The sequence below is a fragment of the Macadamia integrifolia genome, chromosome 14 (assembly GCF_013358625.1).
Source record: "Macadamia integrifolia cultivar HAES 741 chromosome 14, SCU_Mint_v3, whole genome shotgun sequence".
Taxonomy (NCBI): Eukaryota; Viridiplantae; Streptophyta; class Magnoliopsida; order Proteales; family Proteaceae; genus Macadamia; species Macadamia integrifolia.
The window spans coordinates 28,646,763-28,715,843 of NC_056570.1; the positions used below are offsets into that span (position 1 = coordinate 28,646,763).

At 37.6% G+C, this 69,081-nt stretch overlaps 9 protein-coding genes and 1 long non-coding RNA gene across 15 annotated transcripts in view; 2 read left to right on the plus strand and 8 right to left on the minus strand.

Moving 5' to 3' along the window:
* LOC122061874 (pentatricopeptide repeat-containing protein At3g53700, chloroplastic-like) overlaps positions 1–41 on the minus strand; it is a 6,233-nt gene extending 6,192 nt beyond the window's left edge. For all 3 annotated transcript variants that reach the window (XM_042625396.1, XM_042625395.1, XM_042625397.1), the window contains exon 1: positions 1–41. This exon is cut by the window's left edge. In XM_042625396.1, the coding sequence (XP_042481330.1) occupies positions 1–4 (4 nt within the window). In that variant the 5' untranslated portion in view covers positions 5–41.
* Positions 42–1,594: 1,553 nt separating this feature from the next.
* Positions 1,595–3,231, minus strand: LOC122062076. Its single transcript, XR_006134796.1, has 4 exons — positions 2,922–3,231; positions 2,711–2,817; positions 2,534–2,605; positions 1,595–2,243 (listed from the first exon to the last, which is right to left on the minus strand). It is a non-coding gene; the product is annotated as an uncharacterized LOC122062076 (long non-coding RNA).
* Positions 3,232–7,621: 4,390 nt separating this feature from the next.
* Positions 7,622–9,517, minus strand: LOC122062075 (pentatricopeptide repeat-containing protein At4g21170). Its single transcript, XM_042625717.1, has one exon. It carries the CDS (start codon positions 9,468–9,470, stop codon positions 7,755–7,757), a length of 1,716 nt encoding a protein of 571 aa, XP_042481651.1. The 5' UTR covers positions 9,471–9,517; the 3' UTR covers positions 7,622–7,754.
* Positions 9,518–16,651: 7,134 nt separating this feature from the next.
* On the minus strand, positions 16,652–18,721 carry LOC122060862 (33 kDa ribonucleoprotein, chloroplastic). 2 transcript variants are annotated; one of them, XM_042623953.1, is made up of 4 exons: positions 18,176–18,721; positions 17,974–18,075; positions 17,229–17,543; positions 16,652–17,132 (listed from the first exon to the last, which is right to left on the minus strand). In XM_042623953.1, the coding sequence occupies exons 1-4, from the start codon at positions 18,578–18,580 to the stop codon at positions 17,004–17,006; spliced, it is 951 nt and encodes a 316-aa protein (XP_042479887.1). In that variant the 5' UTR covers positions 18,581–18,721; the 3' UTR covers positions 16,652–17,003. The 2 variants fall into 2 exon arrangements, with proteins under 2 accessions (XP_042479887.1, XP_042479888.1); XM_042623954.1 differs by having other exon boundaries at positions 17,229–17,537; positions 18,176–18,717.
* A 3,761-nt stretch (positions 18,722–22,482) lies between these two features.
* Positions 22,483–25,556, plus strand: LOC122060901 (60S ribosomal protein L8-1). The gene is made up of 2 exons (XM_042624009.1): positions 22,483–23,044; positions 24,991–25,556. Exons 1-2 carry the CDS (start codon positions 22,605–22,607, stop codon positions 25,334–25,336), a joined length of 786 nt encoding a protein of 261 aa, XP_042479943.1. The 5' UTR covers positions 22,483–22,604; the 3' UTR covers positions 25,337–25,556.
* A 5,714-nt stretch (positions 25,557–31,270) lies between these two features.
* On the minus strand, positions 31,271–36,092 carry LOC122061549 (U3 small nucleolar ribonucleoprotein protein IMP3). 2 transcript variants are annotated; one of them, XM_042624855.1, is made up of 5 exons: positions 35,936–36,092; positions 34,722–34,913; positions 34,393–34,500; positions 31,884–31,958; positions 31,271–31,662 (listed from the first exon to the last, which is right to left on the minus strand). In XM_042624855.1, exons 2-5 carry the CDS (start codon positions 34,853–34,855, stop codon positions 31,431–31,433), a joined length of 549 nt encoding a protein of 182 aa, XP_042480789.1. In that variant the 5' UTR covers positions 34,856–34,913; positions 35,936–36,092; the 3' UTR covers positions 31,271–31,430. The 2 variants fall into 2 exon arrangements, with proteins under 2 accessions (XP_042480789.1, XP_042480790.1); XM_042624856.1 differs by having other exon boundaries at positions 34,722–34,884; positions 35,936–36,089.
* A 141-nt stretch (positions 36,093–36,233) lies between these two features.
* On the plus strand, positions 36,234–46,529 carry LOC122061548 (lysine-specific demethylase JMJ30). Of its 2 annotated transcripts, XM_042624854.1 has the most exons (7): positions 36,234–36,764; positions 37,927–38,136; positions 39,462–39,596; positions 39,698–39,841; positions 45,360–45,452; positions 45,609–45,618; positions 46,073–46,529. In XM_042624854.1, the coding sequence occupies exons 1-7, from the start codon at positions 36,306–36,308 to the stop codon at positions 46,219–46,221; spliced, it is 1,200 nt and encodes a 399-aa protein (XP_042480788.1). In that variant the 5' UTR covers positions 36,234–36,305; the 3' UTR covers positions 46,222–46,529. The 2 variants fall into 2 exon arrangements, with proteins under 2 accessions (XP_042480788.1, XP_042480786.1); XM_042624852.1 differs by lacking the exon at positions 45,609–45,618.
* Positions 46,530–48,440: 1,911 nt separating this feature from the next.
* On the minus strand, positions 48,441–51,900 carry LOC122061158 (protein ABHD18). The gene is made up of 5 exons (XM_042624360.1): positions 50,868–51,900; positions 49,885–49,969; positions 49,610–49,779; positions 49,091–49,368; positions 48,441–48,905 (listed from the first exon to the last, which is right to left on the minus strand). Exons 1-5 carry the CDS (start codon positions 51,241–51,243, stop codon positions 48,729–48,731), a joined length of 1,086 nt encoding a protein of 361 aa, XP_042480294.1. The 5' UTR covers positions 51,244–51,900; the 3' UTR covers positions 48,441–48,728.
* An 8,451-nt stretch (positions 51,901–60,351) lies between these two features.
* Positions 60,352–62,150, minus strand: LOC122060989 (UDP-glycosyltransferase 92A1). The gene has a single exon (XM_042624128.1). The coding sequence runs from the start codon at positions 61,991–61,993 to the stop codon at positions 60,554–60,556; it is 1,440 nt and encodes a 479-aa protein (XP_042480062.1). The 5' UTR covers positions 61,994–62,150; the 3' UTR covers positions 60,352–60,553.
* Positions 62,151–66,178: 4,028 nt separating this feature from the next.
* LOC122061109 (IRK-interacting protein-like) lies at positions 66,179–68,594 on the minus strand. Its single transcript, XM_042624298.1, has 2 exons — positions 68,109–68,594; positions 66,179–67,857 (listed from the first exon to the last, which is right to left on the minus strand). The coding sequence occupies exons 1-2, from the start codon at positions 68,343–68,345 to the stop codon at positions 66,316–66,318; spliced, it is 1,779 nt and encodes a 592-aa protein (XP_042480232.1). The 5' UTR covers positions 68,346–68,594; the 3' UTR covers positions 66,179–66,315.
* Between the last annotated feature and the right edge of the window lie 487 nt (positions 68,595–69,081).

Below are 69,081 nucleotides of genomic sequence, written 5' to 3' on the forward strand. Positions count from 1 at the left end.
GCATCAGAGAAAGGTCGGAGTGTAACGTAATTTTAACAATGGTATTTATAGACTTGAGCCATTCTTGTAAAACTTAAAAAAAACGACCCTAAAATTAGGCAAAACCGTTCATCAAACGGTTCGATTTTGATTTCTACAAAGGATCCAATGATCCATATTGTCGATCCCTTGGGGCTGCTTCCATGGTGCATCTTTCTCAGCTCTTTTACCTCCTTCTCTTGTCCTCATTTTCCTTCATTTTAACCTCTCTTTTTATGTTTTTTTTATTTTTTGATTTTCATATTGATTCTATATATCGAACCACATTTAGTTAAGATAAGGTTATGATTGTTGTTGTTGTTGTTGTTATAGATATTCTGAATCAAATCAAACCATTTAACTTAATCTCACTATTCAATACCCTTACTGGTAAAGAGTAGGGAGAGACTTGTTATGCAAAGAGTAGGGATTGAAGTTCTTTCTCCATCCCCGCCTTGGGTGTCTTCCCACACAGCAATTATTAAGGGTATCAATTAAAACTAGAACTAAATACATCGTTCAAAACTTAGCTGAATTGAAAATTTTTATTTGGATTGATTTGGTTTCAGTTTTAGTCTAAAACTGATAATTTGAATCAAATCAAACTGAACCAAATAAAATGTAAACCACACAAAATGGAGTTGAACTCAAACTCTCTATGTGTCTTCCTTGAATTTTGTAAAATCTACCATGGTTTTTTTTGTCGAAGAGTGTAAAAAAAGTTGAAAGCTTTCGGATTTGAGATTGCTGGATTGTATCTTCTTCTCTTTTCATTTGTTCGTTGTTATTTTTTCTTATCCTTTAAAAAAAAATAAGTTATCTCTTCTTACATTAAATTTGAATCGAACTACCAAGATCATGTACAAACAAAATGAAATTGAATCAATTCGATTTGATTTCAATTATAAGTTCATAAAAATTATCGGTTTTGACTCAATTTCGATTTATACATATTATATGTCCAACTGCCACAAGTTCTTTGCCAACTCCACTTTTTAGAGATTAGAGAACTCCACGATTATATAATCTACTTAAATTTCTTATCATATTTAATAATCATATCTTTTAGATGTGATTTTTTTTTACATTTTAAATCCCTAATGCAGAGTAGAGTAAAATTTAATAACCAAATTGGGAGTGATTTAGAGTTAGTGATACAATCATGTAATATAATGATTAGAAAAGTTTATTTTTTAGGTAAATTTTTTCACTTTTCTTCCCTTAATTTCCTTTGCAACCGAATGATGAAGGCTTAAGAAATTGATCAAAGTGATTCACAAGCTCCAATGCCAAGTCCATCAACTGATTAAACTAACCATACTATCGATAGGAGCTCTCAAGCTAATTGGGTTAATATATAATTTGATTCAACAGTCAAACCATGGATAACAAACCACGAGTTGAGCAAAGATCAAATCAAACTGTGTACTGAAAAACTTTTGGATCCAAGCATTTTAACTTATGGGTAAAGATCCTGAAGAGAATGAAATACAAGATGATCGTGGACACCTTTGGTACAAAGTGAAACAATTAAGTACCACTGAGATTCGAAAAAACATCAATAAATTACTACTTGTTTCGACAAAGAATGGTAAATCAAATAATTCAAAATGAATCTTCAAATTAACGAGTTTTGGCCTCTCGAATATCCAACTGAATAATTAATTGTTTATAATGGACTCGATTTTTCTTTGACAAATAAGCCAGCAGTCGTTGACGTTTTTTCAAAAAATTTCCATAGACCTCCCTGAGATAAGTAGTCTTTTCGCCGTATCCAAAAAAGGCAAGATAAATAACCTAACCTCATGAACCAAAACTTGAACCAGGAAGCTCCTCGTGCAATCAGAGTCATCAAAATTTCAAGTTGTAAATTTTGGTTTTTCTGCTTCGTGGAACCCAATGCAGCTAACCCTGTGCCTAATCCAGCTGGAGCCTGATCTTGTTTGACAGCAATGGAGCCATTTTCCTTTGGGCCATTAACCTCTGGTTTCGGCTCTTCCAATTGTCCACTGTTCGGGACTTCTGGGGTCATCCCTGAGTTGATGATGTGAAGGAGTTGCGTGAGCAGTGGTAAAGCTTGGTCAGAGACACCGTGTGGACGTACAAGGAGGCCCCTAGCTGCAGCTGCTCAGGCAGCCCGCTTGTCAATTCCCCTTCCTTGAGGAAGGGTCTCACCCATAATTGCACTGAGAGATTTATTGACTTGCACCATTTCCCGACCCTGCCTGCATGAGATCAGGATGGGCCTGTCATGGATAATATTACAGAGGGAAACAACTGGATAAACACCAGATAGAAATAGAAAGCTTCACAAAATATCAATGGGTTAAGATAAAAGCTTTTGTCATAAAATATCTACTCTAAGAAAAGGTAAAAGCACCAAAAATTCTGATTTGAGATGAGAGTAAAATGGAAAGTCTTGTGCTTGTGAGACATTTTTGGTGTTTCCCCTCAACGAGGGTTTAACAGGAAAATGATTTAACCGAATATTTCCATTAAAAAGTTTCAGATATACCTTCAAGATATCAAGAGCCTTCTGAGCAGGAGCTGAATTTACTGCAAGCCCTCTCTGTTTCTGAGCATTAATCTTCCAGGCGAAAGCTCCACCAGGTCAGAAGCCAAAAAAATTTAAGCGAAACAATCATGCCAGAACACTTCAGTTCCAGCACTTGTTACCATGATTAGAAATTACCTGAAGTTCACGCACAACAAAGGTCTTTATCCAGTTCTGTGAGTCACGCGTCCTTGAATCTTCCTCCCTAACTTCTTAACAAGTATATCATAAGTCTTCTTTTTATGCTGTCAGACCAAACGGTTATTTGATAATAAGCTCATTTTTTTCAGGTTTCATAAATAAAGCCCACTTGATAAACGAAATACAGTAACAAGGACTACATACATACCCAGAGTGAGAGTTTGTAGGCACCCATACAGTTGAATGCAATGGCAAGCGCATGATAGCATACAGCAGTTTGAATATGTTCCTCACCTAGAAACCGCTCATTCTATTTTAAAGTTTCTTGCAAATAGCAAAGGGCTATATTCATCTTTCGAATATCCTGGTACATCATTGCAAAATTTATGAAAGTAGTAGCAACATCAGGATGGACTGGACCACAGGATACACTTAAGAAAAGCAATGTTCGAGAAATGTGCCTTAGAGCAAGCTCCGTTTGGTTGAGGCCATGGTAGAAAAAAGCCATGTTGCCATAGCTGCAGTCACACAATCAAGGATCAGTAAGCCACTAAGCAACTAGTAAAAAGGTAACAGGAAGAAATAGAAATGAGTTGATGCCTGTAAGCTGTATCAGGGTGATCCAAGCCAAGGCGGCACTCATTAATGATAAGCTCTTTATGCTGCTGCATGATGACTCCAGCCATATCTCCAGCACGATAAAGAACCATCGCAAGGTGCCTGAAAATTTAAATATAAAACATCATGAACAACTTTTGTATGCCAAATCTTTCAACATGTTTGATTAAACTCTAAAGGATAAGGTACCAGAACCACTCTCCCCTTCAGATGCTCTTCACATACATACACAAACTCCAATTACCAATTAGAAAAAACAAACTGAACTCCTAGGGGTATGTACACAGAACTCAACTCCCCTCCCCTTACAACTCTGTCCACACATTCAACCCCCAGCCCCCACATTCTTTTGCACTCCAATAATGCTCTAAACATTTGGAGCTTAAGAATTTAGCATATAGTGGGTTCAAATCTGTTCCACGCTCCCATTTCATTCCACAATTTAATCGTTAAGTTACAGCCTAACCAATTCTTAATGCCACAACATAAATTTCTTTATTAAATGAGACTGCACTACCCCAGGAGGAACATCTGTGTGAAAAACTTCGTAACTGGGAATCCCAGGTCCTTCACTATCTCTTAATAATTTTAATCTTCTGCATAGCAGTGATACAAGCTTGTATTTAAAATATGAAGATACTTTAATACTATGAAATTCAATTTCTTTTCAACAGTTAATTATGCGTGAATATTTAACAATGATTGAAGAATTTAAATTTAGGTTTCCCCAGTTTTTCTATGGCAGAATACAGACTCTTGAAAAATCAAAATACTGGAACCATAAAAATTCATCACATTTCCATAGTGAATAATGTGTAAATAACAAGCATAAGCTACAGCAATTATCTTAAGCTTATGTATATAATTTCTAATTGAACAGAATACTTGTGAGCCTGATATGGCATCAACGAAGATCACAAAACAAGATTAGAAAGGAAAACGCAGCTAAATGCTTGAGGACATGATTATCCAATCGTATCTTTCCTGTTTCCACAAGAGCCCTAGCTTCTAAACATACACAAACTGAATGCTTTACTACAGGTTGAAGATTCAAGATATCTGATGCTTGAAGGGGTGTTGCTGCATCAAGATCATAGTTGTGAGCTGCAATTGTTATGCCTACCTGTTTAGGAAGATCAAGTAGCTACAGAGCATATTTCTGAACCATCGAAACTTATATTTTGTAGAATATGAGGGAAGCCACTTTATACTAACAGCACAACTTCCATAAACATGGACATGTCCCATAAAAAAACGTAGGTAATAATGTCCATAAAGAATTCCTATTAGAAGGCAAACACTTCCCACTAAAAAAAGTACCTCAAACCACCCACATCACCCATACAAATTTAACCGGGACTCATTTGGTTTCTTAGTTATGAATTCATGGCACTACTAAATATTAAACATAAATTCTGAACCGGCATATTCATCAGAATTTGTTATGCCAAAAATATAAAGTGAAAATATTCATGTTTACTCCCTCAAGCCCTCAACTATCTTTTTAAGATAACACAACATTACAACTCTTAGAAACAGAGCAGTGTGATAAAAGTAGGAGTTTAGGAGCTCTTCACAAATAAAAGTTAACACTGCTTCCAAAGAAGCGCTTGAATAAAGGAGTACGAGCTTACCATCCTTTGAGAATATAGTTGTGAGGATTTCCTTTACTGCTATAATATCAAAATCATCTCTTTCAAACTTTATTGCACTCCTACTTTGCAATTCTGTGTGAAAATAAAGTCACAGATCCTATTTATAGGTGATCAGCAACCTACTAATGGCTTTAGCCATAAATCACAAGTCACCACGCGTCAATAAAACACTGGTTAATGACTAAGTGGAAGTGCAGGGCAGCCAATCCACATGACAGCATTTCCCCCTCATCTGAGAAGAATTTGTTACATAATGGAAAGGAAACAAACACGAACCCACAAGCATCAACCTCTAAGAATGTCAAAGATGAAACATAACTTATGATGGAGAAACAACAAAGCTTCGCAAACTACATAAACCAAACAATGGAAACAAAGTGCGTGCAAAAATGAAGGTTATCGCAGCTTGCATTAAATAACTTCAGGAGTCTGGTTAACGTTTCAAGCTTTCCTTTGTAGGACACTTAAGATCTCCCTTTCTTTTCTAGTTAACTCCAATAGATTTTTTTTACTATCAAGTATATGGTAATGTCACTATCAGAAAAAGGGAGGGGGAGAGCATATGGTACAGGCTATACATGTTCTCTGTTGGATTTCAGAGCATAATTGTTTGGTGGGATTAGTTTGTCTATCTAAAGGGAAGTAAATGTAAAGACATGAATTGAAGCCATACATGTATAAGATGGAAGCAAAATACATGACCTAATGAAATAACTGAGTGGTTACCTCCTCCATGTTTTGAACTGGTAGTAATGTGCATCTGTTGCTTTTAACTTGGTATCCATTGACTCTTCCTTGGAAGGAATTCCATTAGCATCAGTCTTGGAGGAGTCTAAGGGGGTGTTTGGTTCGATAAATCAAATGGTGTATGTATCGGATATGAATGTCAATCTTTTGATAGACATTCTTCTGAATTATGTTTCTTTTTGAAAAATCGTTTGGTTGCCTTAAGGCTAGTACATGTTTCTCACGGGTTGAGATATTGGCTTTCGTAGAGAACGTCTTTTCGCTTTCTCCTTTCATACTAGATAAAAAGGTTGCTCAAATCTAAGTTTAAGTGTTGAGGTAAACTCAGATTTGGAACACATTCTTTGTAATATGGTCATTCATGGGAAGTAGGATGCTCACTTATGAGGGTCATCCTAGTGGAACCAAACAACTCCAAAAATTAAGAATTATCATTCTAAAGAATGTCATCCCAAAGATTTACCGAACCAAACACCCCCTAAAGTGTTCTCTTTAAATGAAGCATCAGTTGGAACCTCCACTGCTTCTGAGTGACTCGTAGAGTTCTGGGAGCCTTTATGGTTTCTTGCTTTTTTTGATTCCCCCCCCCCCCCCCAACAAAAATGTCACCACTCTAATTTACAAAGGACAATTAGAGTAATTTGAACCCAAAACACCTTTTCATATAAGAAACAAAAATCCAATTCCAAGACCACCATTAATAAATCTAAATAGGTGGTGGGGAAGGAGAGGGAAGAGAAAGAATGAGGAACAGGAGTAAACAGAACATTCAAAAAACTACATTAGTCCATCTACAAGGATATGAGGCAGAAAAACACACGTCGTAAAGCAAAAAAAACTGAACACTCTTTCTTTCTACCCCCCCCCCCCTCAATTGAAGAAAATAACCCAAATTACAGACCTGGTAAACTTTACCGCATCAGATAGCCCATTTCACCACCAAAAGAGAGTCCAGGAAATTCCAGAAAAGTTTTTAATGGTCTTCAGCTCATGTCCCCTCATTAGCATTATTCACCCACCTTCTCCACACTAAAACAAGTGAAGAGGGCGAAGGAAGGACATCCATTTAACTAATCACTCCTCTGGCTCCATGAAAATCATGTGAATGTTACTAGAAACAATCAAAACAACGAACATACAATTTGCAGGGCGACCAGCCACATAACAAGCATAGAAAAATCAGCAACTTCAATTATCGACAAATATTCGATTAGCATAGTATATCAACTGTCTAGACAAAACAAACATGACCAAATACATAGTAATCAAAACAGCTGGAAGAGAAGGACAGACAGAGATAACCTGAGAAGTAGAAGAGCGGCTTCAGCAAAATGGATGATGGCACATCAACTTCACTTAGAAGCATTTCAAAAGCCTTCTACATTGGGAAAAAAGTCTTCTAATTTTGGAATAGTGAATCTATTGAATCCATTAGAGCTGTTTCAGCCATTATTAGTAGACGACAGAGGCTCCACTTTTGTGCATTAGACTGTGAATTTGGATATAAGAAGTGGTGACTAAATTATGGCAAACTTTGTAGCTTCTTTTGTTACTTTTTATCCACCACAAGGCCGGTAACTATAAAAATAATGAGTAGAAAGTAGAAAACATGTGACTTGCATCATCCCACTAAGGCTGGGTTTGGTAACAATTCTGCTCTCAAGAAGTACTTTTTCCTGATTCTGCTAACAGAGAGTAATTACAGGGAGTGGATTAGCGTTTAGTAACTTGGCGAAAAAGTGCTTCTGAAAAAAAAAAAAATGGCATTTGGTAAGCACGTTAACGTAATCACTTCCAACAATCATCTATATTTACTTAAATTCCATTTCATTTATATATTTACCAAGTCAAGAATAAAGATAGAACTGAAAGAAGTCAATGGTCCAAATTCAAGAAAAGATATTTCCTCTTATAACTCGTTTAATATGATGCTTGAGTGGGATATAAGCGAAAACATAAGATTATCTACATTACACGCTTTCTAGAACACTAAAATTTTCAGTAAACCAGCAACAATGTAGTTAGACAAATTGAGATATCAAACGTCTGTATGTCTTTTCATCAGGTTTAAGCTTCATCTTCAACATCTCGTCATGAATCTTCATGGCTTTCCTCATTTCCTTCACCCGACAAAGTCCCCTTATCATAATTGAAAAACTTGCACTGTTCACCACTTTTTGTGTTCTCATATGATCAAACACCCTGAGTGCATCTCCAATCCTCCTTTCTATAAAAAGTTCACCGAGAAGCACATTGTAAGTAATTAGATCCAAACTTCTTCCTAATTTCTCAACCTTATCATGCAAAGCAAGGGCTGAATCAATCTGTCTATTAGAGCAGTAATGCTCTACCAGTGCACAACAGCAACAGGAATCTGGAAAGAACCCCTTCTCCAAAGTTGCCATAAGCAATTCCTCTGCTTCCCTCCATCTACCTTTGTTACATTGGGCAGCTATGATCCTGGAAAGATTTGAAGCACCAGGAGTAAATCCCTTCCCAATTACTTCCTTTAATAATTCATATAATTCTTCTGATGGTTCCTCCTCCTTACAGACAGCATCCACAAGTGCATAGATACTACCACGACTAACTGTAATGCCCCTTTCCCTGATAATACCATAAACCCCTATTGCTTCTTGTAATCTTTCTTCCTTAGAAAAAGCCCTTAACATGCATCCATGTGAAACATCTTGTAGTGTGATATTGTTAGCCCTAGCTTTCCCAAAGAACATTTCAGCTGCGTAAGTCTTCCCCAAAGAGCAAAGTTTCTGAATGGTTTGATCATATTCCGAGAAAGGAATCGCTGGAAGCAAATCCTTTGCAACCATTTCTCTAGTTACTTTCTCAATAACTCCATGATCACCAAACTTACAAGCCCCATCAAGGATTGAACTGTAAGTACCAAAACCAGGAATCAACTTCTTACTATGCATCTCATTCAAGAGATCAGTCGCAGCTCTAAAGTTCCCATTTTTACTGTAACAGTCAATAACTAGATTATACATAGCAGCATTACAGACACCCAAATTCAACAATCTCACTGCGTTCTCGAGCTTCCCTTCATTGCAGAGAAGACGACTAACCAATGACCAAGTATAAGAATCCTGTAAAATTCTGTAACGAATAATGGCAGCATAAAATTTCCACGCCAATCTTATATCTCCCTTCAGCTGCAAAGCATCCAGCAATGAATTGCAGCTACGGGTACAAGGCAGATACCCGGAAGCCCTAATTTTGCTAAATATAATTAAAGCTTCGGAAATAAGACCCTTAGTGGAATAACGTTCTAGAACAAAACTAGAAACAAGAGATTGAGAGTCTCTACCTTTACATGCTTCCACCATTAAATCGAGGATCACCGGCGCCGGCTGGGATGGAATTAAAGAATCGAACAGAGTTCGAGCAGGTTGTAAGGTCTGGGATTCGATTAAAATCCGAATAATTTTACAGTGAGACTTGAGATCTGGTTCAAACCCAATACTAGTTTTGGCCCAATTGAAGAATGCAAGAGAAATTTCTGCGTTGTTTTCGATCCTACGGAGAACTTGGAGGAAGAGATCGGGAGTTAAGGCAAGGGAGAGATTGAATTTACTTAGAATTGAAGTCCAATTTTGTCTCTGCAAGAGAACAGATGAGATTTGGGAGGCGAATTGTTGTCCTTTGATTTGATTCCGCCATTTGAGAGAAGTTGAAGCTGTTAACTCCCTCATGACAATGGAAGATTTTCTCGCTAGCATTTGGGCTCTGGTTAACTGCCCTGTTTTTAGCGTAAATTCTCGTTTAAAAATATTTAAACTAACCCTTTACGTCGATGATAAAGATATTGGAAAGAGATAGGAATGCGTCTAATATCAAGTATGCTAGCGGTAGCACTTAAAGGATCACATGATTGGAATATCATTCAGGAAGAATATGAGAGTTATTTAAGAAAAAGTAAATAGAGAATCTCTCAAGGGCCTGGACTCTGGAGACTAGTGCTCAATGATATATACGTTGAAAATTAAATCATTTATGATTAGAATAAACATGTATAATAACAACAAACAAATCTCACAAAACAATTATAAGATATCTGAATCATTGAGTACTAGCTTCATTGCTTAAGTTGTGGCCTGCAGGAGCTACTCAATGGGTGTATCAGGTGAACTAGGCTCTCGCATATGCAAGGGATCTGGACTCTAGAGGCGAGAATTACACAGTTTTATCTTGAGAATGTCGAGAGGTTGTTTCAATAGCTTGAGCATCAAGTCGCAACATTGTGTTGGTGTACGAAGTTTTGTATTCCGTCAGAGTCTAATCCATGGAGTATTGGTGCAGCACCTCGACAGGCAGGACGGCGGTCTCACTAACCGATTAGCGAGCAGTGGGGGTTGCAAGGTGGTAGAAGGCCTCCTGCATAGCAGGGGGTATAGGGAGGCGCAGCCCCGCTCGAATTTTTTATTTGAAGGCAATTGTGTATTTTTCGGATTATGATTTTTTCGCTATATATTTGTATTGAGAGTTTTTTTCTTTGTAATGCAAGCAATATTGAGAGGTGTGAGGGACGAGCGCTGTAACCCTATTCTCCATTGATAGTGAAGCAGGATTTCATCTCACCGGGATGTAGGTAATCTTGCCAAACCTCGTAAATCTGTGTGCATTACTTATTCTTATTTTTTCATTATCTTCTGCATCATTTTAAAATTACGTTTCTACACATTGATGCCTTATCTCTTGATCTCTAGGAGATGCTTATGTTGTATAGATGGATGTCACATGTAGCTATTGTAAAAGAAGATTGATAAATGGAGTATATGGAAAGGCTGTGCATTGAGTTGCTTTTTTTTTTTTTTTTTTAATCATTTTAGAATCGTTTATCGCAATTAAATTTAAAAAAATAATAATAATAAATAAAAATTGGATGGAATGTTATTAATTTTGTTGCTGCACAGCTTGATGACACTTTCCTATAAGAGAACATCATCTTCAATGATTGAATGCATACAAGACTCTCAAATTGGTAAATTTCATTCTCCAAGACTCTTGTATTCTGTTTTTCAGCGGTACTGGCAACCACACAGATCTGAATCCTCTCTATCCATCCTTTGAGTACTGTTCTACCTGAAATTAGAGGCGAAGATCTTACACCTTAAGGTGACTTCAAAGGGAATATGAGATCGAAATAAAAATATTTACGAAACGCCACAATCGTGTCATCCATTCCTTCCGTCTGTTTTTCATCACTCATATTTTTCCTCGTACAAACTATGAATCCTTACATTTTAAAGTCAATTAGTTCAAAAAATCTCAAACTGTAATTGTGTAAAAGCCTGGTAGATGGTATGAACTAAAACATGTTACAATATGTGATGCGTCAACCACATCAGCAGGACATCTGATGTTGGCAGAATACAATACGTGAATTTAAACCTAGTCCGTCGAGTCTGTCTCCCAATCTCTGCAGAAGATACCGAAGCCCCTTGCATTGACAAAAAAATCTTCGATGTCGGTGGTGATTTCGACTTCAAGCTCAAAAGACTCCAATGGATACCTGCGCATCTAGTGATCCCTGCATCTATTAAAAACTAAAAAATTCAATGGGATGTCTTTTCAATGGGATATCTTTTCATTCCCATGAACTTAACTTCTAATTTTAAATCCCGATAAATTCTCCCAAACATGCACTTAATAGCATAAACTATTTGAACCATGGTCAAGATTTGGCTTTGTGTGCATGTTTGTAATGTCCATTTATAATTGTTAGATTATCATGCAACTTCAGGTTAAAGAAAATTAAATGATATATTATGAACTAAACAATTTGTACTTCGAACATTTAAAATATAATTTACATGCATTATATAATAAGAGCATACCATATGCAAAAAGCTTCTGCTGCTGCAAGGTTTGGGGAGAGGCAAATGTAAGCAGCTTGATCCTCGCTTTGTAGAGAGGTTATTTCAATGATCTATATGCATTATACCAAATTTAATAAGATTTGATGAAAAACATGATCTTGATTATATATAAAATAGTAATCTTAAAGGTATATGATAGAAATTCACATACCAAATAGATTTTCGTAATACATTGATTTTCTCCAACATCTTAGACTTGCTATTCGAATTTTCGTTATCATAGCTTTTTCTTATATTCTAAAATGCACATAGTTTGAGAAATGCAAGCAAATGTATGATGTATGGTAAATAATTGGAACAATGAGTTGTTATAACTTATAAACAAATATCACGCCAACAATGTGTGGTGCTATTATTTACTTTCAGTTGTGATGAATGCATGCCTTGTTAATGACTCTTCAACAATACATGACATGGTATCTTATCAAGATAAGCAATGTTCATTTTGTATTATTAAGATAATTATTAATAGTAACTATTTATTTTTATGAACATTTTATTATTTACTTATTTGTAGAAAACAAATAAAATATATGGATATATGTCAAGGATTTTCCACCTAATAAATTAAAAGGAAAATCTTATTGTAACCAAGGTTGGTGAAAAAAATATCATATGCTTACTTTTTTGCCATTGTAGTATAACAATTTTTCCAACGAGGGTGAATCATGCTTATGCAAAAATGTGTAATTTTTAATAATGAAAAAATGACAAATCACTTTTAAATTATTTTGAAAATAGTTTTTTACTATTACATTAAATAATTTTCTTGAATAAGACAACATGTAATCAAAGGAAGGTTATAACTTCTCACTTCACCATTTTAGTGACAAGAAGATGCACTCTAGATTTAAAAGGTAGAACAATGAATAAAGACAATATTAAAAGAGAACTGTCGGAGTTTATCCATCATTGCCTTCTCTTTCCATACAAGATTCTAATAAGATTACTATAGTAGCAAAACCACCAAACCTACAAAATTAAGATCAAAATTTAAACACCATTTAGACATTAACGAATTGTGAATCTAAAATTCATCAATTTGCCGGTATTAAAACTTGTACTATTGAAAATGTAAATTGAAAGCTAACTGATCATGTAAATATAGACCCAACGAGGCATCTATTGTTTTCACGGCATATTCAACGTCAGGAAAAAGGGTCTTGACTTAATAACACACCTAATTCATGAACTTTTATTTAGTTTTTCCTCTATTATTCTCATGTGCATTGTAGAGCTGTGGAGTAAAAATAAGAAGCACACATTTTTTTGGAAAAGGTTTTCTAAGCCACAGGAGTAGGGTACATTAGCGCCTTTGTGTTTCTCTCTCTCCTCCACACATGAAATAACCTTACCACTCTCTAGTTCATGAATCTGTTTTGTCGCACTTCATTGGTGTGCTTCTCTATGCTGCTTGCTCCAAGAATTCTCACCAAAAGTTCATTTTTGTGATATTATCACAACACTTGATTTATAATTTCTTCCCCCTCAACCTTCACATCTAACCAAATAGGGATCAAAAGGCTTAGTGAAAATTACTTGTTCTCATGAAATGTGTTGAGGAATTGAATTAAGCATTATCCAATTTGTTAATGCATTTGTAAGAATACAAGAAAGAGTTTGAAAGCCTAACTAACTGACGATGCTAATATGAATATTACCTAAGAATACAATGCATATTTGTAAGTGTAACTGACATGGTTGTACCATTTTATTTGTTCGCTATTTACATTTTCAATTAATAGATATTCCATGGGAATGGCGACTTCTCCATTGCCCCATGCCCTATAATGAGCAAGGATCAAGATCTCAGTTTCGGACATGGTTTCAGTCAGACCACAATTGAGATGTATCGTGTCTCATTTTGAATTCACTGTATGGTCTCACACACGCAGTCTAGTTTGGTAACCGTGGAATTTCTTTGAAAGGTAGTGTGACCCTACGCCAGGACACAAAGGGGATGAGGGGGGAGGGGGGAGGGGGGCAGGTGGGGAGGAAAGGTAATTCCACCCTTGCTGATGCCTCTGTGCATGCTCCCATTTGCTCCCAAGCTACCTTTCAGGGAACCCTCTCCTTAAATTTTATTTTGGAGAAAGAACGCTATACGTCTCTCGCTCTTTCTACACCCAAGCATGGGACATTGTAAAATATACCTCTAATTTACTTATTGATTCTTAGACAAATAGAGAATCTCTAGTTTACTTGGACTGCTGAGTTTGTTGTGAGATGAATCCAACAGAAAAAAGGTTTTTATAGTACAACTCGCGCGGTGAAATTGAGGCTCTTGCCGGCAAGAAATCCACTCCCTCCAGTGAGAGTCCATCCTGCTAGAAAGTGAGGCCTTCTAGTTGGCTCTCAAAGATTGCATGTTTTTACTATTTATTATATTATTTTGTAGAGAAAAAGACTGTTGCCTGGTCGCATGGCTCCTATGCCTAGACACAAGAGTGTGTGAAATTACCACTCTGATCCTTGTGAAATAAAAATTTCATCCATGTTGATACCCGTTGTTTGCGCTTTGATTGGTCCCTGCAACCACACGACCAAGCAGCGATCTCTTGCCCTATTTAATTCTACTCCTAATTTCGTTAGTTCCTTCAAAATTTCAAATGCCCCTCGTTTTTATTTCAAGCTACTTGTAATTGTCTATGTAAAGACTGAGAAAAAGAAGAAGATAGCTAAATGTTCTGTGGATGAAGGCCAAATGCATTATCTCTATGTATCTATGCAAATTATGAGAGTGGAGGTCTTTTGGTAAGATTATTGGGCTTAGAAGTAGAAGGGGCTACATTGGATATTTAAAAATGGGAGAAAGTACACTACCTGAAATGCCACTGCTCTAGTGCTTGGGTCAGTGGGAGTGTGTACACGAGCATCTAAATAGAGGGGTAAGGGTGTCTTTTCACAACATTCTGTGTCTGGAAATAGAGGGCGCATTTTTTTTTTTTAACACAAGAAAAAGAAAATTTATTGATTTGAAAGGAGTGGATATACATCATTATAAGATGAAAGTTATAAAGAGATGTTCTCTTAGCGAGAACCCAAAATTCTACGTGTCTCAAAAGTATCACCACATCATTAGTTGGTTTAAGACAAAGACTAAGATTAAACAAAAAAGTATGATCTTTCAAAAAAAAGAAGAATTTTGCTTCATGGCCAATTGTTGCTTCTATAGTCAGTCAAAAAGAGGGCGCAATTGGGTAGCTTTCTTTTCCCCTTAAAAAATTTACTCCATTTTTTGGATCTTTGTCGTAATCAATTGTGTCTATATAGAGGCTAAAGCTTTAGCCAAAGAATTGCAAATTTCTAGTCTGAGCTTTACTCTTGTGAACATGCCAATATATTCTTTTGCCAGTTGAGTACATTTTCAGAACAGTTGTAGTTTTCCCCAATGAATGGAACTCCACTAGAGACTGGAAATATGCCTTCCATGGAAAGTTGGTTGTAACTAATCATGCATCCTGTTCAAGGAGTTCATATGTAGGGAGCTTGCTTTGGATGGGTAATGTGGCTAAAATTTTCATACATCAATTTCTATTCTCTGTAATGGTGTAATTGGATGACTAGAGATTCTAGCAAGAATGGGTAACACCTCCTGAAAGTCATAATGCTCCTCATTATTGCTTTTGGTTCACTACAGGAAATGGTTGGAAATCTTTTGGTTTATAAAGGAGATGCTTTTGGGTTCACTATAAGAATTGGTTGGAGATCCTTGTAGTTTATGAAAGCAAAAATCTATTGCAGTTATCAGTTTGGGGTTTCAATATTGATGGGCATTTTTTTTCCCCGGCTCGGGAAAGAAAATTGAAAGATGCTGTTGCAATAACAAACCCATTTTTCTCTAATTTCCCCATTATCATAGTACCTAATTGGGAAAGACTTTATACCACAATACTGCAGGTAATCACATTTGTGGGTTTCTGGGTTCTTTTTAATCTATGGATGATTCAGTCATCTAAACTTAAGAGGTGCTCACAGGGTGTGGAACTGCTTTACCTTGAACTGCATTCCATCTCTCTCAGATGATGTGTTCCCATCTCCTAGGCACTTTTTCTATCTCATCAATGCCCTTCTTTTGACAGTGAATGGCTGTGTACCCTGGTCATCCTTCTAAATAAAAGTGTTCTGTTTTCAGGGTCTTTTTCCCTTATGACTTGGATTCTATGGCAGATTCTCTTCTCACTGACAGTCATGGTATTCAGACTTCAGAGGAGCTTCATTATGTTTCCAAGATGCAAAATATTTGATATATGCTCCTCTTCATTTGTTGTCCATCTGCGTTGGTTGCAGCTATATGCACTGAAAAATTGAGTCACAGGCTCATGCTTAAGTTTCTAAATTTTAACACAACTCTCTTTTACATATTTTTCCAGCAATTGTGTGAAAATCCACCACAGGTCAACAAAAGAATTTCAAGAACACATTTTGAGAGATTCCTTCTCTCTCTCTCTCTTTTTTTTTTTTTTTTTTTTGGGAGGGGGGGGTGGTTTGTGGGATCTGTAGGATGGTAAAGATGGTTTCACTTTGTTCATCTGCACATCGGCTATAGTAAGAAAGTCCTTTGGAAAAATGCACTAATAGGGATATCAAGAGCTGATCCAACAAACTAACTTGCTAAGTTGGCATATTTCTTTCACTCTTGGTGTTACAAACCTGGGTTCAGTGCTTGCTCACTGGTTGAACCCTAAAACTCTTAACCCCATAAAATGGCAAGGTAAAGTTTATTCCATGAACAATCAGATGAGATATTTAATGTATCAAATGGGATGCATCAATGAAGGTGCTGTGGTGATTGTTCTCTGGATTTATCAGGGGATTGAAGTTGCTGGATATTGGTGGAGAATGTTGAATAAGCTCGACAACTTATATCTGGAACAAACCATCATCAGTTTTCCATTAAGCTAAATGCTTAAGTAGGCCATTTTTTCGATGTCTAGGATCAATGAGGACCTGGATGAAACTGCAAGCATACCTATGATGTTACTACCAATATCACATTAAAGAGCCAATGTACTGCCACAGAACAAGGAACTTTTGATACTATCTGCTCATATATGATTCCACCCATTTTAACAATCCCCATTTGAAAGGGGAAGGCAAAGACCTCCATTCAGCATATCAGAGAATTATGAATTAAATGGGCAACAGTCATTGATTCATAGTGTTATAAAGCCGATACTCATCAAACAACTCATCTCACTACAGAGAACTACGAACAACGATGTCTACTTGTTGCTTTGTGTCTGCAAACACTGGTTTCACAAGGTTTCAAGACAAATGCAGCTGGAGGAGCAGAAGGAAGACAATGAGCTAAGATAGTTAATATTTTGGTACCACATTGTCGCCTCTCACTCTCTTGCTGCCATCTTCCATTCAATAGGCACTGACACTAGATTGCATTTCACTGGCACTGAGATCTGTTTCTGTACTTTCCGCAGGTGGAGAAGCAGGAGTATTTCTTCCTACAGCTAGACTGAGTCGCATGGGTCGCCCTTCAACCTCCTAATTGCATGTTCACATCAGGTACATCCACAGTAAAAAAAATAATTAAAAAAATGAGATGCTTAAATTGCAATTGCTAAGTGAAGTGAAGCTTACCACTCCATTCATGGCATCCAGGGCAGACATTGCCTCCTCATCAGATGCAAAGGAGACAAATCCAAAACCCTTTGATTTTCCGGTTCCTCGGTCATAGATGACCTTGGCACTCTGTAGTCCAGGCTGCTCAGCAAACACATCTCTCAAGCCCTGGGAAGTGAGTTCCCAATCAAGGTTGCCACAATATATCTTGTGAGGAGTCTCAACGAAGTTCCTGTAACCACTGCGAATTTTCGGGCCCATTACTTCCCTCTCACCTCCCCTTGGCACTTCTGGGAAGTTCACCCTCACAGTTCTCCCTCCTACTTGCTGCAACTCAAATCCATCCATTGCCAGACCATAAAAAACAACCACCACAATTAATTAAGCCAAGCCAGGTGCCAAATACTGTGACTCTTTGAGTCATTGTACCAAATAGATGAAACCCATTCAACATATGGGTATGCAAAGAGGAGCGTAAAGGGTGGTGGCTGGAGCATCTAATGACCCAAAAAGAGTCCAAGACTGCAATATCCTTCTGATGGGTCTAAGTACTGTGTGGATGTGTGTATGGGGTTAGAAATTCTATATCTTCTACACTATATATTGAATTGAATTGAAACATCTAATGACCCAGCAAGTATCCAAGACTGCAACATCCTTCTGATGGGTTTTAAGTAATGTGTGCATGTCTGTGTGAGCAGAAAGTCTATCTCTTCTACACTGAATTGAATTGAATTGAAAATTGTGATACTTAGTTACTTACAGCTCCATCAAACATACTAATGGCCTCTTTGGCTTCTTGAGAGCTGCCCATCGTCACAAATGCGAATCCCCTGCTCCTATCCGTCACTCGATCATATATAATCTAAAAGTCTCAGGGAAAATGAAAAGAAAAAAATGGTTATAAGCAAGGAGTTAGAAGCTAGTAATCAAGAATAAACAAAGAGAAGATAGTGGGCTCAAACCTCTACGGAATCAACTTGACCAGCCTCCTCGAAGATTTCCGCAAGTTGGGAGGAAGTCATAGAGAAAGGTAAGTTCCCAACATATAGTCTCCTCTCTTCAACAGCTGATGCTTCCTGCTGCTCATCTTCTTCAATTTCCGTTGTTTCTACTTCTTCTACATCATCTTCAGAGACTTCGTTGTCAAAGGCAGCGGAAGCGCAACAGAGGTGATTGTGAGGATGAGAGATGAGGGGAAGAAGAGGTAAGCGGAGGTTCTTGTTCTTGATTTTGAGAATTTGTGAAATCTTGCTCGATGCAACTGTGATTGTGATGGCTGGTTGGTCTAAGGAGAAGAAATTGGTGATTCGGTCATGAAGATAAGCTGAAGGTGAAGTTGTAGAGGTAGCAGCGGCAGCGATAGCCATGATAGATTGGCTGAGGGGCCTGCTTAATTGCTGAATCCAAGGAAGAAGATGGGTTTTGTATCCCGAGTCCTCAGTCCTCTGGTCCTCTGTGAGTGAATGTCTCAAATTGGTGTGAACACATAAGAAAAGAGAGAGGATAAGGTTCTCTTTCAGCTTTGCATATTGGGTTGAACGGTACGGTTCAGTTTGGTTCATTGTATTAGTAGATACCTAAACTGAACTATTGATAATAGTGGGAGGGGAAAAGAGTAGTAAGAAATTATGTTCAATGATTCAATCATATTAGATTTGATACCAATTGTTATAATTAAACTTTTGTATTCGTGTGAACAATCATTGAATATGAAATTACGCACAAAGGTTCGATAATAAATTCGTATTTGATTCATATCGTTTGAAGGAGACAATCCTCTTGCACTTAGACCTTCTCCGTTGGTCTTTTTTGCTCTCTTCTCTATGATGGTTATGGTTAACAATTAAAGAGCATTGTTTCCATAATAGAGAAAAATTGGACCTTTCTAATAATAAGGTCCAACTGCAAATTTACTAACATATAAAAATAGCAATACTTTATGTTTTAAAACATTAATTGAAAAGTCTTTACCCATTAAAGAGATCGTATTTGACTCTATCCAACCAAACCCATCTGTCAACATCCTTCTTCAAATCCATGATCATACAATTATTGGATGCTGAGCCTATACATTTTGAATACATTACATTTTGGGCTAAAATTTCTTTAAGTTTTCTATGTTTTAACATTCAAAACTTTACAATTTTGAGGGGCTTTTAAGCTTCTTCACCTAAATCTAAATTTATTTTGGTTTGACTTTGTCTTCATTTATGAGTTTTCTTTTCCCCATGACCTTACAGTGTTTGATCTAAAGTTATTTCTGATCATGCTTGAATGCATTATTGTTGTTTATGTAATTGCATTCCACATTCATTATATTTGATATCCTCTGGTGAATAATTTGGATGTAGGCGTTTGGAGTAAAGATCACAATTCTTAAGAATTCTATTGGTTGATGGCTCCAAACCAATGGAAAAGCTCAAGAGAAGATCTTTGTGATATCCAATTCCAAGATTCCTAGACTTGCTTGAAACATTTATTCTTAACTTCTTGTGCTGTTATCTTTTATTGAGAAACAGAGAGGAGAAAATGATTAATAAATTGAAGATTATCAGAAATACAAAGGGGATTCAGTGAGATAATGAAACAGATGTAAAGATTTATGTTCGATAGTACCATGAATGCCCATCCAACCATGTTCCTTCCCAAAACTTCAAAAATTTCCTTCTCAATCTTGTTCTTAATTATTCCAGTTTAGATTTCGGAGCAGTTCCCTCCCCTCATCACCCAATACACTAAATGGCATGAATAGGTGATTACCACGCCAAATGGGGTTGATAGGTTAAATGGGAAGATGAATGGCCGATGAATAACAACAATGGCCCAGTGCAATTGTTGAGTTGTGGTGTACAAAAAACCCATGCTCACTTGTTGAACTCGTGACGGATCATTTTGGAAACTACTTAGTTCAGAAGCTGCTCAAAGTGTGTGATGGTGATAAAAGAATATAGATGTAAGGTATGTATCTTCTCTTTAGCTTCATATGCTTTTAATTTACAAGAACAGAGAAAAATATGATCTTGAATCATAGATATCAGAATATCATAACTTTAATGCCTAAAAGATATAATTCCACGGACAGGATCAACATGGTTGCCTTCTTGCAAAGGAAGTTTAGCAAAGACACAGTGAAGGCATTGAGAAAATATTTCTTGAGATAATTAGTCATATTGTAGAACTCGTGACATATCATTTTGGAAACTACGTAGTTCAGAAGTTGCTCGAAGTGTGTGATGGTGATCAAAGAATATAGATGTAAGGAATGTTTGTTCTCTTTAGCTTCATATGCTTTTAATTTACAAGAATACAGAAAAATATGATCTTCATGATTCATGAAACATGAATCTATCATAGAATTAAATCACATATCAAAATAAAATTCTGTAATCTATTGATTTTCTCCAATAGCTTAGTCTTGATATTCGAGTTTTCATTATCATAACTTTTCTTATATTCTAACATGCATATTGGAGCAAAGATGGGCACAAAGATATGGTGTATCGTGAAGAAATTGTGTACGGTGAATACTTTGGGACAATGAATTGTATAAACAAATGCCATGCAACTAGGAATGGTGTTACTGTAATACTGCGTATTAGGTAATTGTGATGAATGCATACCTTTTTAATGACTATTCAAGAATAGTTGACATGCATATTATCAAGGCAATGAAATAATGTTCATTTTGTGTTTTAGTTTTATATTACAAAATAAATGTTATTAAGACACTTATTTACTTTTATGATGATTTAATATTTAATTATTATATATATAGAGAGAGATATGTTGCCACGGATCTTATTGTAACCAGTGTTGATGAAAAAGAGAGAGTTGATTATAAGTTTTTTTTTTTCTATATAGTATGATATATATATATATATATATATATATATTTTAATTATGGCGAATTCTGACATTTCACATGCCTACACAAAATATGTGCAGCTTTTAATAATGGAAAGTGATAACTTGCACTCAAATAAAATAAAAAACATTTTTTTTTTGGTTAAAAAAAAATCTTTTTACCATTATTTTAATTTTAGGAATAATATGTTGGACAATCAAAATAAAGTTACCTCTTATTTTATCATATTTAGATTCTCTCCAATGCAGGGTGTTGGGGATAGCCCAGTGAGGCCTCTCCAGCAGACACTTGTGCTGGAGAGGTTCTTACGGTTGCAGTAGTTAAGTATTCCTCAGGGTTTTATCTTCAAAGCCTTATATTTTTATTAAAAAAAAAAAAATACATGTTTTCTGCATGTTAGAGAAACATTTCTTGCAAAAAAAAAAAAAGCATTTTCTCTCGTATGGGTGTTGCATTGCTGCTCAAGCTCGAATTTAGGTGTTGCTGGCCGTCACTACTCTAGTGCTGCTAGGAGAGTGGGATGAGGAATAAGAAATGAGGAGGAGAGTGGAAAAAAGATCTCCAACATACCTAATGCCCATCCCCTCATCTCACAATTTGAGAGGACCTAGGGGCATGCATCCATGTGTTGGGATGCATGTCTGAATCCTTCTAGCCATTGGATGGAGGGGTTTAGACATCCAATGCGTTGAAGAAGAGTTGGATGGATCCAATGCGTCCAGACACGTATTTTACCATGTGCCATTAACTATGAATCTGTCCCATACAACGATAACCCATGGTTCAATCATAAATTTAAAGAGTTTTTTTTTTCATCAAATCTTATCATCATAAGTTATGAATGCAAGATTTCATCATGGTTCAAGCCTAATAATAAACCGATCTGACCCGGTATTAACTCAATATTGAAAAATCGAAACAAATTAAACCGAAATCAAAACCGTTCAGAAATCGAAGTTCCTTAACGAATTTGTTCTGATCTCATTCATATCTAGGCCAAAACTGATTCAACTCGACTCGAACCGACCGATTGACACCCCTACCATCAGATTACCCAATTGCCCTACTTAGATGGCCCAACGTTATCTAGCCTGGAGTTGGATCGTTTCAAGAACATAGGGCTTGCCCTTCATGGGTGGAGGGTTATGCGTGGCCAATCAGGAGTATAGGAAAGTTTGAGAAATAGAAGAGCCCATGTGATGGGCAATGAAATTCGGGCCTCCAGCCCAAAGACACACACAACCCATCTCAAGGAAGAACAATAATGGGCCACGCTTGGACTAGTTGTTTGGTTCCTGGGTCTAGGAAGGAAGCGGTGGATTAGGGTTTACAAAATATTTTCAGGTGGACTAAAATACCCCTATAAATTGAATGATATAGCTCCTCTTTCCCTCCGTAATTATTCTCTACAGAGCCGTCTCCTCTCTCTTTGATCTATCCCTTTTAGGCGGCGCCTGTGACTGAGAGAGCCAGGGGGCCTTGGCTTTCTTTCTTCTCAGATCGAGAGATTCAGAGAGGAGTAGGCGATGGGTCGTGTAATTCGAGCACAAAGGAAGGGAGCAGGGTCTGTCTTCAAGTCCCACACACACCACCGTAAGGGCCCTGCTCGCTTCCGCAGCCTCGACTTCGGAGAGCGAAATGGGTATCTCAAGGGGGTTGTGACCGACATCATCCACGACCCAGGCCGAGGCGCCCCACTCGCCAAAGTCACCTTCCGTCATCCCTTCCGATACAAGCACCAAAAGGAGCTTTTCGTTGCTGCAGAGGGTATGTACACGGGTCAGTTCGTCTACTGTGGTAAGAAGGCCACTCTGATGGTTGGGAACGTTTTGCCTCTTCGTTCCGTCCCTGAAGGAGCTGTGGTCTGCAACGTTGAGCACCACGTTGGTGATCGAGGTGTTATCGCTAGGGCGTCTGGTGATTACGCCATCGTCATCAGTCACAACCCTGATAATGACACCTCCAGGTTCGTTGTATACCTTTCTCTTCTACTCCTTTCCCTATTTTTTTCCCTTTTAATTATAAATAATAGATATCTCAATTCCTTGAACTCACTCCATCAGAAAACTAGTCAATAGAATCAGCATCTTATGTATGCATTGATCTGGACTTTTTATTTAATTTCTTGTATATTCTTCCATATTTTTTTTTGCATTAATATATTCTTGTTTGTGGTTCTGATGGTGGAAAACCTTGTATTGCCTTTTTTTTTTTTTTTTTTTCAATTTTATTATGTTATTGCTGGTGCATCTTTTCAAGTCTTAAATTTTACGAAAGATTATAAACTGAAACCTAATCCTTTAGATATGTCATGTTGTCACCAAAGTCTGATTTAAATAATTATGTGTTGAATTTGGGTCACCATCTTTACATATCATTTGTTTTGAAACTAAATTTTTCTTGGTCATTTTTAGAATCAAAATAAGGCCTTTTCCTTGCCATATATTGTAATTAAAGTGTATTAGCCGACCTTGTCTTTGAATCTATTCCAACTATCAATGAATTCCTATAATGTTTGGTGGTTGGGTATTATATGACTTTCTGATTCTCGAGGTATCAGAATCGGTTTAGGTCTCCCTATTAGTGAATGACTAGTTAGTTACCTACTCCATGTTAGAGTTCTAGTCCTATTATGAGTCCAAGTCCCACTAGGAGTGTCTAGTCCTATTTGGAAACTAGCTCCTAGTTATGTTAGGATTGTTATTCTGCCCTCTTTAAATAGACAATAGACTCGATAGGCTCAATTAAAAGAATTTAAGGATCAGTTTGGTGTTATATATGACAATCCTTTTGATATCTGAAATTTCTTATTTAATTCCTATGCTTAAAAAATAGAGTAAAGGTGGTTTACCCTGGTAACTGCTTCTACATCGACCAATTTTTGGACTGCATTGTACACCACAAACAGATGAAAACACTTTGAGTAAATATTGTTTCAAAAGGTTGTACTACTCATCAAGGCACATCATGTTGTGGATATATACGAAAGATTAGGGTGCTGGAAGTGAAAAAAGCTTTGAAGAGGATGAAAATAGGCACATGACAGCTAGTCCAAATGGTGTCCTAATATGACATGACTTCACCTTTTGCGTCAGTCTTCTCCCAATTTTCTGATGTTTCTAAATATGCTAGGGCTGCATTTGTTTCAATGGTGAAAAGCTTTCTGGGAACTGAGATTCGTTGATAAAATTTATTTTGTTATTAGTTGCAATTGTATCATAAACCACACTTTTTCTTGAAAATGACTTAGATATTTAAATTGAAATTACTTTCCAAAATTTTGTACTATATTTTTGGAAGATCATTTATGTTTTCTCTGGACAATCTGATTTTCCTTAGGTTTTAAGCAAGCCTTGTTTACATTGAGGTTTCAATGTTTCCCTGGCAAATTTTTTTCCTGAAACTTGATATTTACTTGCAAAAATTATTTTGTATGCTTTTACCATTAGCCTTTCTTATTGTACATGAGCAGAGCATGTATATTTTGGCATTTTGTTTGAGGAAAACGAATATATCCTTGTGCATTTGTATTACAATTTTCCAATTATCCAATTGCTTCTTACTATTCTTTTCCTTCTTCATCCTGGATCGAAGTCTCATCTACTAATGGGGCATTATTATATTTTTGTTGCAAGTTTTCCAAAAATGTATGACATATACTGTGAAAATTGGGTTAAGTTCACTTAAAGATCTTTATATGACTTGTATTGTCAATGCATGGTTTACACTGTTTTGCCAGAGTTCATGGTGAACATATCTTCATGTGCTAGGATTGGCAGTTGTGTTTCTAATTTGTAATGAAAAAACTATGTAATTTCCGTTCAGATAGATCCCTAAGATATTTCCACTAAAATAAATAAAGTAAATGGTTGTTTTTTGACACACTGGGTTTGGATTTATATTTATTGGCAGGATCAAGCTTCCCTCTGGTGCGAAGAAGATTGTACCAAGTGGGTGCAGAGCTATGATTGGGCAAGTTGCTGGTGGGGGTAGGACTGAGAAACCCATGCTCAAGGCAGGTAATGCATACCACAAATTCAGGGTGAAGAGGAACTGTTGGCCAAAGGTTCGTGGTGTTGCCATGAATCCAGTGGAGCATCCTCATGGAGGAGGAAACCACCAACATATTGGACATGCGAGCACAGTCCGCCGTGATGCACCTCCTGGCCAGAAAGTGGGTCTCATTGCTGCAAGGAGGACTGGTCGGCTTCGAGGTCAAGCTGCTGCCACAGCTGCTAAAGCTGATAAGACTTCTTAGTGAGTTAAAATATTTTCTTTCAGGTCTTCAATTGTTATATATCCTTGGAACCTCTTCAGGATACTTGTTTCATGAGAGGAAGAGGCCAATCGGTTTTTGAATCTATCCCCTTTAGAAGTTTTGTAGCGAGAGATTTGCTTAGAATTTTGAGATAGTTGTGATGTGCTGTATAAGAATTGAGTTGATGTTTAATGAAACACTATTGGTGATGTTGCTCAAATAAGTCTGTTGGAAAGAACATCAGCCCATCCGATTGGGCCCACTCTGCTAAGCCTCAAACAGGGGAAACTAACTGTTTTGTTGAAACCAAAACTTTTGCAGCCTAAAATTTGCAATCACATGTGGGTCATCCCTGACAAGTTCTCCTCCCATTTATATCCGTCAAACGAGTCCTAAGGGAAAATGGTTGCTGTGGCGGGAGTGTGGTATTGTGCGAGACACATGGGAAACCAAATGACTTCCCTCCCCTCCCACCCATGAAATGTAAAGTTATGTCCCTGATGAAGCTTTTTTGTGTGCTCCCATTATTCCGTATGTAGGTGTAAGGATGAATCAAGAGATTAATATTGCATATTTTTATTATTTTAATGCAAGTTGGACCTGATGTAATCCGTTAATGGTCCATGGAGTATCAGTATAGCACAGGTATTGGCAATATGGGGAAAAGATAAGGATAAAATTACATGATTACACACTTTTGGGATTTTTTTTTCTAAAAATTATCCACTTAAAGTTTAAGTTGATAAAAATACATAAAATTAAGTTTGGGTTTACAAAACTATCAAGTTAACAAAAATACCTAAAAAAACTCAAAATAGTGATTCTTTTATAATTGAAACTTCGAGTGGGTAGTTTTGTAAATCCAAATTCAATTTTGGGTTTAATTGAAACTTTTGATGAATAATTTTGTTAAGAGAAATCCAAAAGTGAGTAATCATATGTAATTTCTTAAAAAAACAACTTAATGCCGACAAAGGAAAAAGTCCAACATGCAATTCATTCCAAATTTAAAAAAAAAAAAAAAAAAAAAAAAAAAATCCAAAATGGGCTAATAGAATAGGCCCACTAATCCCTTGGATAAGATTAATCCACAACAGGCCTCTCCCCACCAGAAAATACAAAAAGGTAGTAAATTCATGCCCATGACTAACGCAAGACTTTGAAAACTTCTTGGTTTATTTATTAACTTGTTTATTTTTTAAATCTTAATTTCACCAAGTAAGGGTGCCTTTTTGTTAAGATTTTGCACTCGTATAGTCACATTAGAGACTTTGATAAGAAGGCCTGCCTTACAGCCCAATTTAACCCTTTCAAAATAGGGCCCCTTCAAAATAAACATTGACTGGCTAAGTTACATGATAGGGCTGCTAGGAGCCTAGGCCAAGGGCTGGGAAGGCTTGAAACATTCTCAGGTGTCGTCAGGAAAAAGGTGTTGAGACGTGTATCCAAACCCTCTCTACCATTGCCCAGGTCTTGCCCATATCTATTTGGGCAAATGTCACATTTTTTTTTTTTTGTAGAAAAATGCCACATGACAAGATGATGATTCAACAGTTTTTGGTGCCAATGCACTTTTCTCAAACTGTTGGATCATCGCCTTATCATGTGACGCTCGCATAAGAAACTATGAACCGATCTGGGCTATGGGCTCTAGAGAGAGGAGCCGAATGACATCAGTTCCCTCCCCTCATCAGGAGTAGTAGCAGTTCCCTCCCCTCATCACCCAATACACTAAATGGCATGAATAGGCGATAGCCACACCAAATGGGGTTGATAGGTTAAACGTGGAGATGAATGGCCAGTGAAGCACAAATTTTTTATAACCCTATCTATTCAACAACTATGCCGTTGACTCTCCACACTTAACAGGTTTTATCAAGCCTCCTTGTCCCTGTAATTAGGTCACCAACCTATCAGCTCCAACATTTCATGGAGACACAATCAATTCTTCCTTGCAGCCACAGCAAATGGGAGGCTCCCCTCTCACTCTCTCAGTTGGCGGCATATGGAAGTATCGAAGAAGAGAGGTATTGTAGGATGTATTCCCAATAACAAATCAGGGATCGGTGCATGTGGCACTCGACCTATAACTAAAAACTACGGCAACCTTATTGCGGAATGCCCATCTCCCACCACAGACATCTGCAAGTGGTTTGGGAGGCAGTAGTGCAATGCTGCTATTGATGCCAAACACATTCAAGTTGTCCAAGTCATGGACAAAGTGGAGAAACACAGTCTTCGTGAGAAGATTTTGACAAGATTACATGAATTAAATTCAATTAGTGTTATAAAGCCTGAATCTGATGGAGTACATGAATCTTTGAATCAGACGCCATTTTCATCCACTTGTAACGTGGAATCATTTCCACTTGATGACCGAGAGTCACATCATTCATCATTGATATTATAGATATCAGAAGTAATAACTTTAATGCCTCAAAGATATAATTCCATGGACAAGGTTACAAATAGAAAATATCAAAGGATCAACATGGTTGCCTTCTTGCAAAGCAAAGACATTATGGAAGACATCTCGTGACAGATCATTTTGGGAACTACCTAGTTCAGAAGCTGCTCGTCTGTGATGGTGATCAGAGAATATAGATGTAAGGGTGGTGTTTTCTCTTTATATACTTTTAATTGACAAGAATAAAGAAAAATCTGATCTTGATGATTCATGAAACATCAATCTATGATAGAATTAAATCACATAACAAAATAGAATCCTGTAATATATTGAATTTCTCCAATACCTTGGTCTTGATATTCGAGTTTTCATTGTCATAACTTTTCCTTTATTCTAACATGCATTTCTGTTTTGGTAAAGTTATATTCTAACATGCATATAGGTTCAAAGATGGGACCAAAGAAATGGTGTATTGTAAAGAAATTATGTACCGTGAATACTTTGGGACACTGGGTTGTTATAAACAAATGTCATGCAACTAGAACAAGGTATGGTGTTATTCTGAATTCATTAGTTGTGATGAATGCATGCCTTTTTAATGACAATTCAAGAATAGCTGACATGCATATTATCAAGCCAATGAAATGTTCATTTTGTGTTTTAGTTTTATATTACAAAATAAATGTTATTAAGACAGTTGTTAGCACTTATTTACTTTTATGATGATTTAATTATTTAATTATTTGTGTATATATATATATATATATATGGATGTTGCAAGGATTCTCTCTGATGGTCCACCTCATAGATTAAAGAGAACCTATGAGAATCTTATTGTAACCAGTGTTGGTAAAAAAAACAGAGAGTTAATTATAAACTTACATTTTTTGCCTTTGAGTATGATACGATATGTTTTTTTTTTTCTTTTTTTTTCTTTTTTGGGGTGGGGGGTGGGGGTTTAATTATGATAAATTCTGACATTCCACATGTCTACACAAAATATGTGCAGCTTTTAATAAAGGAAAGTGACAATTTTTTTTTTTTTTTTTGCTAACGATTGGTATCCAGGCCGAATTAGTCCCGTGGGCCCATATTAACCCTACAATTGCATGGATCGGGTTATACCGGGGTTGAATAAGAATCATTCAACTTTCATTGAAAGCAGTGAAGAACACTAAACACCCCCATGTGTGTGAAGAGACAATTCATTCTCAAATAAATTAAAAAATATTTTTTTGGTAAACTTTTGACCATTACATTAAATACTTTTTTGAGAATATTACAACTAGCAATCAAAATAAATTTACAACTTCTCACTTTATCAGATTGGGATCCTCTCCAATGCAGGGGGTTGGGACGCCCACTGAGGCCTCTCTAGCCGACAAATTGTCTGTAGTTGCTACACCGATGCAGTGAACTTCGGGTGGTAGGGAGCCCTTTGGGGAGCATGTCCAGATGCTCTCAACTGTCCAATGCCCACCACACCTCATTCCTTGCTGCAAAGGATGTGCACTCAAAAATTCAGTGTATCAGCTAAGTATTCCTCAACGTTTTATCTTAAAAACTTTATTTTTTTTTATTAAAAAAAAAGGCAAAAAGAAAACATGTTTTATGCATGTTAGAGAAACACACTTATTAGTTATTACCAAAAAAAAAGGAAAAAAGAAAAGCATTTCCTGTCTTAGGGGTGTTGCATTGCTGCCCAAACTCAAATTCAGGTGTTGCCAGCAATAGTTGCTCTAGCTCCGTTAGGAGATTGGGAGGAGGAAGAAGAAATGGGGGAGGAAAGTGGAAAAAAAATCTCCAACGTGCTGTGAGTCCAATCCCTCATCTGACAATTGGGAGACCTAGGGGAGTGAGCCCATATATTAGACTGCAAGTCCGGATCATCCTTACCGTCGGATGAGGGGTTGAGGCACCCAGCGCGTTGGAGAGGAGTCATAGGAAAGTGAAGATTTGGATTTTTTTATCGACCTATGTTGGTTGAACTGTTGGATTTTTTTTTAATGGAATGTGTTAGCTCTTTTCTCTTCTTTTGGATGAGTCAAAAAAACACAAAACAGAGCTTACAATCAAGCATGAAGTACATCCTAATTAAAAGACCTTGCAAATTATCCATTTTTTTCATATTTAAAAAATGCTATACTGGTTACCAATCATGTTAGGCGATCAATGAATAAACCAACACTCGCTATGCCAATGAAGTAGATTGTAGTATACTTTTAAGGGGAAAAAACGCTAACCGTTCACCCTCTACATCCAAACACAGGCGGTATGAAAAGACCACCCTACCCCACATGGTTGATGTCTCCGCCTGTTCTCCCATTGGTCCTTGTAGCATTCTCTTGCCTATATCTTTATTGTGGGTAATTTTTTGATGATTCCTTTTTAGGGGTGTCAGTGACGATTTCACCACCCAAGTTTTTGAGTTTATTCATTCTTGAGGAGGTTTGTATTTTAGGTTCAAGGTTGAGGTTTAATAAATTAGGGTTTCATAGTTTAAGTTTAGAAATCCTTAACAAAGTTGTTTGGAAGACAAAGTCCATGTTTCCAACTACGTTTAGATGAAATGATCCAAAGGTGTCGCATTGCCTTACTTTTTCTTTATCATTTCCCCCCTTTACTCTCTCTCCCTTTATCTTTAACGATCCATGTGCCAACCCCATTTAGTTGGGAAAAGGCAAAGTTGTTGCCGTAGTAGTTTATGTTTAGAATTTGAGCTGGTTGGGAAAGATGGTCGAACATTGAGAAGATGGCCTGATTCATAAATTCATGGCACATGGCACATGGCACATGGCACATGGCACAAATTCATTTTAGTACAAACTCCTTACCTTTACATGATGGTAGAACAAAAGGAAGAAAGCTTTTCTTGGGGAAAAACACAATATTGTTTATCATATTTGAAAGGTTAACCAAATCATGTCCAAAGTTATAATAGCATATTGATCCTAAGTAAGCTGATCCATCAAACCAGACTCCTGACTCTGCACTGTCATATTCTTCCAATACAACAGCACAGCAATTATCCAATACAAGTTCTCTTCGAATTCGCATTTTATCTTGATACCTCAAGCATAATAATGCGATTACAAGAAACCATACTAGAATCAGAACTTCCCAAGTCCTGATCGATAACTTTTCCCATTGAAACCAATGAAGTTAGTTTTTGGGAAAGATGAAATATCAGTACCGATGTGCCTCCCCAAAAAGTAAATAATGGTAGAAAGTCAATAGTTTTGAGTCGACCAACTCAGGAGAAGTTTATTTCTTCTCCCCCCTCCCTCCTTTCTCTACAACTTTGATGCCTAATTTGAATCACTTAAATACTGCAGAGCACACTTTGACATCCATTTCTTAACCAGATAACCTCAACATATCCGTTGTATGATGGACAATCAAACCCCAGTGTATTTCATTTCTAATACCCTCATTGACTTACCATGACATTGAAATTGGAACAATAACAGGACCACTTAGGGAAAACTATCAGAAAGGGCTAATGCAGAGAAAACAGAAACTTGCTATGGAGAAATGGACATTTTAAATACTAAATCATACCAAATCTTGTTGCTATAGACTAAGTTGTTCAAACCTGTCATGACAGGCTTGGAAATATGTTCCAGCAGTAAAACAAATAATGGAAGTACCAAGAATTTGGCTCAAGTGGATGAAGAACCTGTATGCTCAGGTCATTGCATCATAATCATCCAACCTCTCATTGTACTCTAACACCTTCCTCTTTATCTTTGATGAATCTACCCATGTAACGAAGTCTTCCATGTTCCTCGTCACAAGAAATGCTGGGTCAGTAACTGTGTCTGGACCCACTCTAATATGCCCCTGTTCAATATATGTTACTGCTTCTTTCAAGTGCTCTGCAAACTTCAACCTCACGAGGACAGTTGATAATCTACGCCTGCAAATATACAGATGATAATGCAAAAGCTGTCAGCATAGCAACCTATAGACTTAGGGCTCCTGATAGTAGGCGTTGCTAAAAGATGGAGATGGAAAACAAAGTAGAATTTCCTTCACATCATTAGTCACCAGGAGAGGATGGCTAAATATGATCCCATATTTCTAACTTTCAAAGAAAGCAATTATGAGAGAATTTACATGCATTGGAAGAATGCATACCTGCAAAAGGAAGACACAGACAAGCGTTCACACAAAGCCAAGCTCTTTCTGGAGGGAATCACGCCAATATTATAGCTGGCATTGACATGGGAACATCATCATAAGGCTTTATGGTGAAAAGGTGAAGTATGGAATAATTGTCAGTGAAATTAAGCAGGCTCAAGTATTCCAATGTATTTTGACTGTGTAGAGTATAAAATGCCATGGCATTAATTAACAAGAAGTAAACATACAGACAAAATCAGGTATTCTCTGCAGTAATCTATTGTTCATCTCTAAACATAAAAAGGCAAAAATGGCTTTCGATGAACCAACCTGATATGTTCTCCACAGTAATCTATTGTTCATCTAAACATAAAAAGGCAAAAATGGCTTTCGATGAACCAACCTGATATGTTCTCTACAGTAATCAATTGTTCATCTAAACATAAAAAGGCAAAATTGGCTTTCGATGAACCAACCTGATATGTTCTCTGCAGTAATCTATTGTTCATCCAAAAATAAAAAGGCAAAAGTCACTTTAGATGAATGAACAAACCTGATAAGCTTATCAGGGTCACTCATCAATCTCAGCTATGTGGCGGGATTATGTGGCAATTCTGACTGTTGTATAGATAGGTTTAGGATTAGATTAGTGATCCAGACTGATTAGATCTGATAGATCTGATTAGCCTGTGGGTTTACTCGCATTCATAAATAAAAACAAGCTGAAACTATCCAAAAGTCCTGAAGTTGATGCATAGATGGATGAAGTCCATTAAACATAGAACCTAGTTAAGGAGTAACAAAGACAAGGTGTCAAGTGTCGGTATTATAGGTGGATAAAGTCCATTAAACATGGAACCTAGTAACAAATCCATTGATGCAGTTGCACGATGGACTTAGAGAAAAAAAAAAAAAATCTTTTGATTTGATTCTCTTTGGATTTAGAAACAATTTCTATTGTATTAATTAGTTTCTAATTTTAGATTAGTTTCCATTAATTATTTGATTTTTCCTTTATATTAGTCATGTAATAGAGAAGAACTCAGTTTTGAGATTTGAAGTTTTAATGAATAGAGATTTGATATGAAAACCATGGCTGCCGTGGGCTGTTTTCCCCCTCCCTGACTCTCTGAAATCTTCTCTCCACTCTTGTTTCTTCTTCTTTCTTTCCTGCTCTCTTTCTCTGTTTCTGGGTGATGGTTGCAGCCCCAAATAAGTGGGTCGACCTCCTTCATTCTTGAACTACTTGGACCAAGACCTTGATCGAAGGTTTCCTACCTACAGGCGATCAAAAACCTGGAGTATTACATCCAAGACTTTGTTCTGTTCTGAGAAATCAAACTCAGATTCAGATCTGGTTCTGAAACCCTCCGCCAGCCCTGATATCAGAGAGGAAACTCCATTTTTTTACTTCCTGTTTTGGCTGAACCTCGGCTGGAATCACAAGACCTGTGAGCTGCGATTCTTCCTTCCAAGCCCAAGGTCTATCCATGCTGGTGTGAGAGAGCTCCATCAAAAGTATCGAAGCTGCCCTCTTTTCTGATTCTGACGCAGGATTGAAGAAAGAGTCATGAGTTTGTTTTATTTCTTTTGCATTCTGATTTCCAGTTATGCCCTTCTCCTTGTCTCTAATTCTCTCACGTCCTAAACTCATATTGTGTTTCCTAATTTATCCCCATCCAATAATCGTCAATTCCCTTTAGGTCCCATCTCCCAAATAGCTCATTAACTAATCTGGTTATTTACAATTCTGCCAGCCCCTTTATAACTTCAGCTTAATTACAATTCTGCCATTTAGTTGAAGCTTTATTTCAATACAATTGTTATTGGGTGTTGCCTTTGTTTTATTGAGTGTTAAGTGGGCCCTAAGCGATCCGATTTCAGTCTATTGGAATCCAGTTCCGCATCATCCATGGTGTCAAGTGTCGGTATCAGTCAAAAGTATAGGGAGGGTGGTTTTAAGAGACGTATCGGAGAGGCAAGATATACAAAAGATATGCATGGAAATGGTCAAGAAACACATGGAAATTGTAAAGATACCATAGAAATGGTCAAGAAGCACATGGAAAAGGTAAATGGTCAAGAAGCACATGGAAATGCTTAGAATACATGCAAAAATCCAAGATAGTATAATGCATCCACTAGAGAATTGCTCAGTTACTTAGAGAATGCTGAGAAAAAAATAAACCCGTTCTCTGTTGAGATCAGAACACACCCAAATGCCACCTTTGATTCTAAGAAGTGGGCAACAAAATCAGTTAAGAAGACACATAGTGCCTATAACTTATTGTGCTATTGTGGTGAGGAAAGTGAGTAGATCAGTTCCCTTTTGCTTCAGATAAAACCATTTTGTTTACAGTCACAAAGGAAGTGTCTTTGAAGTCACAAAGAACAAATTGTACAATAAAAAAATGAAATAAGAAATAGAAGAATCAAAGAAGAGAGACTGGGACTCCGGAAAACTAAGATTTATACATTCAAAATTTTGCTTAGACAGTTCACAAGTAAACTAAGCAAAACTCACAGCTTTTCCAGGATCATTTCAGTCATCTCAATCCGAAAAGGATCTCGTGGGTCCATCTGCTTCAAAATGTTCACCAGCTTCTGCACCATTCGACATAAACCCGAATATCTGAAATACAGAAGAAGCATTAAACCTATTGAATTTCTTCAAAATCTAGATATAACAGGCAAGAGAAATGATATGAAATCGTGAACCCACAACTCAAAAGTCCTCTCTTGTCCTTTCCCCCCTCTAATTTAGAAGAATAATGGCAGAAACTTTGAAATGCAATCAAATAAATGAATTTGAGAATCAAAGTGAGAAAATCACAGGAGAGTAGAAGAAATTACTTTTTGTAATCATCCCGGCCAGTTACATGGTAACGCTGCATAACAAAGGCCTCTCTGTGTCCACCTTCCCTCTTCCATTCTAAAAAATTCACCTTCTTCAGAAGCTTCTTCTCATGGAACTTGAGCTTCCTCATGATTCCTCCTTATCGCAGAGTGGAATCGTCTATTATGGCACAGAGACACAATCACAGCCTGTGCAAAGCAAGCAAACAGAAGAGAGAGTGAGAGACAAATTTTTGTAAATTGGCATCAGTTCAAGAACTCATCCAAAATAATCATACTCTTTTTCTATTTCTTCGAATTAGACCCTCTTATACTTCTGGACACCTTCACCACCACACCCCCCCCCCCCCCCCAAAAAAAAAAAAAAAAAAAATCTGGACACGATTACAGCAAATAATAGGCTACTGCCAAGACCTGAACATTTCTTCAATTCTTATTGTAAATGAGCTGCAATAGAAGTAAAACAAACTAAAACTAAATTTTTTAGTAATATATTTCTATCAAAGAGGACCAAAGTAGATTAATTGGATGGTACTGTATCCTGTAACTGTTCTATCATTCAACTGTATCCTGTAATTGTCCATACTCCGGTCCATACCAACTCAGAACCTATTTCAGCTCATCGGAATGATGGGAGAAAGCAATTGAAATGTAGCCCAGGATTTTCTAACAATTAACACCATTTTTTTGGGGGGTAGAGACAATTAACACCATTAGGAAATCTAAATTTAGCCATCAGATTTAGAATTAAAACCCACTCAAAATAAATTAAACAAAACGTAAGAGTACAATTGAAGAAAACTAAAAAAGTTGCAGACCATGCAATCCCAGAAACCAGATGCATACGTGGAAGATCCATTTGTTCATGATAATCACTGTAAAATTGAAGCCCCACCTCTGAAGAATGGCGAGAAGAGTCCGAAACACGGTCCAATTAAACAACCGATTCTTTTCCATAGATCTCCAAAGAGACCCTCGAAACTAAAAATAGTTCTTTGGCATTCCCAGAACAGGGTTTTATAAACACGAATCAGTGACCGAATCGGAAAATCGATTCCTTGGCGTTGCAACCCGCAAGAATATGGAATTCCCAATGAACCCATAAGAAATTCGGGACAGAGATTACTATTTAAGGGCATTTACCATAGACCAATACAGTGCTGCTGGTCGCTGTACCCACAGAGAGAGAGAGAGGTTTTAAGATTTCTAACCTGTTTCCCGCAGGTCGCTGCTTGGCTCTACAGTTCACAAACTCCACACCACTCCACGGTTCTGCGCTGCCGCTTGAGCTCCACTTTAGGTGCTGCCGCCTGCAGCTGGGAGAGTGGGAAGAGGAAGAAGAAGTGAACAAAGAAAGTGAGGGTTAGGATTTTTGGTAGACCTATGTTGGTTGAACCGGTGAGTGATTGCCTGTTAAGGGTATAATTGTCTTTTCACGTGGTCTAGATTCACCTCGAACTTTATCCTCAAATAGTGCTGACGCTTCATGAGGAAAAGGAAAGAACAACCGCCAGTGTTCTGGAACTGTCCCTGGCCAGTCCGCCACCTCTATCACCATTGTGAGCCGACGGCACCGCTACCATGACTGCCCCGGACGGTGATTCTTTTGAAACTCCAACTCTGGACAACGAGAGATCAAATCTACTCCAGAGAGTCTCCGACGTTGGTGGCTACGCTTACGTCAGCGTGGCCACGCAGGCAGCCGCCGGTGACATACGGGCAGCGGAGGCTGCGTGTGAGATGGCTTGGGAACAGCTTCACTCGGGGCCATGGCACTCAGTATTGCCTGTTTGGAGAGATGCCTACTCTATGGCGTGTCTACAAGTAGCGTCGTTTCACCATGACGCTGGGGATTTCAGGGAGGCGCTTAGGGTTCTGGATATGGGCTTGATAATGGGAGGGATGCTTCTGCGATCGGATTTAGATTCTGCCATTGGTAAGATTTTAACTAAATCGAATGCTGCTAAAGGGTTAGAGGCTGGAGAGGGACATCGCAAGGGGGAGGTTGTTTTGAATTACCAGCGTTCCAACCAGGCGGAGGTGAGGTCCGTTAGCTTCTCTGTGGATATATGAGGGTATTCCCCTCTTCCCCTCCCCCCCCCCCCTCCCAAAACCTTATTTTCTGATGCTAGATTTGTTGAATTACTTATGCCTGAGTAGCCAGTTTGTAATGGGAAAGAAGTGATACGAAGAATACAGTCTTTGTAGCGTTGTAGGTAAGATTAAGAGTGCAAGCTATGCGAAAAAATGCATCAAATCAGGAACTTAACCTCTTGGGTTAAGGGGCTCTCTGGATTTGTACATACAAATTTTCCAGTGCGCGCCTGAAGTATAGTGCTGTCACTTATAAAACTTCCTCTTTTGTAATGTAGCCCATAGAACTTCAACATTTCTTTCTAATTTAAAAAAAAAAAGAAAGACCCGAAATGGGGATTTATTGGGCCATGTGACCTAGAGATTTTGAGCTAAAATTTACCACAATTGGAGAATTTTCTGAACAATAAGTGAGCTCTTTCAGCTACTAACTGAGCTGACACATGGAAATTCATGGGGTGGCTCAAATAGCAAACCTGGCAATATCTTCATCCTGCTGCCTAGCTTGCTGTTTGAATAAAATAAATCAATGGAACTCTTTGACAAATTACAGCTTTGCATAATAAATTGGATCCCATTTCACATGGGTTCAAGTGAGGCTGTTGGGTGTGGATAAGCAACGTGTTATTTTCATTTGACTGTTGAATTGGGATATAAAACTCGGCTAATATAGATCCCTCAAGTGGGTATGGGTATAGGTGCATTATATATCAACTGACAAACACTTTCCAGTTAAGAAAGCAAGTTAATAACATAGATACTTTCATTATCTCTACCCAAAAAAAAAAAAAAAAAAAACTGCATCATCAGTATGCAGTTTGACATAAGAACACCAAATGTAGTAGCCCACTTCTATTTATTCATGGCTACAGTTTATGCTGTGTGCATATCCACAAAATGGGTGCACCCCCACCCCCACCCCCAAATTTTAAAAAAAAAAAAAAAAAAAAAAAAAGAAGAAGAAGAAGAAGAAGAAGAAATAGGAAAATGAAAATTTGTGTTCTTTTTGGATGATCTAACATATATCCTATACCATACATCATGTGTTGGTAGTACTGTTTCGAGATAAACCTTCTAACTGTTTTTTTTTTTCTATTTATTCTTGTAGGTTTTACAAGTGTTACCAATTAGGTCACTCTCTTCTAAAAGAGTTGAGAAGAGGTCTTCTCTTTCTTTGGAGGAATTTTTATGTGATCACTTCTTGGCTGGTTCTCCGGTTGTTATCAGCAACAGCATGAACCACTGGCCTGCCACTACAAAATGGAAAGACTTGGATTATCTGAAAAGGGTTGCAGGTGATCGCACAGTTCCAGTTGAGGTGAATAATCTCCCTGATTTTGTTAGGTGCTTGAGTTTTGGTATGGAAATTTGTATTCCTCAAGAGACTATCCCTGACTTTGAAAGTAAGAGGAAGTAAAATGCTTTTAGCATGTTTAAACATATATTCTTGTGAATGTGAACATTAAGTTTTTCGAATGTAATTCTGTTTCCTCTTACAGTTTTATTCTTGCCATTCTTGAAGACATTTCACATGATTTGTTTTGTAAGATTTTGTTAGAGGAATGCTACTGTTTTCATGTTTCTCGTTATACATACTGAATTTTTTAAGAGCTTCCATATGGCACTGCTTGGGTGCTTAGCTATAGGCTATATGGCTCCTGACTTCTAGTGCTGATCTGGTACCAAACCAGCTTGGTGTCTTCCTAGGTGATGAGTTAGACTCTAAGGTTGTGGTCTAGGAGGTCCTAATAGGTGCTTGGTTTGGCAAGCAATGGAATTAGGAAGCCTGCTGTTTCAGACGAACCCTGCCTATCTGCCGAGAAGAAAGGTGTTTAGGGGGAGAGGGGCCTACAGGCTGAGCACTCAATGCTATGTGCTGCTTATGCTCTAGATTTTCCTTTGTCATAGGAGATTGGCAGTATTGTCCCATAGTCCAATGAGTGAAGTCTTATGTATGTACATTGTTAGAGATGGTCTATTCATTCAGTAATGCCTCGGCCATTTGGTCTGTTTTTATCATGAATGGGTACACAACTGGTGCCACATTCAGTGACATCTGGTTTCTCCATACATATAACTACTCTTCCACCTCCTCCCCCAACCCCCCCCCAAAAAAAAAAAAAAAAAGAAAAAAAGAAAAAGAAAAAGAGGTGTTATATTGCCAGTTTGGGAGGTCCGACTACCAACTCCCCCCACCCCTTCCCCTCTCCAAAGTGTCCCTTTCTTTCTGTAAATCCAGCCTATCTTGCTTCCTTTTCATTACTGCAATGTAATTGAACTTAGCTACTGATTGCCAGTGGATTTACCTCTCCTTTTCAATCAACTAAATACATGCTGCAGCCTTTTAGTCACTAATCACTCACATTGTCAATAAAACAATCCTGTATTTTTTTGGATGTATATATTTCACCTTTAGCGTTATTTGATCCCTAAACTACCTTGCTGGTTGCATTTAAAATTATGATTTTCAACAACTGAACTGAATCTTGATACTGGTTTGTTTCGTAATATCATGGGTTCCTCTCTCTCTCTCTCTCTCTCTCTCTCTCTCTGCTTTGCTGACCTTCTAATAAGGGGAGCTTAATTTAATTCTTCATGTGACTTTTTGAACTGAAGACTTGTAAAGTTCATGATGTTTTGCAGGTTGGAAAAAACTATCTCTGCCCAGAATGGAAACAAGAGTTGATCACGTTTTCTCAGCTTCTTGAGAGGATTCATGCTGGTGATTCGACCCCTGTTGGCCCGACATACCTTGCTCAGCATCCATTGTTTGATCAGGTAAATCTATCACTTCTTTGGATGGTCCTTTCCGGAGCTATAGTTTTATAGTGGGGATTGTACTACAGCATATCAATATTGATGTTAGATCTGATGGACAGATTTTTGATCTACGAAGGGACATATTAGTTCCAGACTACTGTTATGCTGGTGGTGGAGAGCTCAGGTCTATTAATGCTTGGTTTGGCCCTCTAGGGACTGTCACACCATTGCATCATGACCCACATCATAATATTCTTGCTCAGGTTTGTCTAGCTGTATATTCTATCTGGTGCAATTATAGTGTTAAGATTGCAATTTTTCCTGGTGCAATTATAGTGTTGAGATTGTAATTCTGCCTGGTGCAATTATAGTGTTAAGATTGTAATTCTGCTTGTGCTTTTCCTGGATTTCTTTTCTGTTTCTTAACTTGCTACCAGGGTCCACTTGTGTAGGTGTTGTATGATAATTTTTGTGGGCATATCCACATCTTCTGGTGTAAGTGTGTCAATGATTCTCATTGATATGGATCCCTTCAATGATATATCTATTTGTTTGTTGTCTTTTCTGTCAGTTGGGAGCCAGTTGTACTCATACCTCGGTGATGATGTATCTGTCTTAATGCATATCTTTCACAAGGTAGGAAGGATAGAGGGGGTGTTACAATTTGGAGTAGAGTTACACTTATGATAGACCAGCTACATTAAAAAAACAAAAAAGTCTAGTAGTGATTGAGTGATCATTGCTTGTTAGGGACCGTCATTTGGTGCGACGGTAAAGGGCTTGGGCTGCTAGAGTGAAGACATGGGTTCCAGTCTAAGGGCAGCCACTTAATGGAGAAAATGCCGGAGGTTCGAACCGACTCCAGTCCCCCCCCTCCAAGACCCTGTGAAAGTGGGACTTGAACTGGGTTGTGGGCCACAGGTTGTCAATTTGGTACCGATAGCGAATACCGATACTGAAACCGACTGTAACAAACCGTACCAAAGGAAATTCGGTGCGGTTTTGGTATGAAAAAATAGAATCTTTCTTGGTTCAGTATGGTATCGGTATTTCATGTGAAAGCCGTTTGGTATACCGAACCGAACCGAATCGAACCGAACCAAAAATATCAATAATCCAAAAGTTAACGCATATTTTATAGTTTTGGTAGACTTGATGCATATGATTGACATTTTTTTTTAATTTTGAATTATTAAATTTATAATATATAGCCATCAACCTGGTTCAAGATTCAAGAATGCCAGATTTTTTTTTTAATTTACTCCCTTATATGATGTGATATCTCACGTGGGTATGTCATTTATTTAACCACTTCTGCTTTTGTTTTCTTACCAATTAAATACCGTACCGATTCGGTACAGTATCAGTATTGAAAAATTGAAAATGTACTCGGTATGGTACAGTTTCGGTTTCTGCCACCAAACTTCTGTACTGTACGTCTGTACCGAAACCGTACTGAATACTGAATACTGAATACTGAATACCACAACTTGTGGCCCTTTAATGACTTGGAGAAAAAATTGTAGTTTTCTTCGCTCCACAGTTTGCTAGCTAGAAAGGTGAGGTAAGGGGCTCTCCATTTCTAGGAAGATTGTGTCCAGGATCTGGTAATCTAAGTGTTGCTTCTTCTGGTTGGTTTGCATTAGCCCGTGCTTTATTACAGTTAGTCATTCCCCCCATTCCTTTAGTCTTTTCAATGGTACTTGAATCTTGAGTTGCGGTAATATCTTCCACCCTTCCCCCCCCCCCCCCCCCTCCCAAAAAAAAAAGAAAGAATAGTGGCTGGTTCCATCTTTCCCCTGAATTTCATCAGTTTCAGGCTCAATTTCCTGCTCATCCATCTTCATTCCTAAGGAGAACATCTCCATTGAGTGACTAACTGCTGTGGTTTATGGTCAATAGTTTTTAACCAACCGTTTCTTGCCGCTTCAGCAGGACCTTGGCTTCAGTTCTTCTGGTCGGTTTGTATTAGCCTGTGCTTTATTATAGTTAAACATTCCCCCCATTCCTTTAGTCTTTTCAATGGTACTTGAATCTTGAGTTGGGTAATAGATATAGATATTAAAAAAAAAAAAAAAAAAAAAAGGTGGCGAGTTTGTGATTTGTTAGTTTTTTTTTTTTTTTAATTGGAACATTTTCTCATTCTGATGAGAAGTAGTTGATTAAGAATACTGCTATGTCACTATAAGGTACACTCATGTTTCATTATTCATATGTTTTGTTCTGGGACAGATTTTCTAGATACCCATTATTCGGTATTTGGTCTATTTCGGTATGGTACAGAAGTTTGGTGGCAGAAACCAAAACCGTACCAAGAACATTTTCAATTTTTCAATACCGATACCGTACCGAATCGGTACGGTTTCGATACGGTATTTAATTGGTGAGAAAACAAAGGTAGAAGTGATTAAATAAATGACATATGCGCGTGAGATGTCACATCATGTCAGGGAGTAAATTAAAAAAATTTGACATTCTTGAATCTTGAACCAGCCAACCAGGTTGATGGTTGTAAATTATAAATTTAATAATTCAAAATAAAAAAAAAAATACGTCAGTCATATGCATTGAGTCTACCAAAACTATAAAATATGCGTTAACTTATGGATTATTGGTATTTTTGGTTTGGTTCAGTATGCCGAACGGTTTTCACATGTAATACCGATACCGTACTGAACCGAGAAAGATTCTATTTTTTCATACCGAAGCTGTACTGAATTTCCTTTGGTACGATTTGGTACAGTTTTAAATGGCCGGTTTTGTTATCGGTATCGGTACCAAATTGACACCCTTACATACCAAGTGTAGAGTGTAGACAAAGCTAGAAACAGTTTTTGCAGTGTTTACCTTCTCAAGACTCGTGAGGGTAAATCATACATGCTGAATGATCAATTGATCCTCCTATGGGGCCTTGCTTGCTGTTGAAGTCTTCTTGAATATGTCTGTGAGATAGTCCTTATAATGAACTGCTTGAGGAATCGATACCAAATAACCAGTGACTTATTTATCATTATCACTTAAAACTTGTATACTTAAATGTTATGGTTCTTTTCTTTTCTTTTTCATTTTTGAACTTTATTGCTTCAAAGATAAATACAAGAATATAATGGAATTCTTATCATTGAGCCACAGAAAATTGGGTGTTGTACAAACGTATTCAGAATGTCAGAAGATTCCGTTCTTCTGTTGTAGCGTTTTACCCGAGCTTTTAAATTCCTCTTGAACTGGTTATATGATTGCATGGTTACAAGAGGAAACGAAAGATATTTGTTTGAGAGTTAAAAGTTCAATCCAGGAAAATTAATGGCATCATGTCAAGGGTTCCGGTTTAGGGTTCAAGCTTCTATTTAAGAAAAAGACTGCAAGTAGGTGGTTCAAACATTCCCTCTCCTTAAGCATAGTTATGAACATGTCATGCTCACACACTATTTCAGTATCAACAAAGTTTTAAATGCTCTCTTCCTCTTCAATCGTATTATAATCTAGGGAGTGGTGAATTGTGTTGACGATTTGTGTTTACAAGAGCTATTGACTTCACCTTTCATGGTGTTTCTCCTTTCTTTCATCTCTTTGTGGAAGTAGTTCAATGGAGCACAAATTCTGAGGTAGGTGAACTGGAAGAATTAACATATTCTTTATGTATGGTTACGGTAAAACTGTCACCAAGCAATAAAGATATTAAAAGAAGAAAAAGAAATGAGTTATTTTTATCAAAGCTAAGGTTTGTGTAGCTGGTTTTAGATGTAGTAAGGTTGTATTTGTAGTTTGTGGCAATGGAATGGGTTTTGGTATGGAAAGAAGAAGCTAAGAGTTGAAAACTTGATGAAACAAGTTACGAAACTTGGTAAATGGTTAGGCAATTGAAAATTGGAAGCAAGTTATGAAATTCAGAAAATGGGTATTGTAGTGACTGGAGAGTCACACAGCACACTGAAGTTTGAAATAAGGTGGGACAAGATTGTTTGATTGAGGGATTTGGAATAACAAACAAACACCTCTAGGAATTAACGATGTGGTAAGGTTGTATTGTAATATGAGATCAACTTCTAGTACTCCTCCTAAACCCACATGATTCCTTTATTCTTGATTCATCACAAATCAATCACCATGCATGCAAATGTGGCAGCAATAACACCAAGGTGGTGTTTACTAACCTAGCTTTAACCTTAGTTGCATGCCTTTTTCAATAAACAAAATAAATAAGGAAATGTAGTTGCATGTGCAATTGCATTCTGTTATAACATGCAACTAGGAGTTAACTCTTCTACTTTCCCCACCATGCCTCCCCCCCCCCCCCCCCCCCCCAAAAAAAAAAAGGCTTTTCTTTCTTTAAATACATCAGTCTCCATGTTCAAAGAGCTGTGAAGAAGGTTGCACCAGACCATCATTTATTGTGCATCATTGTGCTGCCTGCACCAAAACACTGTTAGAAATGCTGAACCATATCTAACTCTGTAGTCTTAGTAATCTAACCTGGTTTAGGTCTGTAATTCTCCCTTATTGCTTTTTGTGGATCTGACAAAGCTGAAGACCCTCTGGGACCACATAGTTAAGTGAATCAACATTGTTAAATAAAAATACATTATCGTGCAAGGATGCTTCTTGAAGGTACATATTACTCCCACGTGGATATTTTATAACGGGTGGTTGTGTCTGTGTTGGATTATATTTGGTGGTATCAATGATAAATTCTTGGTGTCTCTACATGACCATCACTATATACAAGTTTCATGGTAATTGAATAAAATTAATCCAGTCAGAAGTTCTCAGGTCGCAGACAATGATTACTTTGCACATATAGTACTATGTCAAAGGCTGATAATAACAAATAAAAAGGAGCTAGTAATGTCCAAAAGGGGTGGAGAACTTGTTATAAGTTCAGAATTTTCCACTTGGCAAGCAATTGATCGGCATTTGGTGCATCCATGTTCTAAGGAACTCTTTAATCAGCTCATTGATCAAATTTCAATAGTAAATGAGCTTGCTATGTGGCTTAAAAGCAAGGGTTTTAAACATGGAATCGGGGTCGAATCAGTTCCTGCTGATTCTGATCTAGATTGGTTCCAAAAGCCATAGAATCGGCCGCTCTGGAACATCTGGAATCGGGATTGGTCACAGATTATTCTGATCCAAATCGGCTGATTTGACCGATCCGATTCCGATTTTTGAAACCATGGTTAAAAAAGTGTTTCTAATATTGTAGAAAATTACAAGCATGCTACTAACCTCTAATATGTATAATGGTGTTCTTGTAATTTCCATTATTTTGAACCATGGTTTTTAAGGTTTAACTCATATTGGATGGAAAATTTACTAGTGAGATGGGTAAATCCTCTGTAACATAGACACACTTGTGGTAACTGGTGAACTGCACAAAGTTGACCTACCTTGGTGAGCATTAGCATTTCTCCAGTAAAAAAAAAAGTTCTAAACAAGTAATTAACAATCAAAGCTTGCAATTGGATGGATGCTGGTTTGATTCTATGGATTTGATGATGGCTTTAAATCTTATTGAAAGGTAGACACCACCAAGGTTCGTATGTCTGTCTGCTTTGGGATGATAATGACCATTATGGCTGAGTAGATCTCTATACTTGAAGGGTAGTGCCTGGACTTAGAACTTGCTATTTCATCTGTACTGTGATTTTCTGATAATATGTATTGGCCTTACTTGGTCAGTATTTGGATTTTTGCACAATGTCTTGTACATTGGATTGTTTTGTAAATTTTAGTTATTTGCCCATCAGTTTGACGTGCTGAACTCCCTCCTTTTCTTTCCAGGTTGTTGGTAGAAAGTATGTAAGGCTTTACCCTGCTTCTATAACAAAGGATCTTTACCCTTATGATGAGCCTATGCTTAGCAATTCCAGCCAGGTAGACCTCCTGAACTGTAATTGGATTACCTGTCATTTATCCTAGAAAATTTGATTGAAGATTTTTTTTTATTTTCCTTACCTTTATGATTCTGACGTACCTGTTGAGCTACCTGCTGCAGCAGCCTTTAATTTTTTGTTGATTTATTACCTGTAGGAAATATCAGGTACAACCATAAGCCATAAATGGACATAACTGGACCTGGAATAATTTGTTTAGAGGACTAAGTTCATGACACGGTTTGGCTTTGGCCTTCTGTAGTTCGGTGTTCTTGTATACTATGGTCTTGTATCTTTTTTTCTTACTACAATAAAATAAAAGGCCATGACAAAAATCAATTCTATCAAAAAAAACTGCGGTTTGGGCCGACTGATATGTTTTGTAGATGCTATGCGACTTTTTATCCTTTTAAGAGGATGATAGTGTTTCATGTCGCTGTCCCAAACCATATGTCAAAATACTATCAAGTTGATATCAGCATTTACATTGAGAGGATTACAATCCTTTATGTTTCGACTCTTTTTTTTGGATCCAATCTACACGATTCTCTTTTTTTTTTTTAGTCTTGCTTTTAACTGTTTATGTTTTTCTGAATTCTTGCTGAGGATTTTTTGTTGTAGGTCGATCTGGACAATCTAGACAAGAAGCAATTTCCAAAGGCGGTAGACTTGGATTTTATGGACTGCATCTTAGAGGAAGGAGAAATGCTTTATATTCCACCAAAATGGTGGCATTATGTGAGATCTCTTGCAACAAGTTTCTCTGTTAGTTTTTGGTGGAGCGATGGCAGCAGCTCACCTGCCTCCTGATGGTCCATTTTCTTTTTTGTTATTTTATTTTTCATTTTTTTTATACCTCTTCTCTAAATGAAGTACGAGCACCCTAAAACTGCTAAAAATCTTGGCTGATGTTCTCAGGCAAATCCACAATGAGGTATATACTGGGTACCATCTATGGATGCCCTTCGGTTTGTTGTACATACACATTATTAACTGAACTTGAAAGTAGACAAAAGGCTCTCAACCCCCTTCTTTTCTTGAGTGAGGATCTTTGGTTAAACAGGATACATTTGTGTCATATGTATGATAGAAACACATTATACCTCACACAATATGGTTCCACTTCACATATTTTGTCCATCTTCCGGTCTTGGTCATGTTTCTTTCGGAAGAAGAGGTCTTGATGGTCATTTATCTATGTTTGTAGGGTAACATTTTTGCACATAATAAGTTTTCTAACATGCATAGTCTTGATCTCGTCCCAAGTATGATCTTGGATAGAACCTATTGGAGGGCAAGGATACAAATGGCTGATCTCATTTAGTTGAGGTTCTCCTGACTTGTTGGGTTTACCTTCAATTTTCTACTCAGGTCTTTCTTTTCTCATCTCTCACCTCCCTTTTATTTTATATTTTGGTTTGGATGATTTTTCGTACTTTGCTCTCTATGGACCGATGTAACTGACCCGTAGTTGGGAATTGAGATAAGGCTGAGTTTGTTGTTTGTAATGAGGACTTTGTTGTCACTATAAGTTTCTATTTTTATATGGAAAATGGCGGAAAGGAAAAATGATATAACTATCAAATTTCATTGTGTCACGTGGAAAAATGATACGACAATTCCAATCAATGGATAGAGAGGACATGATTTGAAATAGCTGTGTTATTTTCTGGTAGCTAATTTCATCATATAGGTTCCTGTGTATCCTGATTATCTAAAGCTTTATTTTTCCACTTTATCAGATACATACCATTTGGGTTCAAATTTGACGTATGAGTATGGATCTATGGATTTACGTTGTTCACAATATGTTAGCCCATTCTGATATGACACATGGTAGATATTTGGGCCATGTGTTGGACAATTTTACCTTTTCCAGGGAGAGAATTAGCTAGATAAATCATATTATTTATGGGGTGCGTGCGTCTTGTTGTCACCATAGTGATGTATTAAAAAGTTGCAACATCATTTTAATTATCCTGTTTTATTCCCCAATATTTTTTAATCTAGGTGAAAAAAGATTTTCAAAAGTTGAAAAAGTTTTCTAATGCAGTATTTAATGTAATATTTATGTAAAATAATAGAATTCATCCTTATTGAAAAAGGGGGGAAAAAAAAGAACGGAAAAAAGAAGCTTGTCATACTAAAAAGGTACAAAAGTTAGGTTATCGATTTTTCTTTCCAACTTTGGTTACGACAAGATTTTTCCTTTTTTTATTTTTTAAGTCATACGTTTGTTTTTGAGAATAATTCATGCAGCATACTACTACTCTGATCATGTAAGTTGTTTTACTAAAAAATGACATTCTCTTTTCATAAAATGAAAAATATTTTATTTTTAGCAATCCCTTTTCTTTCGATTTTCTTTCATTGAGAAATATGTTGAAATTTTATTCAAATGTAAACAGATGCTAATTTTTTTTTTTTTTCAAAATATTTTGAATATTTGGCACATACAAATCTGGTGGAAGTTTTTTCACCACTTAAAGAGTGAAGAGAGACTCTTCATCCATGTAGATTGAATTGATTATACTCCTGAACCAATGAGTCTCATCACTAACTCTCGCACCTATTAACAAAGGTTTACGATAACATTTCTCGATCACATCAAAGGGTCATATCCCATGTATGAAGAGATTCTCTCCTTGTCATGTGTTAAAGAAAAGTTGATCTACAAGTGCTATCAGAAGCATATACTGGATGAGAATTTTCTCTTTTTATGAGATCCTTTTTCTTTCTTGCTCTCATTCTCTTTATCCATTAAATCAGTCATTATAGGCACAAAGTATTATACTTATCCTCCAATTGTTCATGGTTGTTGGAAGTTTTGACATCACATCACATTTCCCTCATAATTGGGACTGATGACTCTTCACATTTTCCTCTTCAATAGAGAGCATAAATGTTTAATCATCTTTGATCACCTATTCTCTGTCTAACTCTCCATGGTCCCTGCAGAATGTTTTGTTGTGAGGCAGTTCCCAAAGGATGAAAGAATAAGGAAACTGTTTAAATTAAATGAAATCAGCAAATGTAAACATTCTTTACTTCGATGACAATTTCTCCCCCTAGCTCTCCATTGGCTGTTACACACAAGAAAACAAATTGAAGCACTGACTCTCTGATTGAACCCCCTGCCTTCCCCCTTTTTATCCCTTTTCCTTTGTGGGGGAGTTGGGTGCTTACAGGTATAGTTCATGTCACAGAAGCAGCAAGTAAAAAGAAGAAAAGAATCCAAAAGACTTGAACACAATCTCCTGTGTAACAGCACGTGGTGTCACAATGAAGACTCCTTCCACTGTAACCTGTCAAGCCCATCAACAATCGCATTGCGAAAGGCATCATTATGGAGGAGGAAGGATGAGACATGACCCCCTGTTACCCATCTTACTTCTGAACCAGGCCAAGCTTTTTGAAGCTCCAACACTGAGTGCTTTGGTATATACCCATCATCCTGAAACCAACAATTGTGGAGAATGAAAATCATTCAGAAATGCGATTGACAGGAAACTTTAAGACATATTTCTTCTAAAACCCAAGAAAACAAACAAATGGGCATGAAAGGTAAAGAGGCACTGCAGCAATTCCCACATCTGTCTCTCACACACTACATCTCTATTAGAATGGGAAAGGGCTTACAGTTGCAGCTACAAATATCACAGCCTGAGGCTTTTTTGGAATTGGAAATCTTGTCACATCCGTTAGTGATAGTACATCTCGCATACGTTCTCTTACTTCCTCTAGTGTCATTGTGGCCCTCTGTGCTGCTGTTACATCTTCTTTCAATACCTCCCATGCAGTGGCATGTTTTAATATTCCTTCACAGAATGCCACAGCAGCAGAGTGTGGAGAGAGAAATGGGAATGTGGCAACTGGTGTGGGATGCAGTGATCCAACCATTGCAGCATGTACACCCCCTACGAATTCCACAATTAAATGAAATTAAAACGAAAGCTGCAGGTATCAATAGGGAAGTTGAGAATTTAGATATAAGGGAGTGTTCTCTAGGCTGTTTGGTATGAATTCTCAGAATAGATTCTGGGTCTAGAACACATTCTGAAATCCGATTCTTTTCTATTTTTTCACTTTAGAATGCGTTCTAGATCCAGAATCTATTCCGAGAATACATTTCAAACACAACCTGTAAATACGTCTTACCCATGCTAAGTCCACATACACCTGTTTTGCCAAACCCAGCCTCCACATCTAACCAGTATAACAGACTGCGAGCTTCCTCTATGGTGGCTCTCCCTAACAACAGCAAGTCACTAACACACAGAAGCTTTGCACCCCGTTGTAGTAAAGGACGCCGCCTTCCATAAAAAGGGCTGCAGTAGCACATTCACCTTGATTCAGATTCAAATCATATTAACTCGTATCAGTGTATTCCCTTCTGCTACCACGGCAGTTGCCAATGAACATACAGGTCTCACCTCTCAAGCACCATGGTTGCAATGTTTTCCTTCAACAACGGTGCACCAAGACGTAACCTCCTTTCAAAAGAATGGTCTCCAGTTCCTATTATAAGAAACCAACACCTCTGTGACCTAAGCTCCAAAATCCATTTGAAACATAAAAATTCAAGAAAAAATTGTCTGCAAGGAACAGAAACAGTTTTAAGAGCTATACCAAGGTACATTCAAGACAGTTACTGACACAAAACTCTAATATTACACCAATAAGTTACAAAGCACTTGCTAGATGACAAAAAGCTCAAAGAGCTAGCCACTCCAGTAAATTGAGCCAGTTCATCCCTCCCACCCAACAAAAAAAGGGGTGGGTGGGGGTGGGAGGGGGAAGCAAAGTAGGTCTGAATTCCAAAGGATAAAATCTAAAATCTAAAAGAAATAAAAATAAATAAATAAATAAACTTTTATCTGGAAATCCTGAACATCCTTTTTAATTGGGTCTCCGCTTATTGGATTTAACCTAAAGATTTTTTAAACAGTTTTTAGAGCTTTATTAATGTACATTCAAGACAGTTACTGATACTCATAGAGCTAGCCTCCCCAATGCATTTACAGTTCATCCCAAAACAAGATGGGGGAAGGGGAAGAGTAGGGTCTGAATTCTGAAGGATTAAATCTAAATAAAGAGTAGCTTTTAAACTTCTATCCAGAAATCCTGAACTTTTTTAATTGGGTCTCCCCCTATTGGGTTTAAACTAAACTTTCCTTCAAATTGAACAGGCAATGCTGCAGGACGAATTCTTCATCCTTTGGATCATATTTTGTTTGAGAAAAATAAATAAAAGAAAAAAAAAATTCCCAATTTTAGTTCTCGAAGAACAAACTGGATACAAGAACAAATCCAATTCAACCCCATTTGAGATAATAACCCCAAAATTAAAATTTTTTAATTCCAGGAATCTGAAATAGAATCAATTTGAAAAAAAAAGAAATATGGAGGAAATTACCTGCAAGATGAACCACACAGGCCATCTTATGCGGCTGGACGAGCTTTGGTGCAAGGAAAGCGACCCGCACAGTGTAACTCTCAGGCGGCAATGCACTAATGAGCTGCTCGTCGCAAGGGGTCCTGAAAACACCTTCTTTGAGGCAAGCAGTCTTCGTCTCCCAAACCGTTTGCCATGTGGGCTGCACCAGATTAGGGGGCCAATTCGTGGCTGCCAAATTGGGCAAGAGCTCCTTGATCATGCTTTCTAACAGATCCAGCTTGTTACCTCCCCATCCTCCGGAGAAGAATGGTGGGGTTATCTTCGTTCGGTGAACCAATGCACCATAGATGTGATCCAATACATAATGAAGGATGCCCAGATTTACGGTAACCATGTTCAAAAGAAAAAACCCACAACCGAAACACCTCCAAATCGAAGATTTCAATCCGATAATGGATTACAATTTACAATGTCAGAGATGGTCCAATTGAAATCTCTCTCAATAGCACAAACATCAAAAAGGGGAAAAGAGGAAAATCCATAAAACACAGTGAACCGCAACTGATTTAGAACAAACCCAGATAAAAATAAGACGGATCCAACATCAAAAAGTTTTATTATCAGCTAAAATAAATCCATATGAATCAGATTGAATACTTAGAAGACTCCTACCCAGATTTTTTTCATAATCTCAGAAATCCAAATAATAATCCAAAGCCGCAGCTTCCGTCACTTAATCCAATCTCAAACCTGTATTCTCAATCAAAACAAGAAGTCGGGGACCGATCAAATCTAGGAAACGGATAACAGATCGAGAGGAAGGAGTCGCCTACTGTCAGGCTCGCAGGCTGCAGCGAGAGGATCGAGGTGGATTGAAGTTTTGAAGGAGAGAAACGAATAACAGAGCCACAGAGGCCATACGAGAAAGAAGTGACCCACGAACTTGGAAGCTACAGATCCCCTCCAGTTATTTGAAAGTTCTGGCAATTGGTTGTTTCGGACCCATAGATTCTCTTCCTTCTTGTTTTACCGGTATCTCAAGTGACTGGAGACGAAAATTGCTTAAGATAAGACCCAAAGCTGTGGGCGCTTGGATGGAGTCTGATTGAGAGAAGAAAAACGAAACCGCTGTGACATGTGGGTTTTGTCCACGTGCCACGTCATGCCAACTTGTTTGAGTTTTTTTTTTTTTGGGTAATAACCTGTTTAAGTTGTTGATGATCTTAAAAAATACAAAAGTGTGGATAGGATAAGGAAAGTTTGGTAGAATGTTATGTTAACGTGGCATAGATTCTCATCCCTTGACCTGGACTTGCAAGGTAGAGGCTATAATGTGTTCTGAGGGACTACCAAACTCTACTCGTATGGTGATTTTGGGATTGTGACGAGTTTGATTGATATAGGGTAGGGTAGGGTAGGGTGGGGTTCTCCTATGTCCCTATGTTAATACTAACTTCCTAGTAACCTACATTTTCAATGCCATGAAAAAATGATTTTCTTTGAAGCACGATTGAAGGATGAATTCCTTTATTGATGATATGAATGGAGGTAGAGTAAATGGCATCTATAGGAATAAGTATTTGACCATTAACTAGTAGGGGAGTTATAATGCTAGTCAAATTGTGCCCGAATCATTCTTTTGGAAAAAAACAAAGCCTTTTTTATACCATAATAATGAGGATCATGTTTCCTACGATCCTCAGTGAAGAGAGAACCTCTTAGGGCCCGTTTGATAACGTTTCTGCTGTTTCTGTTTCAAGAAACGACAGAAACAAAAATTTCCGTTTCTGGGTACAAAAACAGAATTTTGGGTGTTTGATAAACTTTGTTTCTTGAAACGTTTCTTTGTCTCTTCTTCTGCAAATAGGAAACCGACCCCTCTAGACTCCATTTCCAATTGACCCCTTGATTTGTAAAATCCAGTTTTGATAATGAGTGTGCTAGTGTCCCTGTTGCAGTGGATTGAACAAAAAACTGAAATTTCAGACGTTCTAAAGTTGAGAAAGGGTAGAAATATCCGAAAGGATTTGATTGTTGAGAAAGGGTAGAAATTTCCAATATGTTCTGCTTTCTAAGATCTATGGTTGGGTAACTGATTTTTGGAAAGATGTTATATTCACAATCACACACTGATGGAAAAACAAACAAATAACATTTCGGGCATGGTCTAGTTGGGTTCATTCTTCCTCTAATTAAATTAAATTTAAATACAAAAAAGGAGAATTTACATAACATGAGGCATTTTCACCATTGTATCAGGGGTCAGATTACTTGCCGGTGGAAAATTACCCGATTTGGTGGCCTTGAAATCGAACCCACCACTGGGAAAAGACGATGCAAGCTTTCCAGGGTTACCCCCAACAATCCAACTAGTTGAAGCATCCTCTTCAAAGAAATCCCCATCATCAAGCTTACTGGAAGGAGTAGGAGAGGTACCCAGAAGCAACTCAGAAGGGTTGTAGCTTCCAAGGGGCATGTCATCACCCATCGCAGCCTACGAAGAGGCGACATGGAAACTTGAACTGGAACTACACAAGACTGATTGTGAAGAACTAAAGAAGATGAGAGGTTATTAGAGGTGTGGCGAGGTGGGGGTATCATGACAGGGGAAAGAGAGTTGCCAGTCGGTGAGATGTCGGAGACGGTGGTAATGGTAGTGATGCCAAACTCCGTCTTCAATATCGATTTTTTGTGCCCCATTTTTGTTTCGAGAAACGAGCGAAACAAATAAAACTTGTTTCGTCATTCATGTTTCTCGAAGCATAAATTGTTATAAATTTCAATTTATGTTTCAAAAAACAAGTGGAACAAAACACTTTTACCAAACGGTATTTATGCCGTTTCTTTGTTTCTGAGAACAAGAAAACACAGTCTTAGAAACACGTTTCTGGTAACGTTATCAAACGGGCCCTTAGTTTCACTAACATCATCATTGAAAGTGATTGTTTACTAATAGTCAATATCCTCAAGGGATTAAACAATTCTATACCTTGGAGGATTTCACATCTCATTTTTGATTGCCTTCAACTAAGCAGTAGTTTTGAAGAGGTGCAGTATCACCACATGTATCAATAGGCCAACTCGGTAGCAATGCATTCGCATCTTTTGATTCCTCTCATAAGTTCTTTGTTATCTGGAATTACTCTCTCCCTCATTCCCCTCCCTCGTGAGGTGTTATTCAATAAATTTAATTTGTTACTAAGAAGAGAGAGAGAGAGAGAGAGAGAGAGAGAGAGAACCTCTTAGGGCACCACTTTTGACCCTTGGATTGGACAAGGAAAAGGGTATTGTCAACCAAGAGCAAAATGGTTCGATTGTAGTTCCCTTGGGCCCACAACCATTCAACCAATGTCCAGATTGGTGGATGTCAAATTCTTTCGGGGCCCAGAACAAAGATCTTTTGGGCCAAGGGCCTGCTTCTCCATTAGTAATCATGTGAAAGTCTGACATGTAGATTTGGGCCGCAGCCCTTTTATAATTATTACTTTTGGGGGAGAGACGGCCCATAAGTATTGCAGTAATAGAACTATAAATGGGCTGGGGCCCATGGCCCATAAGTATTGTCATGATTCTCTCATTTAAAGTCGATTGTCCAAATTATGTCTCTGTTGGAATTACCTCCTGTATGTATTATATGTGTCATTTGTAGGGATAATATATAAGAAAATTGTTATTTAAACTCACATTTCATTACATTGATTTACAATATGTAAAATTGGAAACAATATATTGACAAGAAAAAATCAAAATAATATTTTTTGAGTGCTTATTGAAAATATCTTCCAAAATGAAGATGAAGTGATGAAAACTTATTTGAATCATAGACAAACCCGGTCAATCAATCAATAATAATAAGCGATTCACGGCATCACGAACCTAAAAATACAAGAAGAACTTAGGCCCAACTCAACCATGATTTTAACCCTGTTTTATATAATATAATTTAAAGCTTTCATCCTATTATTTTTATTTAGAATAATGAAATCTTGGTTATTTATTCTTATGGTTAGGTGTCTTGAACATCTACTATTGTGTTGCACACTTGCACTTCATAATTTTAATTGTGTATTATTACAAATGGCAAAAACAGGGTCAATCAGGGTTAGCTCGACACTAGTAAAAATTAGGACCAACCAGGCCCATTCATTGTCGATGAGGACTGGGATGGGTTGGAATGAGCCCAACAGTGTTATGCCTAGGTATGAGCCTGACAAAATTGGGTTGGGCCTGGATTGAGTTTTGGGGACTTTGGGTGAAACTAGGGTTTTAAGAAACATAGCCCAATCTAACACCCCTAGTTGGGATTCTCTAGGAAACTGAGTTGAACCTCTTCTGTATACATTAGAGAGGAGACATCGCCCAAGGTTGTCTCCAAAAAACATGCCCAATCATCATGTGGTCACATATGTCTGTTAATCATTTAAGCATGCATTCCCAATGTAGTCATATCTATTGATACTTTTGCTAGTTACAAGTTAAATCAGGGAAATATGGAATAAAATGAAAAAGATAATTCACTCTATTTAAAGGAATAGACCTTTGGGGGAAAAAAAAAGGGCATTAATGCCAAAAAAATATATTTAAACCAATTAATTCAATAGAATGATGTACCGCAAAGGGTTGAGAAGGATCTCGCACTTCTCCATAGTTTTTTTTTTTTTTTTTTTTTTTTTTTTTTTTTTTTTTTTTTTTTTTTTTTTTTTTTTATTTAATTGTATTAAAGGAGAAAGAGTAGTTTTTTTTCAATGTATTTTAAAAGAAAGGATTAAGAAGGATCTTGCATATTTCCATAGAGCCTAAGGACGAGAGTGATCCTAATGGAGAAGGATTTGGCTCCTCTCCATAGAGCCTAGGGACTAGAGAGTGAAGAGGAGTCTTATCCTTAGAAAATTTGTGAATGAAAATCAATCAAATCTATTTTTCATCATCTTTTGGGATAGAAACGAAATCACCCATTCAAAAGAAAAGAAGAATCAACAACTGAATCTACCTCAAAGTTGTGTTTGGATATCAAGAAATAGGTAGAAAAGAGAAAAAAAATAAATGAATAAAAAAAATACCATTATTGTATCGCATTGGTCAATCCATATCGATAGAATTGACATTGATATGAATTGACTAATATAACTAATTTGATACCAATTCCTAAAATCGTGTGAATGATTCAAAATAAATAACAAGTCAAAATAGTTATTGACCAAATTAAATCAACCCACATTTATTGACCAAACACATTAATTTTTTCCTAGATGGTCATAAACCATTTCTTACGCTATGGTGACCGTGGGATCACCCAATGGATAATGTGGTCAAGTCATCTTCGCTTCATTGGCTATTGTCCTTCCAATTAATTAACCATGGATTGGAAATAAATTTTGATTGGTCTGCATGAATTATTCAAGAGAGGCTTTGAGTTGTCCAGTCTACAGACATCTCTTAGCAGGGCAGATATTTCTTTTGAGTCTTTGCCCTCTGAAATATAAGCATGTATAAGTAGAGATCTCAGAGGATATAGATATGCTTGTTTCAAGAATTTGACATGGCCTTCCGTGCTAGGATGTCCACTATACAGTTCAAATTTCTAAAATTGTATGTGAAATTACATTAATTGAAGTATGATGCCAAGTGGAGTATGTTTGAATCTATGGGCACAATATTGATAAGATGGGTTGCGATCTTTCTCCTTTCTCTCATTTCCAAGCTTGTGGCCAGCGAGAACTCCATATTGTTTCTGAATGTGAGTAGAGAGAAAGGAAAGAAATTAAACTAAAATTTTGTGGTTGTTATAATAAATCTTGATTAAAACAGTTTTTCAAAATCGACACTGTTGACCGCATGTAAATCGGTTAAGTAGAATAAAAACTGAATCCAATGAAAAACTATATTTTATTTTGGCTAATTTTTATCCAATAAGGTTTTGATTTCCACCTTATCAATATATGTAAATCGAACCAAAACCAAAACCAAACCAATTGATAGCCTTCCCTCACTGGTGTGATCATGTGTCTCTCCTCTAACTCCAATGACAGTAACCCCAAATCTCCGTAACTTCATTCATGTGACGCCCATTTTTTTGACTCATGATGTAGTTTCTCATCAATTGCAAGGGAAGGAAACAGTGTGGCTGATTCCCTGTTAAGAAGAAGGTCAATCTTTAATATGCAATACTATATGGTTTCTTGATGCTTGTAATTCAGAAGCCATGTCTCCATCATATTTTCATCAACAAAAATCTTTCTACTAAAAAATAAAAATAAAATTTTATTTTTTAAAAAATAATAAATAAATGTCCAAAGCACCCACCAATTTATTCATAGAGAGAGCATGGAAGATGGCAAATGAAGCAGCAAAAAAGCGGTCGTCCGATTGGGATCGGTTCTTGGGGTACAGTGGGTCCCTGGCACACCGGCCTGTTATCCTTCCACCGTTCAGAGCGGAAGGTATTCGCTGCTCTGTGAAACCAGCCTGGCGCTGTGCCCTACACTTTAGGAACCGTTTAGTCCTGGCCTTCGCCTGAACCACATGGTCCAACTCCCAACTTGGAACGGGCAGGCCAGGATTTTGCACCAGTGAACCCGACCCAACAAGGACTGAACCAACGTCCGACCACCCTATTGCCCCACTTGGTTACAAGCTCCCGCTACAGAGCTCGGCGGTTTGCTTTATCTAACTTCTGGTATATAAAGAGCATAATATTTTGAAGCTTTCCGATGTGGGATTAAACAAGACTTTTGCGCATGAATATTTTATTTTTTACAACATTGGATTTGGCTCATTAAATTAACAATAACTATGTTTCCTATCCAGTTATAGTCCTTTTGTTTCCTAAGATGGTATTTTTCTTTTGCCTCCAACCATGGTTTTAAGTATCTTCGATATCGATACGATACCCTCTGATACGTATCTTAAATTTAGTCGGCCGATACGATACATTGAATTTTTTAAATCATTTCGTATCGATATATATCCTACAATACATACCGATATGCATCAATACACCACTAATACACATCGATATGATACGACATGCCTCGATACGACTCTATGAAAAATATAAAATTGAGGTAAAATGTACGTTTCAGTATGTATTGATACGTATCAATGAGTATCGGTATGTATCGATCGACACGTCTCGGTATATATCAGCGCGTATTGGTGAGTATCGATACGTATCGGCGCTACGGTCATATAATGGCCAATATGGGTAATTTTTCAGAAAAAAAAAAAACGATTTTTTGAAGGGTTTTTGTTCCAAAATTGCTGTCAGCCATATTTCTCTCTAACTAAAGTGGAAATCAAGGTTGTGAACAAGGATTTTACATTTATGGGACAACTACAGACCTTGAATTATTAGTACGATACCCTCAATTTAGTGTTTATGCATAATACATGTTATCAATAGCTTTTTTTAACCAATTCTTTATGCAAAAGTGTTTAAAAAAAATGTTTCCTATCCATTTATGTATGTATCTTTAGCATATCTTAGTGTATCTCCGATACGATACGATACCCTCCGATACGTATCTTAATTTTGGCCGACCGATACAGCGACCGATACCGATACTTTAATCCTTGCCTCCAACTTTACCATTTTTTTCTTCTGATATACCATGATGACAATAGACACATGGATCGGTCGATTAATACTTAACCAAACTCAATGGTCCGTATGAGTGAGTTCAACCATGATGATCGGTGAACCAATGCTCGCTATGCTCGGCACACCCTCACCTCGCCTCATATGATGAAAGGATCCATGTCAAGCGTAAGCATGACGACGTCGGGAAAACTATCTGTGGTTCTAACCACACCTCCTAACTTAACCCAACAAAAGTTAGACGGTTATTTAACTAAGTTTTGGTTAAGCTAAACCATGGTCGAGTTAACCTTATAGGATTGGCTAGCTCACCATCAAGTTGAAGTAGATCCACCAACGAGCGAAGAGTCCACACCAACCACAAAAAAGACATTCCGACCAATCAGAAAAGAAGAGGAAACCATTATATAAAGGAGCCAGAACAAATTGATGAGGTAAGACTCTATAATCGTATTGAGTACTTTCGTTAAGATTTCCAATATGATTGAGGCATTAGAGCCTTCTTCCCCCCTCTGGGCGAATTTCTAATATGAGTTGTGCAGGTTCACATCAGGACAGGATCTTGCACTAACATCTTCTTCTCCATTGAAGTGTAATTCTGGCGTGCAAATCGTTTGCTCTCTTTGATTAAAGGGAATGGACAGAGAAAGATCTGAATGGCAATTTATCCTTCCTACTGTGATTTGAAAAATAAATATTACTGCTCAAACAGAATCAAAGAGCTTTCAAAGATCGGTACTTGCCGGTATATAGGGTGGCCATTATAAAGCTATGGAGCCTTGATGACTTCAAATGAGATTTTTACTTCAACACTCTCCTTATACATTTTTTTTTCCCTAAGAATTGGAGAATGAAGGGGAACCAAAGAGCTGGCCGAGTCCTTTGCCTAAAGAGACTGATAAGTACTTAGTTTTCAACCCTAGAGGGAAGCATTTATGTTTTTATATTTCATGCATCCCCACAATCAAGGGAGAAGGAGTTTTAAGGGTGTGTAGAGGGTAACGGGAAACAATGGGGTATTATCGACTTCATACTATAAAGAGTAGAGCATTTAAGACCGTAGATGGATGTATTTTTCCTCTATTCATGGTGTAAAACTCTCTATATGGAAGTCAGTCAATAACATAGGAAAGTTAATGTTAGACTTGTATTTAAATTCTTCATAACAGTTTCTCATACTTTACCGGCCCATTGATAAAAAATAAGTTTAAAATATAAAAATAGAACACCAACCGTACTTGGAGTCAATTATATTGGGTGGAAGATTTCCAATTGATTTAGAAAAGCTAACCCAATCAAGGATTGATTGGCTAAATCGGCGGCTAAAAGAGTTTCCTCTACTATTGTGATTTGAGTGGCTTGTTTTCATTCAAGAAGACCTTCGTTTAGACGTTCATTACCTTAAAACCTAAATGAATCGAGTTGGTTTTATTTTATTTGATTCATATACAACTTCAATAATTCAGCTCAAATTCAATTTAAGTGAAAATAACATGAAAGTTCCAACCTCACAAAGATATATTTCAAAAAAAACGAATCTCTTACCTTTCCACCCTTTTTACACAACTCTACAGACAAACCTATACTTTACACACACAAACCCAAAAAAAAAACTAAAAAACAAAAGCTTATTACTGGTAACTAATTTCACATAATTCAACAAAAATATTTGTTTGTTATGTTTGGTATACTAAAATATTACTATTACTATATCACACAATTCAACAAAGACATTTGTTACTAATATTATTAGTAATATAATTTTATTAATAAATATATATATATATATATATATATTTATGTATAGAGTATGGGCGGACCCTTCAATCATTGAATACTCATTGTATCTCACCGCTCTCTGCAAACAATCTCGACTCTACAAATTGTATATGAATTCACTGAAACTGGAACTGAAACGAAGAACCGATTCCTAGCCGATTCACACCCTTAAAAGTTTATTACTAATCAAAAAAGGTAAAAGATACCTTGTAGACAATAGGGAGACAGGGCATCAAATGGGGTAAACCCCACCAATAACATTGCAGAGCTGACAAGTCCCATGAGGTCCAAAAATGGAAATCATCCCCCACATGGGACCCTCATAGGTCTACGCTTGGGTCTCCTTCCGGGTCTTCATTGCCATTGCTGCATGAAAGAATTCATCCATGGCTCTCACAGAAGAACCCTTGTAGCTTTCCTCATCCCTCATTGCATCCCTTATTATCTCCTTCACTTCACAAGCCTTCTTCTTCATCTTCTCTCCTTTCTCTGTCTCACCCATTACAAGATCTATCAATCTCAGTATATGTTCATGCTTGACCTCACTGCGATTCCCTCTTGCCATTTCAACAGAGACTCCCACCTCCTCCTCCAAAAGCTTGGAATTGTAATACTGATCAGCTCCAATCGGCCATCCCAAGATCGGTACTCCTTGGCTTAAGCTCTCCAAAACAGAGTTCCAACCACAATGGCTTATAAACGCTCTGGTTGATTTGTGAGACAGGATCTCCACCTGTGGTGCCCATTTACGCACCAATAGTCCTCTGTTTTGCTCTGTAATCCGATCCTCAAACCCCTCTGGTAACCATTCATCTGCTATGAACTCCGAATTAATGTCAAATTCTACAGGAGGCCTCACAACCCAGATGAAATTCTTGCTGCTCGCTTCCAATGCTTTGGCTAATTCCATCATTTGGGTAGAAGAAATTGTGTTCTGAGACCCAAACGAAACATACAAAACAGAGTCTTGGGGACAGGAATCCAGCCAATCGATGCAGCCATTGCGATCGTTTCCGGGTTTCTCTGTTAACGATGAACGAGTTGGGCCGATTGCCCAAACAGGGATTCCGGTTTTCTTCCTCCTGAAACAGCTTAAACCAGTCTGATCTAAGCCCTCCACTGTATTGAACAAGAGCCCATCACTGGAAAACCACAATTGAAGCTGACCCTGGATGAATACAGACCATGGATCGGTACCATTTGCGTCCTTGACGTTATTGGCGAGTTGGGATCGGTGGATTGGGGAGATTTCGGGGAGATCAGGAAGTGAGAACTCGTCAGAATCGGTGTGGCAGTGAGGAAGGTGAATCCAGACGGAGTAGTAAAGGACCATTCCGTAAGCACCACCGGCGTTGAAGATGGAATGAAAGACTCCAAATTGGTTAGCGACCTCGGCGCTCCAACAGAAGAACATGTCTGCAATGATGCAGAGAGGGGAGAGTTCAGAGATGAGGCGGGTGAAGGAAGGTTTGAGGGAAAGGGATGCGTGGAAGAGACGAACGATAAGTGGGTATGGAAGGACATCGGTGCTCTCTGCTTCAGGAGGGAGGCCGTGATCGGCGGCGGAGAAAGGGAGTGAGACGAGGCGGATGGTGGTGGTCGGAGGAAGAGAGTGACGGAGCTTTTCGATGTTAAGTGGGGTATTGACAAAGGTCACTGTGTAGCCTTTCTTCTGCTCTATCTGAAGGGCTAACGACAGGAAAGGGATCATATGACCTTGCGCCATGAACGGAAAGATCACAACGTTTTCTTCCTTGTTCTGCGCCATTTTTTCTCTGCAACTTGAATTTTTCTGGCTCGATGATGGAGATTGAATAGATTTCCTTATATCATAAATGTTTTTCGGTGGGACAGCAGGTTACCATTTACTTTTCATGGCAGTCGTGATTGGCGGGCTTGTACACTTTTGCTCTTTTGCAGGCAAAAGCAAAATCTTCCTTCGCATTGAGGGCGGTGGTGTAGTGAGTATGGAAAGATCAAGAGGGTCTTGGAGTGCGTGTCCAGTTATCTGATGCTCATCGCACCATCACGTAATATGAAAATCTAATATATAATTATATAAATCAAGGCGGGCTCAGCTGGGTTGACTTTGTTTATATGTTTTTTGTTGTGTAAATGGATTTTTTTCTTTGGATCATTTGTGTCTTTATATGCAATTACAAAAATGAGATATCATCAACATCGTTCATTCTTAAAAATTATCCTAAAGACTTAAAGCCTTAAACGTAATACATAATAACTAATATAAGTTATTAGGCTGGCTAGGCCTTTTTTAGGTCCTTTGAGTCTTTACCCGCACTTTATAAAAAAATTAAATTAAATTAAAATTAAAAAAAAATTCATCAACAGAAATCATCTTTAAAATAATCTTAAAGACTCAAAATCTTAATATAATTATGTATCAATAATTATATATAAAAAAAAATCATGGTTCAGGTGGGCTATCATGAGCCTGAAAACTTACACAATCGTTAGATTTTGAAAATGGACAAATATCACATACACAGAAAGAATTAAACAAAAATTAGAGAAGATCCGGATCCTCCCTACCCCCCCCTCCTTCACCTCTTTTTTTTTTTTTGGCAAGGGTGAAGAGGGTAGTGATAATTTGATACTCACATTGAATCTTGATCTTCCATTCATCAACCAAAATCGAAAGCATCTCTTACGTATAAAAAAACACTAAACCCAACTGATAACGGACCAATAATAGGTCATTAAGAAAATCAGATGCCGATCGGATGGAAACTAAATATCATCTTGACAGTTCGACTTTGGTACATGCATGAAACTGATTCGAGCCAATCAAAACTGGATCAAACCAACTGTTTGATACTCCTAAGCAGCTGCTTTGTCTTTTTCTGTATTCTTGAATCTTTGTGGAGCATGCTTCAAGTCATGCATAGCTTTGAACCTTTCACTCCACTTGAATTGGATCCGGTTCCTCTCCAATTAATTATGCACCTAATTAGTGATTCAAGGGTTGGGAGGACTCCGAACATGGGGTTCCAACTCCTCTCTATGGATCTCCAGGGACAAAGGAATCGTCCCATGGTTGGGAGGATCCGGACATGCATCCCTAGGTCACCCCAGTAGTGGGATTACTCACTGTTCCTTGGGCTCCATGGAGAGGAATCTATCCTCCCAATACATGGATGCATATTTTTTTACATGCATCCCTAGGTCAGCCTAGTAGTGGGATGACTCCCTATTCCCTGAGCTCCATGGAGAGGATTCTTATCCTCCCAATACATGGACACATATTTCCAATTCTTTCCAGCCATTGGATCACTAATTGGGCTCCCAATTAATTGGAGAGGATATTTTTCTCACATTAACCCCACAAGAAAAAAAAAAAAAAAAAAAAACCTAAGTTTCTCTATGTTCAGGGTGAAGAAGGAATCCCTATATCTATTTCCATCGATCCCATCAGATTGCTTTTAAGTTCAAGATAAGATGAAAATTTCACTTCTCTTCCCTTCAAACAGAGTCAAAGTAATTCATTTTAGAAGTAAAAGCCCCAAATAAATAGGAACTATGAAAACAACTCCCACCAAAAAAAAAAAAATTAAGGTTACCACTAGGGTTTCAAACCACAACCCCCCCCCCCCCCCCCCCCCCCCCCACACACACACACACACACACACACACACACATGAATTTTTCCGAACCTTGTGCTTAGCATGATCTTCAATGTGCAAAAAGGGATTTTCTCCAATAAAGGGCCTTTATGAAGGTTTAATTTAGTAGGAGAAAATAAAAGTGTCGTGTCTTTGTCTGGTTGTCTTTTTTCTTTCTTCTTTCTTCTTTCTTCTTTCTTCTTTCTTCTTTCTAAACCAATGAAGGACCACTTATAACTATTTAAAGTATACTTCATCTCCACTTACAAGAAAGAAAGGGGAGTGGTGGTATCCCCACTAACTTTCCTGGAATCAGAACTAGGAGCACAGTTACTTTAAACCCATTGGTTGTTTCTTATGGGCCCATTAGGTGGTGCCTTTGGTGACCCATTTTATAAGCATTCGATTGAACATAACAGAAGGGCAAAGTCAGTTTTTGGTCATTTTTATAATCCATGCAGCTCATTTGTGTGTCCAAGCTCCAAGGGTCTTCATACTTGATAGACATGAGCCCATATTGTGGGTGGTGGTTTTTGGACCCAATTTAGGCCCAAGGTTAAGTAGGAACTAAACAAAATAAGATAAAAATACAAGATATATATACTATCAAGCAATTGGAGGAAACAAGTTTTCTTTATTCACATTTTTAAAAAGGTCCCCACACCACACCAATCAAGGTGCGAGAATCGGTTTTGTCAATAGGACCCATAAGTTCAAGAAAGAGAGAAAATATCAGGAGGAGAGAGAAATAATTATGTGAGAGGGCATAGGAAAGAATCTTCATACTATTTGTGTCAAGATATTTTTTCTCAATTGAAATATTTATCATTCAGGATAAGAGAAAGTTTTTAGGGTGAAGAGAGAGTATCTCTTCATCCCAGGTGATATGTTCATTGAATTGGACTGACAATGAGTTTCATCATCAAACTTTTAGTACCTATTGTATGAAACTAAAAGGTCAAAAATACCCTTCTCCAATTTAATCGAAGGTTACCTTACACTAACCCTTCCAGCAATTTAGACCTGAAAGTTAAAAGTAGTGGGTGGCCCAGCCAAAACACACAGACAAGGAGAGAAAAAAAAAATGAATGGTATTCAGATCGGCATGTACTTGGGAAGAATCTTACCCCTTAGTACTCTATCTAGGTGTACGGCCCTGAACAAGAACAATTCTTGTGGTTTCCCATCTCCCACGCTCTACAAGAATATCCTCCATGTAGATGAGACCTAAGAACTCAAGGAGCTCTTGTTATCTTCATCCTTTAAAACATTCCTAGAGAGCTAATGGTGGGTCAGATGAGAATACAAGCAAATGTACTGAACCTTGTACTTATAGAAAACTCTGATTTTTTAAGCGAATCGACGAAAATTGTGAATCAGATCTAGCAGATTCTGATCCAATTCGACTAGAATAAACGATCTGAGTAGGACATTACTTTAAATTCTAATAAAATTAAGATAATGTACTGTGGTAATCCTTAAATCCAAGATTTGTTACCTATCACCCTCTTAGTCTTTAATGATGTTGGGAGCATTAGTCTCAAGACTCTCAAGAACTAGACCAAGCTTCTTTTAGCTAGTTCTCTTCTCTCAAACTTACGGAAGCCCCTCAAACTGAAGTAGTCAATCTTTACTTATTTGACAGCAACTACCTCCTTCCAATTATTCCTCACTCTCAGAAGTGATGCTCACTTGACAAAAAAGGCTTGTTTGGAAAGAAACATCTGAAATGGAAAACTTGGGTGGAATAGCCTGTTCCCTTTCCATCATATTGCAAAGATTCTAAGAGGGTTTATACAAAATTTGTCAATTCTTTGAAGAATTGATGAAGATATTATAATCCATAAATCCATGGATTGGATTCCACAAAGACCCACTATTTGTTGAATAAATATATACAGATTTTAAGATGATACACTTCTCTTAACAACCCCAACAGCAACCTAGACCTCCATCTATCCTTCTGTTAGTTCACAATCACTGATCAATTCCTAAAAGCAAATGTTGGTCACCAGTTTTACTGTTCCATGTTGTAGATGATCAATCAAAATTTTCTAATTTCCAAGATAAACCCAACCAACATAACCAAACATAGAGATTTCGAAAATCATCGTATTTCGTAGTCTGCAGATTTAGATTGGGTGGGGAAAGGGTGAAAAGTACTTCTGTCCAAAAGTTATGAGTTGCAGGAAATTTTGAAGTTCAAATACATGAGTAACAGTTAGCATCTTGAAATCAACATAAATGACCCACAATACACATCAAGTAAGTTAATAGAAGAAGACAAATGGTTTAGGTAACTTGAATTTGGTCATTGACATGAAAAATCAAGCTGTCCTCTAACAAGGGTAAGGAAGAACCAATTTGCTTCACCCACCATTCCTTTGAGCATTAATCAATTTAAATCTAAAAGTTACAAGGAAGAAATTGGTCCAATTCAAGAACAGAGAGGTAGAAAGAAATTAATGGTTTAGGCAACAGTTTTGTACTTACAAATAACCTTACATTTGAGTACTCTATCCTCAACATAGAACCCTGGCATCACCATGACCTTAACCCGAGCAGGAGTTTGGGTTCTTTGTCGATCTACTAAAATATCCTCCATGTAGATTGGGTCAAAGTTTCTGTTTTCACCGACCCTTAAGATCCCAAGCGGCGGATTGAAAGAGAATGCAAGTAAATGTAGCAACCAGATGCACTTTGCAGCAACAAAGAAAGATTGAAGTAGCTGTTCAGGCCATGGTCTGGTCCAATTCAGTGTAGAAATAATGTTACTCATCTTCTGGTCACAGAACCTACTGAATTCTTCACTGTAGTACTTGGTTCCCTTCCTTAGTACTTCATTCCAGCTCAAATTCCTCAGAGCAACAAATGATGAGAACTGTGCTTGGCGATCTTGCTTAGGGTCTAATACTTTTGGGGAGCCATTCTTCTGGAACACGCAGTTCTCGAAATCCTGGTAGAGGGACTGGTTAATAAGAGCTTCTAAATGATACACCACAGCTTTTGAATACTTGGAGTTAAGACTCAGTTTATATGGCTGAAGAATCGAGTTAAGCTTGTCCATCAAATTGCTATCAGTTTCTTCAATCTGGTCAATAAGACTCTTGCAGAATTGTTTCATCGACAACCTTGCTTCTGATACTATTTGCAAGAAACCCTCCACCATGACTTCATGACTCACAGGCATGAAATTTTCACTGTTCCCATCAATCCACTTCCCTCTGTTTGGCAGATTACCAGGCCTTTCTGGAAATTGGGTATCCTTTCCCTGCATTGTTTGTTTCAGGGCCTTCTTTAAATCCTCACAATAAGCCTCTAAGTACTCCAGCTTATGTTTCAGGTCCCCCAAGGAAGATTTCATCTCTGCAACCTCCATCAAAGCCGCATCTCTGTTCTCATTTGCCTCAATTAGCTTCTTCTTCAAAGATTCAATTGACATTATCCCAAAGTCCTTGAAAATTTGGGAAACTTCTTCGGATTCTGCTCGTTTTGGGGAGTTTTCATTCTTGTGCTTCTTCTTTAACCGAGGAATCAACCATGAGAGAATGGGTCCTCTCTGCTTTGATTGTGGCTGAACTGATAAGTGGGAATCTGTTAGAGGTACCACTGTATTATAATTCTTGGTGTTCTTGGCTCTATTATCGCTTTCAGAACTGATAGCTGCAGGTTTGCATCTATTGCAAGTTGTTAATCTCTTGAAATCCCCAGAACTGGTTCTCCTGCTCGACTTGAAGAAATCAGTCCCGGGTGATGCTTGAAGGACTGCAATGTGGTTTGCATAAGAACTGGTTACGGATTTTTTATGTTCAACTGAACAGCTATGGGGGTCTCTGGAAAACAGACCAGAATGAAACCCCTTTGTCGAGGAGGAAGCTTCTCTTTTAATCTCAGAGTAATCAGCATCATCGTCTTCTCCCGCTTCTAGCATGTAACCATCCGAGTTTCCAGACAATGTTCGGCTCTCCAAAGGGATTTGATGGTTCCCAGATGATGATTCCTCTTCATAACTCTGTTCAAAACTTGCCTAACTCAGTGAAACATGCAAAAAATGATCCAAAAAAAGGGTTGTGAATTGTGTTCATTGCCATAAATGAGAATAGATTTTCTGGGTTCCATTAAATTGTAAGCTCCAAACTTAAGAGCTTCCATTAATGGCAAGTCAGAGACCACCACATTTACAGTTCATTAAAGCTATCAGTTATCACCATAAAAAATCAAATCAAAATAAATGAGATAAAGTTCAAAGAAATTCAAACCTACCGGGGTGAAGACAGGGTAATCTTGAGTGGAAAACTGGGAAGAAGGTCGTGAAATGGAAGGAGAAACAGACCCAGGAAACCTGAGATTTGCAGGGCTGCTCCCTTGCCTCAAGGCAGCATGAATAGCTCTCAGCTCGACAGCTTTCGCGAAGGCAGCTTGGATTTCTTGCCGGTTACCTTCATTGTTGTTGTTGTTTCGAAAAGTTTGAGGCCGATTACCAACAGTAGCAGCAGCCATTAATGGAGAACAAAAACAAAAAAAGTTTCAACAGAACAGAACATAAAAATTTCGACACAGAAGAAAGAAAGAAAAAAAAAAAAAAAAACAGATTTATTTGAAGAAATTCTCAAGAATTCAGGACAAGAACGTGAAGATGAAAATTGGTCTAGAAATTGGATTGGGTTCTCAAGAATTTAGGGAACCAGAAAAATTTATGAAGAGAGAGAGAGAGAGAGAGAGAGAGGTTTCTGAAATCTAATGGGATAGGAAATTAGCAAAGTGAGATATCAAGGTTAGAAGCAGAAGAGTAGCAGTTTTTAGAGGAAGGAAGCGTGGGTGGAGTGCATTTACCAAAATACCCCTGTTTTCCAAAAATAACTAAACAAAACTGCAGGTGATGACGTTCTTACCTTTCTTACGTTAATTAATGAATTTTTGAAGCACGTGTGATGTGCACGTGGTGACAAAGGAAAAGAAGAAAAAGGCTCCGAAAAGAATAAAAGGTGACCATGTGATGGATACGGGACTGGTTTCATGGTTTGATCCGGATCCAAAACCATTTTTGTAAGAGTAATTTAGGAAAAGATTGGGGGTATTTTGGTCCATTAAATAATATTAAACGAGGATGCTCAGATGTCGTTTAAAGTTGGTGGCCTGTGAGGGGGACAGAAAAATCCAACACTTAAAGAAGAATGGCTGCATCCGTCGTTTTCAATTACAATGATTCGCGTGAAGGGGACCAAGATAATTGGTT

What these genes read in the sequence shown, in the direction of transcription:
- LOC122062075 (XM_042625717.1), bottom strand. Translation starts at nt 9,470, where the DNA reads ATGCTAGCGAGAAAATCTTCCATTGTCATGAGGGAGTTAACAGCTTCA.
- LOC122060862 (XM_042623953.1), bottom strand. Translation starts at nt 18,580, where the DNA reads ATGGCTATCGCTGCCGCTGCTACCTCTACAACTTCACCTTCAGCTTAT. An exon ending in TTAGTATGTTTGATGGAGCT is followed by an intron (nt 17,544 to 17,973) that starts GTAAGTAACTAA and finishes GATGGATTTGAG; the next exon opens with TTGCAGCAAGTAGGAGGGAG. An exon ending in TGGATGCCATGAATGGAGTG is followed by an intron (nt 17,133 to 17,228) that starts GTAAGCTTCACT and finishes ACATGCAATTAG; the next exon opens with GAGGTTGAAGGGCGACCCAT.
- LOC122060901 (XM_042624009.1), top strand. Translation starts at nt 22,605, where the DNA reads ATGGGTCGTGTAATTCGAGCACAAAGGAAGGGAGCAGGGTCTGTCTTC. An exon ending in CCTGATAATGACACCTCCAG is followed by an intron (nt 23,045 to 24,990) that starts GTTCGTTGTATA and finishes ATTTATTGGCAG; the next exon opens with GATCAAGCTTCCCTCTGGTG.
- LOC122061549 (XM_042624855.1), bottom strand. Translation starts at nt 34,855, where the DNA reads ATGAGGAAGCTCAAGTTCCATGAGAAGAAGCTTCTGAAGAAGGTGAAT. An exon ending in GGCCGGGATGATTACAAAAA is followed by an intron (nt 34,501 to 34,721) that starts GTAATTTCTTCT and finishes TCTGTATTTCAG; the next exon opens with ATATTCGGGTTTATGTCGAA. An exon ending in TCTGTGTCTTCCTTTTGCAG is followed by an intron (nt 31,663 to 31,883) that starts GTATGCATTCTT and finishes GTATATTTGCAG; the next exon opens with GCGTAGATTATCAACTGTCC.
- LOC122061548 (XM_042624852.1), top strand. Translation starts at nt 36,306, where the DNA reads ATGACTGCCCCGGACGGTGATTCTTTTGAAACTCCAACTCTGGACAAC. An exon ending in ATCGCACAGTTCCAGTTGAG is followed by an intron (nt 38,137 to 39,461) that starts GTGAATAATCTC and finishes GATGTTTTGCAG; the next exon opens with GTTGGAAAAAACTATCTCTG. An exon ending in ATCATAATATTCTTGCTCAG is followed by an intron (nt 39,842 to 45,359) that starts GTTTGTCTAGCT and finishes TTTTCTTTCCAG; the next exon opens with GTTGTTGGTAGAAAGTATGT.
- LOC122061158 (XM_042624360.1), bottom strand. Translation starts at nt 51,243, where the DNA reads ATGGTTACCGTAAATCTGGGCATCCTTCATTATGTATTGGATCACATC. An exon ending in CTGTGTGGTTCATCTTGCAG is followed by an intron (nt 49,970 to 50,867) that starts GTAATTTCCTCC and finishes TTCTTATAATAG; the next exon opens with GAACTGGAGACCATTCTTTT. An exon ending in GCAACCATGGTGCTTGAGAG is followed by an intron (nt 49,780 to 49,884) that starts GTGAGACCTGTA and finishes GTGCTACTGCAG; the next exon opens with CCCTTTTTATGGAAGGCGGC.
- LOC122060989 (XM_042624128.1), bottom strand. Translation starts at nt 61,993, where the DNA reads ATGGCGCAGAACAAGGAAGAAAACGTTGTGATCTTTCCGTTCATGGCG.
- LOC122061109 (XM_042624298.1), bottom strand. Translation starts at nt 68,345, where the DNA reads ATGGCTGCTGCTACTGTTGGTAATCGGCCTCAAACTTTTCGAAACAAC. An exon ending in ATTACCCTGTCTTCACCCCG is followed by an intron (nt 67,858 to 68,108) that starts GTAGGTTTGAAT and finishes AGTTTTGAACAG; the next exon opens with AGTTATGAAGAGGAATCATC.